This window comes from Pristiophorus japonicus, chromosome 6, assembly GCF_044704955.1.
Source record: "Pristiophorus japonicus isolate sPriJap1 chromosome 6, sPriJap1.hap1, whole genome shotgun sequence".
Classification (NCBI taxonomy): domain Eukaryota; kingdom Metazoa; phylum Chordata; class Chondrichthyes; family Pristiophoridae; genus Pristiophorus; species Pristiophorus japonicus.
In genome coordinates this window covers 258733843-258805931 of record NC_091982.1, presented here as the reverse complement: position 1 = coordinate 258805931, position 72089 = coordinate 258733843, and the positions used below count along the sequence as shown (strand labels likewise).

Genomic DNA, 72089 nt, shown 5'->3' with positions numbered 1-72089 from the left:
GCTCCTGGTAGTAAAACAGGGTAAAAAATCATGGTTGCACCAGCTTTTTGAATTTTGGCCCCTTAGATATTCAAGAATTTCATTGCCACTTGTCCTGAAGTACAAGACTGCTGCTGAGCTCTGGAGTTCAGCTAAAGGAGAATATAGAAAAACATCTAGAAACCAAAAATATGACGATGAATAGTCAGCATAGATTTCATAAGGGAAAGTCTTGCTTGACCAACCTTATTGAATTCTTTGACGAGGTAGCAGAGAATAGAAAAGGAAAATGCAGTAGATGTAATATATCTAGATTTCCAAAAGGCCTTCGATAAGGTACCACATTATAGACTAATAAATAAGGTCAGAGCATGCGGAGTCAGGGGACAAGTAGCAGAATGGATAGCTAACTGGCTGCAAGACAGAAAGCAGAGAACATAAGAACATAAGAATTAGGAGCAGAGTAGGCCATCTAGCCCCTCGAGCCTGCTCTGCCATTCAACAAGATCATGGCTGATCTGGCCGTGGACTCAGCTCCATTTACCCGCCCGCTCCCCGTAACCCTTAATTCCCTTATTGGTTAAAAATCTATCTATCTGTGATTTGAATACATTCAATGAGCTAGCCTCAACTGCTTCCTTGGGCAGAGAATTCCACAGATTCACAACCCTCTGGGAGAAGAAATTCCTTCTCAACTCGGTTTTAAATTGGCTCCCCCATATTTTGAGGCTGTGCCCCCTAGTTCTAGTCTCCCCGGCCAGTGGAAACAACCTCTCTGCCTCTATCTTGTCTATCCCTTTCATTATTTTAAATGTTTCTATAAGATCACCCCTCATCCTTCTGAACTCCAACGAGTAAAGACCAGTCTGCTCAATCCACACACTCAGTCCACACAGAGGGCCCAAGTTTTGGCCTCAGTTGCTCCTGATTTTTAGGAGCAACTGGTGTAGAACGGAGCATCTTAGAAATTCAAATTCTCGCCATTTAGTTTGCTCCAGTTCTAGTCAGTTAGAACAGTTTCACTTTGGAACAGAATTTTTTTTCAAAAGGGGGCGGGTCCAGCCACTTACGCCTGTTTTCAAAGTTTTGGCAGTGAAAACTTACTCCAAACTAACTTAGAATGGAGTAAGTGAAGATTTTTGTACGTTCGAAAAAACCTTGTCTACACTTTAGAAAATCAGGCGTAGGTTACAAATTAGGCGTAGGGAATGGCAGGGGGGGGAGGGTTTAAAAGAAAGTTTACAAACATTAAACACTTCAGTTTTACAAATAAAGAGCCATTATCTATAATAAATGATAAAAACATCAATAAATCAACCAATAAATCAATCAAAAAAAATTAATAAAAAATTAAAAAAATTAAAAAAATCAATAAATAAAACATTTTCTACTTACCGACTGTTGGGAGTCCTCCAACAGCGTGCTGGGACGGTCCCGCCAGTGTGTCTCTGTCAGTGTCTCTATCTCTCTGTCTGTGTGTGTGTCTCTCACTCTCTGTCTGTCAGTGTCTGTGTTTCTGACAGCGAGGGGAGGGGGAGAAGGGGGGGGAGGGGGAGAAGGGGGGGGAGGGGGAGAAGGGGGAGAGGGGGAGAAAGGGGGAGGGGGGGAGAGGGGGGAAGGGAGGGGAGAAGGGAGAAGGGGAGGAAGGGGAGGAAGGGGGAAGGGGGGGAGAAGGAGAGAGGATGTAGGGAGGGAGGGAAGGAGAGAGGATGTAGGGAGGGAGGGAAGGAGAGAGGAGAGAGGAGGGAGGGAGAGAGGGAAGGAGAGAGGAGGGAGGGAGAGAGGGAAGGAGAGAGGAGGGAGGGAGGGAAGGAGAGAGGGGGAGGGAGGGAGGGAAGGAGAGAGGGAGGGAGGGAAGGAGAGAGGGGGAGAGGGAAGGAGAGGGGGGGAGGGAGAGAAGGCGGCTGAACGGCCGGGCCCAAGACCTCGGGCTAGATTTACAGGTAGGTGGCGTCGGGTCTCGCGGGGGGTCGCGGAGGTCCGGGGGGTGTGGGGGTGGGGAGAGAGAGTCGCGGAAGTCCGGGGGGGGGCGGAAGAGAGAGTCGCGGAGGTCGGGTCGCTGGGTGGGGGGGGGAAATCGTGAAACGGGAGTCGAGTCGGGTCGGGAGGAAGCAGGAGCTAGCCGTGGGAGGAGCCTTATTCACGCAGCCCCAGTGAGGCCATTCGGCCAGGGCTAGGGGCTGCGTGCTTCGGGCCCCTCCCACACAGTTTTCGGCGCCTGGAGCTACTGCACATGCGCGCCCACTGTAGCGCGCATGTGCAGAGGTCCCGGCACTGTTTTCAGCGCAGGGACCTGGCTCCGCCCCCAACAGCTCGTGCTGCGCTGCGCCCGGCAGCAGAAGACCTGCAGGGAGCCGGAGAATCTGGAAGTTTTTTTTTAGGCGCACTTTCTGGCACGAGAAACGGGCGTCCAGGTCCGGGCTGCGCCGTTTTAGGCGCGTCCCGAAACTTGGGCCCTCCCAGAGAGTGGGGTAAAGGTTAGCTATTTAGAGTGGCAGAAGGTGAGAAGTGGGCTCCCACAAGGATCAATGTTGAGACGACTGTTGTTCACAATTTATATTAACAATTTAGACTTCGGAATCAAAAACACAATTTTGAAATTTGCAGATGACACCAAATGTCTTTTGGGGGGTGGGGCGCGTGTATAGTCAATACTGAGGAGGACTGCAACAAATTACAAGAAGACATGAATAAACTTGCTGAATGGGTATATAATTGGCAAATGAATTTCAACAGAGATAAGTGTGAGCTATTACATTTTGATCAGAAAAATAAGGACGCCACATATTACTTGGAAAATTTAGAATCTAAATGAGGTGGAGGAGCAAATGCATCTGTGAGTACAAATATACAATTCACTAAACGCAGTGACGAGGGTTAATAAGGCCAGGACAAAGCAAACCAAGCACTAGGGTTTATTTCTAGAGGGTTAGAATTGAAAAATAGAGAAGATATGCTAAACTTGTATCAAACCTTGGTTAGACCACACTCGGAGTACTGTGTACAATTCTGGTCACCATATTATAAAAATGATATACAGACACTGGAGAGGGTGCAAAAAATATTTACAAGAATGATACCAGAACTGCAAGGTTATACTCATCAGGAAAGAATGAACAAGCTGGATCTTTTTTTTTTAAAGTGAAGGTTATGGGGTGACCTAACAGAGGTCTTTAAAACTATGAAAGGTTTGGATAGAGGAGATACAGAGAAAATATTTCCTCTTTTGGTGAAGAGCATAACTAGAGGACATCAATATAAGACAGTCACCAAGAAATCAAATAGTGAATTCTGGAGAAACTTCTTTACCCAGAAAGTGGTGAGAATGTGGACTCACTACCACAGGGAGTATTTGAGGTGAATAGTATAAATGCATTTAAGGAGGAGCTAGATAAGCATATGAGGAAGAAGGGAATAGAAAGTTATGTTGCTAGAGTTGGATGAGGAAGGATGAGCGGAGGCTCAAGTGGAGCATAAATGCCGGCATGAACTGGTTGGACCAAATGGCCTGTTTTTGTGCTGTATATTCTATGTAATTCTATGATTTCTAGGTCCCCTCTGCTTTTAGACTGCCTATCCGATATCAAGACATGATAAGAGAAAACTTCCTCCAAGTGAACATCAGATGGTCTGAAGCCATTGATTTTGGCCGTCAATATCAATTCCACTGTTTAGCCAATCCTTCATTCCTCTCCCCAGCCACTTGTTCAAACTAAACCACACCATATGAAAGCATGGTGTTCTGTTTGATCCAGAGCTGAGCTTCTCAACCCCACATTCTATCTATCACCAAGACAGTTCATTTCCATTTAAAACATCATTACCCACCTATGACCTTAGCTCAGACTATCCCTTAGCCAAGCTTTTGTGTTCCTTACTGGCATCCCGTTATGCACACTCTGTAAACCCAACTTGTCCAAAACTGAGCTGCCTGTATCTTGTCTCACACTAAGTTCTGATCTCCCTTCACCCTGTACTCACTGACCACCCTATCCCCCAACGCATTAAATTTAAAGTCCAAATCCTCATCTGCAAATCCTTTGCCTCGCCTAAGCTATCTCTGCAATCTCCCCTGCACCCTTCGCTTCTCCAAGTCTGAAATTTTGTGCATTCCTTCCCCTTTGTCCCACCATTAGTGTTAGAGCCTTCAGCTGCTCTTACTCTCTGCAACTCCGTCCCTCCAAACCATTCTGCTTCCATTTTTATCTCCACCTTTAAATAACTTGTGAAAATGTCTCTCTCTTACCAAACCTCAAACAATCCCTGTTAATCTCTCCCCTCCTCCCCCTCCCCCCACCCACCCCCCCATGCCATGACTCAGCATCCATTCCTTCATTTATCTATTTCTATATAGTGCGGTGCGGCGAGAACAGGTTGGTGGAGGACCTTTGTCTTACTGATGTTTAGCGTAAGGCCCATGCTTTCGTACGCCTCAGTAAATACGTCAACTATGTCCTGGAGTTCAACCTCTGTGTGTGCACAGACGCAGGCATCGTCAGTGTACTGTAGCTTGGCGACAGAGGTTGGGGTGGTCTTGGACCTGGCCTGGAGATGGCGAAGGTTGAACAGCTTCCCACTGGTTCTATAGTTCAGTTCCACTCCAGCAGGGAGCTTGTCAACTGTGAGGTGGAGCATGACAGCGAGGAAGATTGAGAAGAGGGTTGGGGCGATGACGCAGCCCTGTTTGACCCCGGTCCGGACATGGATTGGGTCTGTGATGGATCCATTGGTAAGCATCACGGCCTGCATGTCGTCATGGAACAGGCGGAGGATGGTGACGTACTTTTGGGGGCATCCGAAACGGAGGAGGACGCTCCATAGACCCTCGCGGTTGACAATGTCAAAGGCCTTTGTAAGGTTGAAGAAGGCCATGTATAAGGGCTGGCGCTGTTCCCTGCATTTTTCCTGCAGCTGTCGCGTGGCAAAAATCATGTCCGTTATGCTCTGTAGGGGACGAAATCCGCACTGTGACTCCGGGAGGAGCTCCTCGGCCACAGGGAGAAGACGGTTGAGGAGGACTCTAGCAACAACTTTCCCAGTGGCTGATAGCAGGAAGATTCCTCTGTAGTTGCCGCAGTTGGACTTGTCCCCTTTTTTAAAGATGGTCACGATCACATCAAGATCCACGGCACGGCCCTGGAAATGTGTAAAACTTCGTTTATCTCGGGAGCCTCCTATCAACAAGAGCAGGCATTGACGATGGGATCTAACACTGCCTCCAGTGCGCCAGTGCAGCCTTCGGCCGCCTGAGGTAAAAGAGTGTTCGAAGACCAGGCCCTCAAAACTGTCACCAAGCTCATGGTCTACAGGGCTGTAGTAATACCCGACCTCCTGTGTGGCTCAGAGACATGGACCATGTACAGTAGACACCTCAAGTCGCTGGAGAAATACCACCAACGATGTCTCCGCAAGATCCTACAAATCTCCTGCGAGGACAGACACACCAACATTAGCGTCCTCGACCAGGCCAACATCCCCAGCATCGAAGCACTGACCACACTTGATCAGCTCCGCTGGGCAGGCCACATAGTTCATATGTCAGACACGAGACTCCCAAAGCAAGCGCTCTACTCGGAACTCGTCCACGGCAAACGAGCCAAAGGTGGGCAGAGGAAGCATTACAAGGACAACCTCAATGCCTCCCTGATAAAGTGCAACATCCCCACCGACACCTGGGAGACCCTGGCCAAAGATCGCCCTAAGTGGAGGAAGTGCATCCGGGAGGGCGCTGAGCTCCTCGAGTCTTGTCGCCGAGAGCATGCAGAAATCAAGCGCAGGCAGCGGAAAGAGAGTGCGGCAAACCAGACTCCCCATCCACCCTTTCCCTCAACCACTCTCTGTCCCACCTGTGACAGAGACTGTGGTTCTCGTATTGGACTGTTCAGTCACCTAAAAACTCATGCTAAGAGTGGAAGCAAGTCATCCTCAATTCCAAGGGACTGCGTATGATGCTGACGATTTTGATATAGCATTTGTAAAGTGCCATGGGACATTTTCTACATTAAAGATGATATATAAATGCAAATTGCTATTGCTGTAAAATAGTATTAGATCGACGAGCAGCGGGAAGTTCCCCAATGCTCTGTAATGGTAAGCAAAAGCAGAAAATGCTGGAAACACTCTGCAAGTCATGCAGCATCTGTAAAGAAAAGAAAAATGTTGATGTTTCAGGCATCAGAGCTGGCAGAAAATAAAGATGAACAGCCAATGTTCCGTTAAGCGGTGTGGCCATGCAGCACTCTGGAGCTCCCGCTTTTTTAAATGGAAAAAAATGCACATGTGCAGAATTTTAAATAGGCCACGCAGCCCCTTAAAGGAGCCACATGACCCCCCCAAATATTAGAGGGAACATTGTGAACAGAGGGAACAGCTTATAATAAGGAACAGAGTGAGGGAAAGGGTTGGGGGAAGAAAGACCACATTTACAAGAAAAGAAAAAGAATTAACTGTAAAATGATTAGGTGGGGAACAGGAGTTGGATAACTGACAGTGATGAAATAGTGTTAAGAGAAAAGGAGGTATGTTAAGAGAAATCGGAGAAATAAAGGCATATAGGAGCCCCAGAAAAGGTGTGAATAGTTAAAGTAGGTTAGCCAAGTTGGAGAGGAAAAGAAGGAAAACCTGGCAAAGCGGAGCTCTAGTGGCCCAGGAGTCTGGTAAAGGAAAAATGCACTTCCAACACTTGGGGTGCAAACCAGCCAGTGTACCAATGGGGAATTCCCATCCCAAGCTCCCTTCCCCAGCCTCCTGGGTCACTGGAGCTCCGCTTTGCCAGGTTTTCATTCTCTGCCTCTTCAACTTAGCTTTAACTATTCACACCTTCTCCGGGTCTCGTATAGGCCGTCAATTAAAAAAAAAAAATGTCCTCTGATTTATTACCCTCCTCTAATCGCCGTAAGAAGGTGGTGATGGGCCACTGGCGTTTCTGGATTGACAAGCTAAAAAAGCTGAGTGGCTTTCTCCATTTGTAGCCATCATGTGATTGTGCTAATTGTTGTTACTTTTCTCTACACCCCCTCCCGCTGCCTGCATGTCCCTTTCAAAGAATCTTTACTAAAATTGTACAACTCCAAGTTTAGTCTAACGAGTGCATTGTAAAGACTCAACATAACTACTGAATACTCTGCTCTCCTGGCTGTGTAGTCCAATATTCAATTTGTTATATTGTCTCAACATTGAAAATGATGGGTCAAATGTGACTCCCACGTTCCTTTCTAAGTTTCCCCCATTCTATTTCTTTTATTATATGGTTATGCCATTCACCTTTTCACACAAAATACAACATTTTACAGTTGCTATTTTTAGATTTAATTTGCCATGTGTCTGCACAATTGCGTAACTGATCTAAATGCTTCTCAAAATCATACATCCACTTGTTTATGTGCTAAAAGACTTGGAACATTCAAATGATTTTAAATAATCAATGTAAAAAAACTCAGCACGTGGGAAGTTAGTGCTAAAATATTGAATTCGATGATAACTTAAATGAAGAGCTTTTCAATTATGAGGTGTAAACTAAGTATGGGGATAATTTTAACATCCATGCAGGGGTGGATTTGGGCCAAGAGGGAAGTAAAAATTGTAAAAGTTGCAAATCCGCCCCCAATCTACCTTGAATCTGCCCACATGTGGTTTTAATGGAGATAAGTCGGGGGGCAGACGATTATTCTGCTATCAGGTCACGGGTTGGTCATTGAATTATTTTAAGGCGGCAGCATGCCTCCATTTTTACGTGATTTTTATTTTTAACTATTGTCGGCCAGGTTTCCGCGGGTGAAAGAAGGCAAGAAGGGCGGGGTCTACAAGGTAAGTGTGTTTGCAGTACTGGTTGTGGGCCAGGAGGAGCAAACCTCTTCGCAGACCCTGTGATCAGGCGACCCTCCGCCTTGCGATTGGCCGATCCCCCCACCATCTCCCGCACAATCTCCCCTCCCCCCGTGACCTCCACGAGCTACCCGTGACCTCCAAGATCTGCACCTAACCTCCACGATTGCCCAATTGTCACCCCCCCGACCCCCGCGATACCACCACCCCCATGACCTCCCTCCTCTTCCCCATGATCTCTCTTCACCGCCCATCTCTCCCTTCCTCCTTCCTTCCTCGCTGCTCCCTGGCTGTGGGGCAGGAAACCTGCAGAACAAATTAAAAGCATCCGTTGTTAATTTCAGCAAGTTGTCCGGCACACCCTCACTTCTGGGTTTCCCGTCCGGAAATCCTGCCAGAACCCTGGTATTTCCATGGCCCCAAGTAAATATCAGGGCCCCCATCTCTGTCCCTAATGCTTTTCCGACTTTAGTGACGTCTACCAATTTAATAAGCTCAGAATTAATTTCTGCATGCAGGTCAATAATGTGATGAGAAAGAAGGGTCAAAACATAGCCCACATGATAGCCCTCATACCCCACTCCCCAATTGAAAACCAAGCTAATACTCTCAGTTTCCTGTTTTGGCGCCGACAATTCACTTTCCATTACCAGCTCCCTCTGCTCCAGCCACAGTCCTGCTCCCTCGATGCACTAGGCTAAGGAATTGGTCCTTTTGTCTCCCACACTATATAAATGAGGATACCCCTGACTGTGTTCAGGGTATCATCGGTTCTGTCGAAAAGGATGGCGCTAATCCACTCAGAACATTATATTTCCCTCTAGTAACATTAGAAGTGATTAGCGTATGTCAATTCTGACAAAGTTATTATGACTTACGAGGATGTAAAGGGCCTGGAAGGCATATGATATGACGAAGCAAAGCTTCACTAAGGAATGCCCAGTGTTTATATCTGTGACTGACAAATAAATCTGTCCGTGTAATGCCAAGGACACACTTTGTGCATTTGCCACAAGAGATAATTTTCGTTTTGGTCAGTACTGAAATGAAACAGTGGTACTGTGAAATGTTGTGGTTTTAATTAAAAAATGGCCCACATTTTGTTTTGAGCCGTCCTCTTCCTGTGATTAATGCTAAACACTTATTGGATAATGCAGTATTGTGCATTAAGATGCCTAAATAATGTTATCTGTGTTTACAGCATTCAGTGTTCCATATGAAATGTTGAGAATTTCCTGCAGGCTAGTGTCAAACCTTATCTTTGGTTGGCAGTATCTCCACTTGGCATTTGCCCAGCCTTATCCTGAAAACAGTCTAAAACCTCACCCACCTAATATAAGCATTTCTGCTTGTAATTATTTAGTTTGATTACCAACAATGAATCAGATTGAAATCTACAGCAGTACAGTGAAGCTGTGTACTGTGATTGATGCAGAGGAAGGATCGACATCTGGGGCTTATAAAGTATGATCGAGTCAGTGAAGCAAGGACATGAAGGGATTTGAAGATGAGGATAAGATAATTTGGAGCCAATGTATTGGCGGCGGGGTGGGAAAGTTAGCGGCCGGGAATAGTTTGCGCCTCTGTAGGTAAGTTTGGCCATCTGGGCTCTGCGTCCGGGGGGGGGGGGAAGCACTAAGAGAGGCATTGTACACCTCTCTTGATGCTAGGATGGGTAACTCTCGAGCTAAAGAGCTGGCCCAGGAGCACTCGGAGAGACGTTTGGGGGGGGGCGGGGCAGTTAGACCGCTCTGATTTCCCAGGCGGTCATTGCGGAGCGCACTTCCAGGCGGACGGGTCGGGCAGGAGCTCAAACTTGCGCAGCTCTTCCAGGCGGTGCCTGCTCCGTGCTGCCTCTAAACCGGACCTGAGGATTGCTGCAGGGGCGCTGGAAGCTGACCGCCCATCCAGAAGACCTCACTGCCACCATTGCCGTCGCTCCAGGGTGAAAAACGGACCGCAGAAAACCGGAAAGTCCAGCCTCATGAATTCTAGATGAGGAGTTTGTTTCGGATCATGTTGGAGAAGGTTGTGAGGTTGGAGAAGTCAACGTTCAAGGTGACAAAGGTTTTTCAGAGTCGGTGAGGTCATAAGTGGGCAGTGTTCTGGAAGTGTGAGTCTTGGAAGTGGTCTTGGCGATTGACTGGAAATGAAGCGTGAAGTTCAATTCAGGTCGAACAGGATATTGCTGAGTATTCCACAACAAGGGGTAATTTTTTGCCTGGAAAGTATTACAAGCCAATTGAGGGGTTCACTTTGTCTTCAGGTTTTAAACAAATATTCAGATTTGAATGAGTCAAAACTATTTCACTGTTTATCCACTGCTCTGAAAGTTTAAAGTTCACTCCTATCTTCTGAATCGTAAGTAAATGTCAATCAACCTGTCCCTATAACCCTGCCATATTTATTGTTGGTATCTCATTTTGTTGCAGGAAAACAAAATACAATTGAAATGCACTTTAAAAAAACCCAATCAGAAACATAAATGATTGGAGCTGAGCTCATCAAGAAACTTGTGTTCTGTTACAATTTTATGGCCAGCTGATATGATAAGATTATTCATGTTCTACTGCTGTTCAGTTCGAGTGTTTATTATATCATGTTGCCATTAATGAGTTATTGTTGACCAGTGGTATAAGTCAGACCAGGAGCAAAAGTTTAAGATTTTGGTTTCAGAATGCTATTAAGAGCCAAATGTAGTACATAAACTGACAAACCTTTTGGAAAAGATTTAATAAGGGCTAAAAATTGGATGGAACACGAAAATGAGCACAGGGATCACGATGTGTGAATGGCCCGCGCCCATTGAAAGGAATGCAGGTAGCATGTGACATTCGTGCTGCCTGCTAATTGCAATGATTGCAGCGTTCAGCCCATCGCTGCTGAGTGCTCAGCAGGGGGCTACATTTAGTGCGAGGCTAGCTCCAATTAAAACTCACTTCCACTTCTTAAAGGCACTTGGCACCTCTTAAAGGGGATGTGTATTCTGCTTGCAGCAGCTGCTGGAACTGGTTGTGGAGGCAAATGTGACTGAATAATTGCTCAATAGCCCAGAGAATGGGCTCCAAGGTTCTCGGACACAGCAACTAGAGGCCTTAGTGCAGGGGGTGGAATGGAGGAGACAGATCCTCTATCCGCAGGGAGCTATCCAGACAGAGTGTAAGAAGGCAGTGGGAGCAGATAGCCGAAGCGGTTACTGCCAGCAGTCTTGCCACGAGGCCCTGGATCCAGTGCCAAAAGAAGTTCAATGACCTCACATGAGTGTTCAAGGTCAGTAAATTAGTCTTCAAAAGCCGACTCCCACCAACTGTAGCACTAGCCTCACACACTGCTCAATACACCGCAACCACATCACTCACCTACCAACAATCTCTATCCATCATGACTCAATAGCTCACATTTATAGCTTCACATCACCCTCACACACTTACCACTGCTGAAAGCCTCACACCCACATCTCACACCTTGCATACACTGCCTGCTGTTTAACCATGACAGGCCCGTCACCCAAACATATTGCACCACACTCACTTCCCTCTCTCTCTCAGGGCAAAGTGGCTCATAACCGCAGGCAGCAGCCGCTAACCGGCGGGGGATGGGCAAGCCTGCACGTCCTGACCCAGCTGCAAGAGATCGTGCTCAACATTACGGAGGGGCCGTCACTGAGGCTGTGGCGAGTGGAGAGGCTGAAACCATTGAAGATGACGGTATGCTCAGACCTACTCCTCCTTCTCGTGTCCCACTTCCCCCTCATCCCACAATCTCTTCTCACAAGCTGCTGATGGTGTAAGCATGCGCATCTTGCTTTTCCCCTCCTCCTCCTCTCAACAACCTGCCCCATGTGCCTTTCTCCTTTCAGATACCCAAGAACTCGAGTCTGGCCAGCCAGTGCAGGAAGAACAGGAGGAGAGTGACCACCACTCGATCTCACACTCGCAGGCACCAGCTCAGATACTGGCACTGTGCGTACTTTAAAGGGTAGCATAGAGGCAGGATCTGCACATGGTAAGTCTGTATCGGTCATGAGTATAGGATATATATGTATATATATATAGGTCTCCCTGCTCATCTACACTTTACAAAATTGTGTCATTTATAGTATACTGTCTTTCCATATTAGTCCTCCCAAAGTCATCATTTCACACTTCTCTGCATTAAACTCCATTTGCCATGCTTCTGCCCATTTCACCATCCTGAAGTCTATAACAATCCTCATCAATGTCTACTGCTTTGCTAAGTTTCATATCATCTGCAAACTTTATAATGCTGCTCCTTACACATGAGTCTAGGTCCTTTATAAAGGAGTAATCCACCCAAAACGGACCTTTGGGGAACACCACTGCAAACTACCTACCAGTCTGAAAAACATCACTCTTTGCTTCCTGTCACTGAGACAATTTCGTAGCCATACTGTCACTTTCCCCTTCATTCCGTTTGCTTCCATCTTCTTAACAAGCCTCCAGTGTGGCACTTCATCAGATACTTTCCAAAAGTCCATTGATACATCTACTGCATTATCTTGATCAACCTTTTCTGTAACCTCATCAAAGAATTCAATCACGTTAGTCAGACACAATTTGCCTTTAACAAATCCATGCTGGCTCTCATTGATTAACCTACGCCTTTCCAATTAAAAGTTTATTAATTCCCTGAAAATGGTTTCCAATAACTTCCCACCACTGATGTTAGGTTGACTGACCTGTAGTTTCCAAGTTGATTCCTTTCCCCTTTTTTTGAATAGTGGTATAACATTAGCAGCCCTCCAGTACTATACCTGTAACTAATTAGGATTGAAAGATTGTGACCAATGTCCATGTTATTCCTACCTTTGCTTCTTTCAGCATTCCATCTGTACCAGGTGACTTATCAACTTTCAGTAATGCTAATCTTTTTAATATGCTTTCTCTATCTATTAACCTGTCCATAATTTCCCTCTCCTCTTTTAGTGTAACCTTTACATCATCTGCTTCTTTTGTGAAGACAGATGCAAAGTACTTATTTAATACTTTCGCCATGTCTTCTACCTCTACATGAAGATTTCCCTTTCGTCCTTAAAAGACTCAACGTTTTCCCTGGTTAACCACTTACACTTTATGGGAGTAAAATTTGTCCCCTTAGCACCGCCCATTAGCGCTAGTAGGTCACACTAATGCGGCGTTGAAAACTGTAACGACAGCTCCTCTTGAATCCAGCGCTGCACGCCAAATCCGGACCACGGTAGCGTTGTTGGCAACAGCAATCATCGGGGACTTCAACGCCATGGAGATCGTGATGTCAGTGAGTGTGTTATGCTCACTCAATGCCTGATCTGCCAAATTGCTTCTTGCCACTTATCTTATCGCCTGGAGTTAACAACGACCTGGAGAGCTGTCGTGCAGCATCAGGAAGCCGGCTCCAGGGACCTTATTTAAAGGGATCAGCCCCAATCACTCGCAACTGGCAAGTTAGTGAAGTTTTAGTGCCTGTGTGTTAGTTCCTGCTACTGCAACGGTTTTATTTAGTGATTTGCAGGTTTTTTGATATCAGGAGTATTGTGGCAAGGAGAAAAATGCAAAATGTATTCTTGATTCAACCTAAAACACTTGCTAAAAGCCTTGGGGGCTGTACTGGCAGTCCACCTCACCCTCCAGGATCTACGGCCGAGGGAGCAGAGGCAACATGGGGGCTGTACTGGCCGTACACCTTGCCCTCCAGGATTTACAGCTGAGGGAGAAGGGGCAATGAGGAAGACTGGGACATGTGCGCAGAGGGAGGAGAAAGAAGATGAGGAACAGGAGGGTGGGAAGAGGTAGTCGGACAATTGGGCTTCCGGACAAACGGTCCATGACCAGCTCATCAGACTCCGATTTGAATGAATGAAATTCCAGATCCCCGTTGCTCACTACATCCCCATCATACCATCCCTGTGTCGTGCCATATCACAGCGTCCTCCTGGGCGCAAAGGTGAAATGGGAGAGACTACAAAATATTCCAAACTCTTGATAAATTTATGCATAAACATATCACACATATCACATGGATTCTAATAACTACTGACCCTTGTGCCTGCCACAGTTGAATAGCTGTCATTGTATGCAAGGTGTGAGATGTGGGTGTGAGTCTTGGTAGGTAGAAATTGTTGGTGGGTGAGTGCTGGGGGTGTGGTGCATTGAGCAGTGTGAGAAGCGTGTGGTACAGATGGTGGTATGTAACATTTGTTGAAGCCTTCATTCACCCTGCCCACCCATGTGTGCTTGTTAAAGTTATTCCTGCACTGTGTGTAGGTCCTGGGGACCACAATGCTGTCCATGATGTGGTGTGCCATCATCCTCAAAATAGTGCAGCAGAATTGTGGCGAGGGCCTCCTGCCAGGTGGGGGATACACGACCACCTGCCTTCTCTCCACCACTGAAACCAATGCCTCCAAAGCTTCATGGGAAAATCTGCAGGCTCTCTCCTTGGGGCGGCAATCTGCCATCAGAATTGCAAATAAGTGCTCCTTCTCCTAGTCCATCTTCTTATGGTTGTTGAGGCAGCTGTACACTCACTAATGCTGAGAATGAGGTGCTGCAAACATCAATGTACCTTCCCTTTAAGTACTGAAAAAAGCTTGTGGTAATCATTACTTGCGTTTAGACTACACTCGATATTGGTCCATCTTTTCAGTGTAACGCCAATGAGCTTGAATTTTTAGACTAGATTTATGGCTCCAATCATTTTAATGAGGAATGAGGACGAATTTTGCATGCAGTCTAGACGATTTTCACCTGGCGCAAATTCACCATTTTTAATCGAAACACCCCATTTCTTGGCTATAATGAATTTCTAGCCTGTATATGTTTATAGAATGGTTTGGGGCTCAATTTATTGTTGCCTGCTAATCTTTTCTTGTAACCTCTCACTTTTTCAATTCCTTCCTGTACTTTCCATAATCTTCTCGGTTATTAACTGAATCTTGCTGCTGACATTTGTCTTAAGCTTCCCTTTTCTGTTTTATTTAAACTTTGATTTCCTTGATCATCCAGGAAGCATTAGCTTTGAATGCTCTACCTTTTCCCTTCAATGGAATATGCCTAGGTTGTACCTGAACTAACTGTTGCCTGAAAGCCTTCCATTGCTCCATTACTGCTTTACCCTGCAATTGCCTTTTCCAATTTACCTGTGTTAGGTCCCTTCTTAAATTACTGAAATTAGCTAATCTGAGATCACTTCACTCACTCTCCCCACTGCCAAGATGAACAGGGGAATAATGGTAAAAAGGTGTGTTTGACAAAAATGCCTTATTTTATAATCAGCAAATGTATCTGACTTTGCAAGTCAGCAATTAGACGCAGATAACAGAGGCTTATGACAACTTTCCCTCTGGTCTTTTCCCTATGTGAAGAGGTGTCTAGCTTGGCACTTCCTACTACAAATGAGAATGAAAGTAGTAGCCATTCACTCTGGGGAATCAAACTTGCACGTGTTGGAAATCCTAAAATTAATTCATTGAAGGATGGGGAGCCAGTGAAAATTGTCAAGGATGGAAATGGTGGAGGTGCAGGCCTTTGTGCAGATGAAGACACAGGCTGTGGAGTGTTATAGATGAGTTGTATGTAGAAGTGAGGAGAACAGCTAAGAGAGCGTTGGAAAATTTGAGGCTTGAGATGACGACATCCGTCAATCAGGGTTCGGCAGCTATGGGCAGATAATTACCAGTGGAGGGAAGTGAATATTGGAGATTAAATAAAATGGCCCACCAAACCAAACTCCAGTCTTTCCTTTCCTCAGTACTTCATAACATAATTCTTAATGGCCCTGAGATTCCACAGGGGTTCTTTCAGTCTTTCTTCATAAGTCTGTCAGAAGAGCAGCAGATCCCCCCCCCCGCCCAAATATAGCAGCAAACTGGCATAATCTGTGATACATCAGGTTTCCATCATTTTTGCGAGGTTCTGCCAGATCCCTGCTGGAGTTACAAAGGGAGACCAGGAGAATCCCCATGGAATTTCAAAGCCAATTTCTCGTACTTTTCAACCTTAAGTTTGTGCTGCGCTGTGTCCCTTCAACTGGCCTCCTGCTTGCCATTGAGGTGAGGTGTTGACTTGAGGCAGGCGGGATAACTCAGATAAAGAAGTCCCCCAGGTCATTCCCATACACCTAGTGGATGATTTCAGAGTGATGTTTCAGGGGCGAGGGAGCAGGACTGTCCAATTCTTTTGTATGCGAACATCCAACACTATTAGTTCCCTACTAGGGCAATGTTTCAATTATTCTAATGCACTCCTGGCCGGTCACCCATGGTCTACCCTTCGTAAACTTGAGCTCATATAAAACATTACTGCCCGCGCTGTAACTCGCACCAAGTCCCGTTCACTTGTCACATCTGTGCTGGCTGACCTACATTGGCTCCTGGTTAAGCAACGCCTCGATTTTAAAATTTTCATCCTTATTTTCAAATCCCTCCATGGCCTCACCCCTCCCTATCTCTGTAATCTCCTCCAGCCCCACAACTCCCTGAGATGTCTGTGCTTCTCTAATTCTGGCCTCTTGAACATCCCCGACTTTCATCGCGCCACCATTTGTGCCCATGCATTCAGCTGCCCATGTCCTAAGCTCTTGAATTCCCTTCCTAAACCGTTCCGCCTCTCCACCTCTTTCCTCCTTTAAGATGCTCTTTAAAACTTACCTCGTTGACCAAGCTTTGGTCAACTGTGGCTTGGTGACAAATTTTGTTTTATAATGCTCCTGTGAAGCGCCATGGGATATTTTACGACATTAAAAGCGCTATATAATTCTTTGAAGAGATAACAGAGAGAGTAGACAAGTGTAATGCAGTAGATGTAATTTATCTAGATTTCCAAAAGGCCTTCGATAAGTTACCATGTAATAGACTAATGAATGTCAGAGAATGTGGAGTCAGGGCACAAGTAGCAGAATGTATAGCTAACTGACTTCTGTTATGTATCTGTAAAGCATGCACTCCCATGTTCCGCCACCAGGGAGCGCATCCGCTGAAGTCCCAAGGGATCCCAGCATCCCTTCGGAGTACTGTATATAAGCCGGCCCCTAAGGCTTGTTCCACACTCTGGAGTGTCTTATTAAAGACTGAGGTCACTGTTACTTTAACCTCCCTGTGTGCAGCCTCATCTGTGTTAGGAACACAATAATTGGCGACGAGAATACGAATCCAACGCAAAGATGCAGCAAACTGTGGGCATCTGGAGAAGTTCTCGGAGGGTGAGGACTGGGAAGCCTATGTTGAACGGCTAGATGAGTACTTTGTAGCCAATGAGTTGGATGGAGAAGGAAGCACTGCAAAAAGGAGAGCGGTCCTCACTGTCTGCAGGGCACCGACCTACAGCCTCATGAAGAATCTTCTGGCTCCGGTGAAACCCACAGATAAGTCGTATGAGGAGCTGTGTACACTGGTTCGAGAGCATCTTAACGCGAGGGAGAGTGTGCTGATGGCGAGGTATCGGTTCTACACGTGCCAGCGATCTGAAGGTCAGGAAGTGGCGAGCTACATCGCCAAGCTAAGGCGACTTGCAGGACAATGTGAGTTTGATGGCTACCTGGAGCAGATGCTCAGAGATTTTTTGTACTGGGCATTCGCCACGAGACCATCCTATGAAAACTTTTGACTGTAGAGACACCGACCCACAGTAAGGGCATTGCGATAGCACAGGCGTTTATGTCCACTAGTGATAACACCAAACATAAATATAGTGATAGTATCCTATCCCAGACGTCTGCAGCATATTTTGAAATCAGGATACACAGTAATGGTTACTAAAAGATGTTGGTAATGCCGACTGGTAAAGCTTTAAGAAGAAAGGGGAAAGAAAGAACTTGTATCTATATAGTATTTTAAACACACCCTCAGGATAATCCATGAAACACAGTCACTGTTGTTATGAAGCCAAATGTCAGGCAGTCAATTTGCACAACAGAAAAGTCCCACAAACAGCAAATGAATATTTGACCAGATAATTTGTTTATACAGGTGTTGGTTGAAGGAAGAATGTTGACCTGGGCACTAGGAGAATTCCTGGCTGTTCTTTGAATAGTGTCATATTAATATTGCACCAAACCTTTCTTTTATTCTATATTAGTGGACTTTCAGGTCTCGATTTTAACTGTGGGTCAGTTTTCGGTTAGTCAGCAGCAATGCGAGTTGTTAAATCACCTACTGCTCCAGATGCAAAGTCAGTGGCAAGTATTGGAAAATCATGCAGTCTGGAGGTCATCCACCAACAACAGGCAAATGATGGAATAGGCTGCCTGGCCGGTCCATGGGGTTCCCGGGATTGGTGGGGAGAGTTTGTGGCAGGGGAGGCCTAAGCTTTCCTTGTGGAGCCCAGAGGAGCATTCCTGTTCTTCCTGGGCCAAGAAGAAAGTAAAAAAAGTTTTAAACTTATCTTTTTATGCCACTTCTGGCCCCAATCCTCTTCATCACTGGATTTTCCTGACAAGAAACTCACTGCCCCTTCCCGCTCAGGCTACCTAATAAGAATTGCAGCCAGGCCCCAAAGATGCAAGTGGTCAAAGATGGGTGGTCAATTTTAATTGGCCACCCATCTGGTTTCCACTGAGCTGCTAGAGTTAAAATCGGTGTCTAATTGCACTGTCAATGTTTCATTAGATTTGTTGTGCATCTATAAAGCATGCACTCCCATGTTCCGCCACCAGGGAGCTCATCCCCTGAAGTCCCAAGGGATCCCAGCATCCCTTGGGAGCACTGTATATAAGCCGGCCCCTAAGGCCTGTTCCTCATTATGCAGTGTCTTATTAAAGACTGAGGTCACTGTTACTTTAACCTCCCTGTGTGCAGCCTCAACTTTGTTAGAAACACAATAACGGGCGACGAGAATATGAATCCAACGCAAAGATGTAACAAACTGTGGGCATCCTGGAGAAGCTCTCGGAGGGTGAGGACTGGGAAGCCTATGTCGAACGGCTAGACCAGTACTTTGTAGCCAAAAAGCTGGACGGAGAATGAAGCGCTCCAAAAAGGAGAGCATTCCTCCTCATTTTCTGCAGGGCACCGACCTACAGCCTCATGAAGAATCTTCTGGCTCCAGTGAAACCCACAGATAAGTCATATGAGGAGCTGTGTACACTGGTTCGAGAGCATCTTAACCTGAGGGAGAGCGTGCTGATGGCGAGGTATCGGTTCTACACGTGCCAGCGATCTGAATGTCAGGAAGTGGCGAGCTATGTCGCCGAGCTAAGGCGACTTGCAGGACAATGTGAGTTTGATGGCTACCTGGAGCAAATGCTCAGAGACTTTTTTGTACTGGGCATTGGCCACGAGACCATCCTACGAAAACTTTTGACTGTAGAGACACCGACCCTCAGTAAGGCCATTGCGATAGCACAGGCGTTTATGTCCACCAGTGATAACACCAAACAAATCTCTCAGCACACAAGTGCTAGCAATGTTCATAAATTAACTGAAACTGTGTTTGCGAGCAGAAATGTACAGGGCAGAACCCACGAGTCTGCAACTGCCAGCAGGCCTCAGGTGACCCAGATAACTCAGAGTCCCCAACAAAGAATGAATGCAAGGCAATTCACACCTTGTTGGTGTTGTGGAGGCTTCCATTGAGCATATTCATGCCGCTTCAAAGAGTATGTTTGCAAGAGCTGTGGAACAATGGGACACCTCCAACGAGCTTGCAGACGAGCTGCAAGCTCTGCAAAACCTGCTAATCACCACGCGGCAGAGGAAGATCGGTCCAAAGTGGATAACCTCACATTTATCCACATTATACTGCATCTGCCATGCATTTGCCCACTCATCTAACCTGTCCAAGTCACCCTGCAGCCTTATAGTGTTCCCCTCACAGCTCACACCGCCACCCAGTTTAGTATCATCTGCAAACTTGGCGATATTACACTCAATTCCTTCATCCAAATCGTTAATATATTTTGTAAAGAGCTGGGGTCCCAGCACTGAGCCCTGCGGCACTCCACTCATCACTGCCTGCCATTCTGAAAAGGACCCGTTTATCCCAACTCTCTGCTTCCTGTCTGCCAACCAGTTTTCTATCCACGTCAGTACATTACCCCCAATATCATGCGCTTTGAATTTGCACACCAATCTCTTGTATGGGACCTTGTCAAAAGCCTTTTGAAATACACCACATCCACTGGTTCTCCCTTGTCCACTCTGCTAGTTACATCCTCAAAAAATTCCAGAAGATTCGTCAAGCATGATTTCCCATTCATAAATCCATGCTGACTTGGACCGATCCTGTCACTGCTTTCCAAATGCGCTGCTATTTCATCCTTAATGATTGATTCCAACATTTTCCCCTCTACTGATGTCAGTCTAACTGGTCTATAATTACCCGTTTTCTCTCTCCCTACTTTAAAAAAAAGTGGAGTTACATTAACTACATAGGAACTGATCCAGATTCAATAGACTGCTGGAAAATGATCACCAATGCAACCACTATTTCTAGGGCCACTTCCTTAAGTACTCTGGGATGCAGACTATCAGGCCCCGGGGATTTATCAGGCTTCAATCCCATCAAGTTCTCTAACACAATTTCCCGCCTAATAAGGATATCCTTCAGTTCCTCCTTCTCACTAGACCCACTGTCCCCTATTATTTCGAGAAGGTTATTTGTGCCTTCCTTCGTGAAGACAGAACCAAAGTATTTGTTCAATTGGTCTGCCATTTCTTTATTCCCCATTATAAATTCACCTGACTCCGACTGCAAGGGACCTACATTTTTCTTCACTAATCTTTTTCTCTTCACATATTTATAGAAACTTTTGCAATCAGTTTTTATGTTCCCTGAAAGCTTCCTCTCGTACACTATTTTCCCTCTCTTAATTAAACCTTTAGTCCTCCTCTGTTGAATTCTAAATTTCTCCCAGTCCTCAGGTTTGTTACTTTTTCAAGCCAATTTATATGCCTCTTCCTTGGTTTTAACACTATCCTTAATTTCCCTTGTTAGCCACAGTTGAGCCACCTTCCCCATTTTATTTTTACTCCAGACAGGGATGTACAAGTTCATCCATGTGATATTTAAATGTTTGCCATTGCTTATCCACCGTCAATCCTTTAAGTATCCTTTGCCAGTCTATTCTAGCCAATTCACGCCTCACACGTCGAAGTTTCCTTTTCTTAAGTTCAGGACCCTAGTTTCTGAATTAACTGTGTCACTCTCCATCTTAATAAAATATTCTACCATATTATGGTCACTCTTCCCCAAGGGGCCTCGTACAACAAGATTGCTAATTAGTCCCTTCTCATTACACATCACCCAGTCTAGGATGGCCAGCTCTCTAGTTGGTTCATCGACATATTGGTCTGGAAAACCGTCCCTCTTACACTCCAGGAAATCCTCCTCCATCGCATTGCTACCAGTTAGGTTAGCCCAATTAATGTGTAGATTAAAGTCGCCCATGATAACTGCTGTACCTTTATTGCACACATCCCTTATTTCTTGTTTGATGCTGTCCCCAACCTCACTACTACTGTTTGGTGGTCTGTACACAACTCCCATTAGTGTTTTCTGCCCTTTGGTATTCCGCAGCTCCACCCATACTGATTCTACATCATCCAGGCTAATATCCCTCCTTACTATTGCATTAATTTAACTCTTTAACCAGCAACGCCACCCCACCTCATTTTCCTCTCTGCCTATCCTTCCTAAATGTTGAATATCCCTGGATGTTGAGGTCACAGCCTTGGTCACCCTGGAGCCATGTCTCTGTGATGCCAATTACATCATATCTGTTAACTGCTGTCTGCGCAGTTAATTCGTCCACCTTATTCCGAATACTCATCGCATTGAGGCACAGAGCCTTCAGGCTTGTCTTTTTAACACACTTTGCCCCTTTAGAATTTTGCTGTAATGTGGCCCTTTTTGTTTTTTGCCTTGGGTTTCTCTGCCCTCCACTTTTACTATTCTCATTTCTATCTTTTGCTTCTGCCTCCATTTTATTTCCCTGCATAGGTTCCCATTCCCCTGCCATGTTAGTTTAACTCCTCCCCAACAGCACTAGCAAACACTCCCCCGAGGACATTGGTTCCAGTCCTGCCTAGGTGCAGACTGTCCGGTTTGTACTGGTCTCACTTCCCCCAGAACCGGTTCCAATGTCCCAGGAATTTGAATCCTTCCCTTTTGCACGACTCCTCAAGCCACGTTTTCATCTGGGCTCTCCTGCGATTCCTACTCTGACTAGCACGTGGCACTGGTAGCAATCCTGAGATTACTACTTTTGAGGTCCTACTTTTTAATTAGCTCCTAGCTCCCTAAATTTGTTTCGTAGGACCTCATCCCATTTTTTACCAATATCTTTGGTACCTATGTGCACCACGACAACTGGCTGTTCACCCTCCCTTTTCAGAATGTCCTGCACCCGCTCCGAGACATCCTTGACCCTTGCACCAGGGAGGCAACATACCATCCTGAAGTCTCGGTTGCGGCTGCAGAAACGCTTATCTATTCCCCTTACAATCAAATCCTCTATCACTATCGCTCTTCCACTCTTTTTCCTGCCCTCCTGTGCAGCAGAGCCACCCACGGTGCCATGAACTTGGCTGCTGCTGCCCCCCCCTGATGAGTCATTCCCCCTCAACAGTACCCAAAGCGGTGTATCTGTTTTGCAGGGAGATGACCGCAGGGGACCCCTGCACTACCTTCCTTGCACTGCTCTTCCTGTTGGTCATCCATTTAATATCTGGCTGTGTACCCTTTACCTGCAGTGAGACCAACTCGCTAAACATGCTATTCACATCATTCTCAGCATCGTGCATGCTCCAGAGTGAATCCACCCGCAGCTCCAATTCCGCAATGCGGTCCGTCAGGAGCTGGAGGCGGATGGACTTCCCGCACACGTAGTTGTCAGGGAGACTGGATGTGTCCCAGACTTCCCACATAGTACAGGAGGAGCATAACATGTGTCCGAGCTCTCCTGCCATGACTTAATCTTTTAGATTAACTTAATTTGGCAACAACAATGCTAAAGGTTACTTACTGATAAAGAAAAGAAAATGAAAAACTACTTACCAATCACCAGCCAATCACTTACCCCCTTGGCTGTGACGTCACCTATCGATTTCTTTCTACTTTTTTGCCTTCTCCCTGCAGCTGCACAAGCCACGCCTCCTCAACCACAAACTCCCGACTGCTGAACTCGTGGCCTTTTTATAGGCCTCCGACCCCGGACTCCCACCTCCTCGACCACGAACGTCGTGTATTTGGACTTTCAAAAGGTTTTTGACAAGGTCCCACATAAGAGATTGGTGTGCAAAATTAAAGCACACGGTATTGGGGGTAATGTACTGACATTGCTAGAGAATTGGTTGGCAGACAGGAAGCAGAGAGTTAGGATAAATGGGTCCTTTTCAGAATGGCAGGCAGTGATTAGTGGGGTGCTGCAGGGCTCAGCGCAGAGACCCCAGCTCTTTACAAAATACATCAATGATTTCGATGAAGGAATTAGGTGTAATATCTCCAAGTTTGCAGTTGACACTAAGCTGGGTGGTGGTGTGAGCTAAGAGGCTGCAGGGTGACTTGGACATGTTTGGTGAGTGGGCAAATGCATGGCAGATGCAGAAACATGTGGATAAATGTGAGGTTATCCACTTTGGTGGCAAAAACACGAAGGCAGAATATTATCTGAATGGCGGCAGATTAGGAAAAGGGAAGGTGCAACGAGACCTGGGTTTCATGGTACATCAGCCATTGAAAGTTGGCATGCAGGTACAACAGGCGGTGAAGAAGGCCAATAGTATGTTGACCTTCATAGCTAGGGGATTTGAGTATAGGAGCAGGGAGGTCTTACTGCAGTTGTATAGGGCCTTGGTGAGGCCTCACCTGGAACATTGTGTTCAGTTTTGGTCTCCTAATCTGAGGAAGGATGTTCTTGCTATTGAGGGAGTGCAGCGAAGGTTCACCAGTCTGATTCCCGGGATGGCAGGACTGACATGCTAGGAGAGACTGGATCGACTAGGCCTATATTCACTGGAGTTTAGAAGGATGAGAGGGGATCTCATAGAAACATATAAAATTCTGACAGGACTGGACAGGGTAGATGCAGGAAGAATGTTCCCGATCTTGGGGAAGTCCAGAACCAGGGGACACAGTCTAAGGATAAGGGGTAAGCCATTTAGGACTGAGATGAGGAGAAACTTCTTCACTCAGAGAGTTGTTAACCTGTGGAATTCCCTGCCACAGAGAGTTGTTGATGCCAGTTCGTTGGATATATTCAAGAGGGAGTTAGATATGGCCCTTATGGCTAAAGGGATCAAGAGGTATGGAGAGAAAGCAGGAAAGGGGTACTGAGGTGAATGATCAGCCATGATCTTATTGAATAGTGGTGCAGGCTCGAAGGGCCGAATGGCCTACTCCTGCACCCATTTTTTATGTTTCTATGTTTAGAAAGCAAGAATTTGAGAAAGTACATTGAAATATGTAGAAATGCATTCTAAATGTGGAGTATAGTGATACGTACCCCTTTGCAATGGAGAACTTCTGTAAATGAAAGTGTCTCTTTAATGTGTTGGAGCAACAACACATTTACAGTCTGTCCATTTACATTTTAGGGCTGATTCTATTGCATTTGTGGAAACTGACACACAATTGTGGGGGAAACTCTGCAACTTGCTCACAGCCAGGCTTTCTGCCAGTGTTGCTGCTGGCTCCGGACGAGTAGGAAATGTAATCGGACCAACTAACAAGTCCCGATACTCCAGATTCCAACACTAACCAACGATTTAATTAGTTACAAAGAATTACCAAAAGGGTGGGGTGCAGAGGACAGAGCCACCTAAGGCCTATTTATTCCATTTATTTTTCCTCTGTGGGCAATGGACCAATTAAGGTTGCTACTCTCAACCTGCTAATACTGTCGGAGATATGAGACAGATTCTTAATAACAACTAATTCAACCAATTCTTCCTGCTTGCAGGGAGGGGCTGAACCCATGTCTCACCTCCCACCTCTCTGTGACACGTGTTGGCTCTGCAGTGCTTCACTCCAGCTTCATAATTAATTCTAACATGGACTTATTTTTCAGGGTCTTGCTCTTTGTCAGTAGTTTGAAAAAAAGAGGAGAATCTTTACTGACATGAAGTTGATTGAACTGGGTGCAGGCACTGGAACAGTGGCAATCTTAGCAATCTGTTGCAGATGCGACAAAACAAAGAGAATTAATTTTATCGAAAGTTTTTCCTAACTTTTATCGCAGAGCGGCAGCGTACCTGAGCAGGAACAGACCGAGGCCCGAGAGTGGGGATAAAAACCACAGCAGACCACAGCATATGGCCAGTGTTATCTCCTGGACTAGTTTCGATCGCCTGGTTGGGTCGGAGAGGAATTTTTCCAGATTTTTTCCCGAATTGGCCTGGGTTTTTATCTTTTTTTGCCTCTCCCTGGAAATCGCATGGCTCCGGGTGAGGAGAACTCTGCTGTTTGACATCACAGGTAAGGCAGTTAAGTGATTGGTAGTGATTGTGGGCTAAGTTTTTCTTTTAAAATAACATATAGCATATATAATTAAATTCTAAAAACTAACCTTTATTTGTTTAACTAATATAGGGTAAATACTTGATTAACGCGAAACTAATTAATTAAATTAAATAATGGGAAAACAGGAGATGTGTTGCTGCTGCAATATGTGGGAGCTTCTGGACGCTTTGGTCCAGGACAACTACATCTGAGGTAAGTGTCTGCGACTCAACGAACTTCGGTTCCGAGTTGAGGAGCTGGAGTCCGAGCTGCAGACATTGCGAGACATCAGGGAGGGAGAAAGTTACCTGGACCTTTTGCTCCAGGAGGCAGCCACACCATCTAGATTAAATACTTTAGAATTGACACGTGGTCAGGGACAGGAGGGTGTGACTGTGAGTGAAGCAGGTACGGGGATCCAGGAGGTAGTATTGCAGGAGCCCCAGTCCCTGCACTTGTCCAATAGATTTGAGGTTCTTGCAACCCTTGTGGACAAGTGTGCAGACTGCGGAGTGGACGAGCAGACTGACCAAGGCACCGTGGTGCAGAAAGCCATTCAAGTGGGGGGAGTAATGAGGCAGGTGGTTGTAGTTGGGGACAGCATAGTTAGGGGGATAGATGGGTTCTCTGCAGCCGAGTGCGTGCATCCCGAAGGCTGTGTTGCCTACTTGGTGCCAGGGTAAACGGCATCGCCTACGGGCTGGAGAAGAACTTGGAGTGGGAGGGGGAGGATCCAGTTGTCATGGTACACGTAGTTACCAATTACATAGGTAGGACTAAGAAAGAGGTTCTGCTGAGAGAGTTTGAACAACTAGGGACTAAATTGAAAAGTGGAACCACAAAAGCAATAATCTCTGCATTATTACCTGAGCCACGAGCAAATTGACATCGGGTCAATAGAATCAGGGAGATGACTGCATGGCTCAGAGGTTGGTGTGGGAGAAGTGGGTTTCAATTTGTGGGGCACTGGCATCAATACTCGGGAAAGAGAGAACTGTTCCGTGGGGACGGACTACACCTGAACTATGCTGGGACCAGAGTTCTAGCGAACCGAATAACTAGGGAGATGGACAGGGCTTTAAACTAAATAAGGGGCTGGGGTGGAGGACAGTCGCAGTGGAGAGAAATCTAGAATGCTCAAGAGAAAAGAAAGGGAAGCAATGCAGGAAAATGATTGTGGTAAGGATAACCAGATTATGTCAGGAAGGGACAGAGCATACAAACAAAAGAGTGCACTAACAAATAGGGTCCAGGTTAAAAAAAAATAGTGGTAAGACAAATAGGGCTATAGTACAAAATAATGTGAAGATGTCTAGTAATGTTAAAAAGACAAATCTAAAAGCATTATATCTGAATGCACGAAGCATCTGTAATAAGGTAGACAAATTAACAGCACAAATAGATGTAAACGGATACATATAGTTGCTGTTACGGAGACATGGTTGCAGGGTGACCAGGGTTGGGAACTGAATATCCAAGGATATTCGATATTTAGGAAGGACAGGCAAAAAGGAAGAGGGGGTGGGGTGGCATTGTTAGTAAAGGATGAAATCCGAACAATAGTGAGAAAGGATATTGGCTCAGAAAATCAAGATGTAGAATCAGTCTGGGTAGAGCTAAGGAGCACCAAGGGGCAGAAAACATTGGTGGGAGTTGTCCATAGGCCTCCAAACAGTAATGGTAATGTAGGTGACGGCATCAACCAGGAAATTAGAGATGCATGTAACAAGAGTACTACAGTAATCGTAGGTGACTTTAATCTACATATAGACTGGTCAAACCAAATTAGTAATAATACTGTGAAAGATGAATTCCTGGAGTGTGTACAAGATGGTTTTTTAGACCAGTATGTTGAGGAGCCTACCAAGGAACAGGTTTTCCTCGATTGGGTATTGTGTAATGAGAAGGGGTTAATTAACATTCTTGTTATGCGGGGTCCTTTGGGGAAAAGTGACCATAACATGACTGAATTCTTTATTAAGATGGAAAGTGAAGTAGTCCAATCCAAAACTAGGGTCCTAAATCAAAACAAAGGAAACTATGAAGGTATGAGGAATGAATTGGCTATGATAGATTGGGAAGATTCATTAAAAGGCATGATGGTGGATAGGCAATGGATAACATTTAAGGAACGAATGCATGAATTGCAACAGTTATACATTCCTTTCTGGTGTAAAAACACAAAAAGAAGAGTTGTCCAAGCATGACTAACAAAAAAAATTAAGGATAGTATTAGATCCAAAGAGGAGTTATACAAAGTTGTCAGAAAAAGTAGCAAGCCTGAGGATTGGGAGCAGTTTAGAATCCAGCAAAAAAGGACGAAGAGATTGATTAAGAGGGGAAAAATAGAGTATGATAGTAAACTTGCAAGGAACATAAAAACTGACTGCAAAAGTTTCTACAAGTACGTAAAAAGAAACAGATTAGTGAAGACAAATGTAGGTCCGTTACAGACAGAAACAGGAGAATTTATAATGGGGAACAAGGAAATGGCAGAACAATTAAATAAATACTTCAGTTCTGTCCTCATGGAAGAGGACACAAATAACGTCCCAGAAATGCTAGGGAACCAAGGGCCTAGTGAGCAAGAAAAATTAAAGGAGATGATTATTAATAAGAAAATAGTGCTGGAGAAACTAATGGGACTGAAGGCTGATAAATTCCCACGGCCTGATGGTCTGCATCCCAGAATACTAAAAGAGGTAGCCATGGAAATAGTGGATGCATTGGTTGTCATCTTCCAAAATTCTATAGATTATGGAACAGTTCCTCCAGATTAGAGGGTGGAAAATGTAATCCCACTATTTAAAAAAGGAGGGAGAGAGAAAACCGGGAACTACAAACTGATTAGCCTAACCTCAGTAGTAGGGAAAATGCTAGAGTATTATAAAGGATGTGATAACAGGATACTTAGATAATATCAATGGGATTAGACAAAGTCAACATGGATTTATGAAAGGAAAATCATGTTTGACACACCTACTGGAGTTTTTTGAGGTTATAACTGATAGAATAGATAAGGGAGAACCAGTGGATATAGTGTATTTGGATTTTCAGAAGGCCTTTGATAAAGTCCCACAAGAGGTTAGTGTGCAAAATTGGAGCACATAGGATCGGGGGTAATGTACTAGCATGAATTGAAAATTGGTTAACTGACAGGAAACGGAGAGTAGGAATAAACGGGTCTTTTTCGGGGTGGCGGGCAGTGACTAGTGGGGTATCACAGGGATCAGTGCTTGGGCCCCAGCTATTCACAATATATATAAATGATTTGGATGAGGGAACCAAATGTAATATTTCCAAGTTTGCTGATGACACAAAACTAGGTGGGATTGTGAGTTGTGAAGAGGATGCAAAGACGCTGCAAGGCAATTTAGATAGGTTGAATGAGTGGGCAAACACATGGCAGATGCAGCATAACGTGGATAAATGTGAAGTTATCCACTTTGGTAGGAAAAACATAAAGACAAAGTATTATTTAAATGGTGATAGCTTGGGAAATGTTGATGTCCAAAGGGGCCTGGGTGTCCTTGTACACCAGTCATTGAACACAAACACGCAGGTGCATCAAGCAGTTAGGAAGGCAAATGGTATGTTGGCCTTCATTGCAAGAGGATTTGAGTACAGGAGCAAGGATGTCGTACTACAGTGATACAGGACCTTGGTGAGACCGCACCTGGAGTATTGTGTGCAGTTTTGGTCTCCTTACCTAAGAAAGGATATACTTGCCATAGAGGGAGTGCAGCGAAGGTTCATCAGACTGATTCCTGGGATGGCAGGACTGTCGTATGAGGAGAGATTGGGTCGACTAGGCCTGTATTCACTAGAATTTAGACGAATGAGGGGGGATCTCATTGAAACGTATAAAATTCTGACTGGGTTGGATAGACTGGATGCGGGGAGGATGTTCCCCCTGGCTGGAAAGTCTAGATCAAGGGGTCACAGTTTCAGGATATGGGGTAGGAAATTTAGGACCGAGATGAGGAGAAATTTTTTCACTCAGAAGGTGGTGAACCTGTGGAATTCTCTACCACAGAAGGCTGTAGAGGCCAAGTCACTGAATATATTTAAGAAGGAGATAGATAGATTTCTAGACACAAAGGGCATCAAGGGGTATGGGGGAAAAGCGAGAATATGGTGTTAAGATAGAAGATCAGCCATGATCATATCGAATGGTGGTGCAGGCTCAAAGGGCTGATTGGCCTACTACTGCTCCTATTTTCTATGTTTCTACTAGGTAAGTTTAAAAAGTTCGCACAAAGCCAAGAGGTGTCGGAAGCAGAACTTTGCAAATGTGAATGATAAAATGGGCAATGATGAACATTGAGTAGGGACTATGAGTATTTTGAAGTTTTTTATGGTTAAAAAATACACTCAAACCTTCAGCATCATTCAATCATTTGGCCCATTGTACATTTTAGTTCTGTTAAAGATCTTATAGTTTATATTACTTAGCTGTACTGTATCCTTAATATTATCATTCACTTGTCATACAGTCAATTACAAAAAAGACTTGCATTTATATAGTGCCCACACAACCTCAGGACATCCCAAAGCGCTTTACAGCCAATGAAGTGCTTTTGAAGTGTAGTCACCGTTGTAATGTAGGAAACGCGGCAGCCAATTTGCACACTGCAAGCTCCAACAAACAGCGATGCTATAATGAGCAGATAATCTGTTTTCAGTGATGTTGATTGAGGGATAAGTATTGGCCAGGACACCAGGGATAACACCCTTGCTGTTCTTTGAAATAGTGCCATGGGATCTTTTATGTCCACCTGAGAGAGCAGACCGGGCTTCGGTTTGATATCTCATCCAAAAGACAGCACCTCCGACAGTATAGCACTCCCTCAGTACTGCCCTGGAATGTCAGCTTAAAATTCTGTGCTCAAGTCTCTGGAGTGGGATTTGAATTCACAAGCCTTCTGACTCAGAGGCGAGAGTGCTACCCACTGAGCCACAGCTAAAGGAAAAGATAAGAGTAAAGGTGAATGCTTTCAATGTAGGATAGCTTTTCCTCCCCTTCTTTGACTGCAGTACATTTTTTTAAATAAAAGAAACAAATGTATATTTTCCCCTTTGTTTTAATAGCTGGGAATTGTCTTCTTTGAAAAAAGGAGGTAATTAAAATTTTTAGCGCCAGGCATGAAATGGCTGCCATTTTACACCTCGCGTATTTTTCATTCCCATTAAAGCACTATCTTAACTAACATCATCATCATAGACAGTCCCTCAAAGCGAGGATGACTTGTTTCCATGCCAAAAAAGGATGAGTTTACAGGTGTTTCAATGAAGGACCTAATATTCCAGATCCCGAACTACATCCTGAAGGGTGGAAGATGCCTGTGCGTGGATTTTTTTAACGTGGGGTGGCCGTTGCACACCAGCCACCACACGGGCTTGACAGAGCTGGGTCTTGGTCCAGTGGCAAGGGTTATCCAAAATGACGGGAGACCTGCTCTGCTGCACAGACCTAGTGCGCACACATCTACAACATATTGCAGGAAGTTTTCTATGACTTGCTGAACACCCTGGATAGCTCGGAAGATTTCTGAAAAGTCAAGATGTAAGGAACAGTTTCAAAGGACATGGGTGGCTTTTGGAGTGGCAATTACTGCTACTTCAATATAGATGCCCCGAGATTCAACCTGAACGCCACACTTACATTGGACTTCCAAGAGCTGGTTGAGACTATTTGGTCTGTTGTGACACTTACCAGTAGCACCTTTGAGCCTGTGCCCAGCACCCGTTAGTTGTAAGATGATGTTGTCTCTCTGGAGAGTGGCATTGAGTAAGCTTCCTTTATGCCCCTCCAATGCCTGCATGAGGGGGCTTCAGACATGGGCCCAGCACTCCTTACTACTGTAACAGAAAGGCTGCTGAAAGCTCGTCACTCTGGGAGAGCAACTTTCCTGACAAAAGAATCACTTCAGGCCTCCAAGGATCTAGGGAAACCATCCTAGCCACTCAACCTCATATCACTCAGGAAACACCTCATCAGAGTCGTAGATTAGAAGATCACTCAATAAGTAAGCTGATGCAAAAGGTAGACTTGTGTTTAGAAGTAGTTGTAGGTAGGATGAGTTGCATTTTTGACGCTTTTTTGGTGAATGTTGCTTTGTACAGTAAATATGGCATATGCACATAGAGTTCTGAGTACATTCATGCATATGTTTTCAACTTTTGGGGGTTTGGATGATGACGGGAAATGTAGCGTTCTGTCTTATTAAGAAACCTGGCATAAGTATTTGGCTGTGAGAGTGTGGGAGGAGACTAGGCAAGTGTGAGGTGACTATATTTGATGAATCAACTTTTCTTGAAAGTACTGGACTATCAGTTGTGCCCTCCTTTCTCTGGCTATGGCTGTTGGTTGTCTTGTTCCATGTCCTCTCCTCATGTGAACCCTCCTCATGTAGCGAGGTACAACAAATCCCTCTTCATCATCATCACCTTTAGCATCCAGAAGCAGGAGGTCTTTCTTTATTCTTCATGCAACATGTTATAATGATTGCTGAGACTCTTACAAGGCAGTATTACAGGGCTCCAACAGCTTATGCAGGTGCCTGAAATGAGACTTGAGAATTACTATGGTTTGCTCTTCGGCACTTGACATGGACCTCATGGAGCTCATATCTATTATATGCCTCTGCCTGCAAATATTTACTGGAAACTTGAAAGTAGGGAATGGCCATGATCACCAATCAATCATTCCGATACATTGCTCTTTTCCTGTTCATAAAACAGTTGCGATACAGGCGTTCATACATTCTGTTAATTTCTCCTTGCAACACTGAGAACCCTGGCAGTCTCTAGAATTGGATAGCTCACTTTCTTTGTTAGTCTAGTTCTATTGGGAAAGATATGACTTGTGTAGTTCTGCTGAATATAACACCAGTGACCTTCTGGATGCAGTAGTGAGCAGCTGCCTGATTAATGTGACCAAGATCATCTGTTGCTGCCTGCAAGGATCCAGTTGCAAAGAAATTCAAAACAGTGGTGACCTTGACTGGTATAAATACTGTTGTTCTCCTGGTGGAAGTGAGCAAGTCTTCAGCCAGCGGCTGGCATATCTCCCCAACTTTTTCCAGTGGAAGCACAGCCTTCTGAGACCGTGATTGTCATAAAATATTAAATAAGACCTTGTTGACCAGTAGACCCTGGTGAATGTGTCTGTTTGTGCAGGGAAGAGATGCCTTCTGCGATGCCTCAGTCCAATTGCCTCCAGTCTAGCCTCTTTCATGTCCTCAGCCTCTTGCTCTCCATAGCAAAAGATAGAGAGACTCGCTTTTAGCAATCCAGGTCCCTAATGCAAAGCAGTACTTTGAGCAGAACTGATTAAAAGTAAGAGCAAAAGTCCAGACTGAAGCTCGAGTACTTAACAGATTGGCATCAACCTTCAGAAGCCGTGCACAAAATGGCCTCCTCAATGTAGTATCCACATCTTAGATAGTGGCAGTAATTATTTGGGGTGGATGTTGGGAGAAATCTGTTGATGGGGTTAGCCAAGCTTCCGTGTTTACATATGGCAGATCAGGCTCTTGATGGGCCTTAAAGGGAACTGGCGATTTTTTGGGAGGAAAATCTTGCTGCAGTTTTTTAACAGCAGCATTGAGGCAATAGCATTACAACATCCATTTTAATCTACATCCCTACATCCAGCTCAAAATAGAGGGCATTTCAGAGGGGAATACATGTTAAATGATGCCATTCACATTTCAATCTTATTGTGTTCCTAACACAGATGAGGCTGCACACAAGGAGATTAAAGTAACAGTGACCTCAGTCTTTAATAAGGTACTCCAGAGTGAGGAACAGGCCTTAGGGGCCGGCCTATATACAGTGCTCCCAAGGGATGCTGGGATCCCTTGGGACTTCAGGCGATGAGCTCCTTGGTGGCGGAACATGGGAGTGCATGCTTTACAGATATATAACATCACTACCCCCCCCCCAAAGTCAAAGTGAAAACTATTTACAAGGTGAGGTGGTCGGGAGCCTTTCTTTCCCTGGTGGACCGCCTCGGTACAAATGTCTGTTCTGGTGTGTTGGCTGTGCCCTCGCTGGGCTGGCGTGTTGTTGGCCCTGCAGGGCTGCTGGGTGAGCCTGGCCTTGCTGGGCTGTTGGGCATGATGGGTTCGATTTCCTGGTCCGGGGTGGTGTCGTTGATCCTTTGAGTGTGTGTTGTGGGCTCGAAAAAGGTGGTGTCTGCTGTGGGTTGTTCAGGGCAGTCTGTGAACCGCAGCCTCGTTTGGTCCAGGTGCTTTCTGTAAATTTGTCCATTGTCTAGTTTGACTACAAACACCCTACTCCCTTCTTTAGCTATCACCGTGCCCGCGATCCACTTGGGACCATGTCCATAGGTTAGCACATACACAGGGTCATTCAGATCAATTTCCCGTGACACAGTGGCGCGACCATCGTTTACATTTTGTTGCTGCCGCCTGCTCTCTACCTGATCTTGCAGGTTGGGGTGAACCAACGAGAGTCTGGTTTTAACTGTCCTCTTTATGAGTAGCTCAGCCGGGGGCACCCCTGTGAGCGAGTGGGGTCTCGTGCGGTAGCTGAGCAGTACTCAGGACAGGCGGGTTTGGAGTGAGCCTTCTGTGACTCATTTAAGACTCTGTTTGATGGTTTGTACTGCCCGCTCTGCCTGCCCATTGGAGGCTGGTTTAAATGGGGCCGAGGTGACATGTTTGATCCCATTGCGGGTCATGAATTAATTAAATTCAGCACTGGTGAAACATGGCCCGTTGTCACTGACCAGTATGTCAGGCAGGCCGTGGGTGGCAAACATGGCCCTCAGGCTTTCAATGGTGGCGGTGGTGGTGCTTCCCGACATTATTTCACATTCAATCCATTTTGAAAAAGCATCCACCACCACCAGGAACATTTTACCGAGAAACGGGCCCACATAGTCGATATGGATCCTCGACCATGGTCTGGAGGGCCAGGACCACAAACTTAGTGGTGCCTCTCTGGGTGCGTTGCTCAACTGAGCACACACGCTGCATTGCCATACACAGGACTCGAAGTCAGAGTCAATACCAGGCGACCACACGTGGGATCTGGCTATCGCTTTCATCATTACTATACCTGGGTGTGTGCTGTGGAGATCCGAGATGAATGTCTCCCTGCTCTTTTTTGGTAGCACTACGCGGTTACCCCACAACAGGCAGTCTGCCTGAATGGACAGCTCGTCCTTTCGCCGCTGGAATGGATTGATTGGCTCTTGCATTTCAACAGGGATGCTGGCCCAGCTCCCATGCAGTACACAGTTTTTTTTTTACTAGGGACAGCAGAGGATCTTGGCTGGTCCAAGTCCTAATCTGGCGGGCCGTGACAGGTGATTTATCATTTTCAAATGCTTCCATGACCATCAACAAGTCTGCGGGCTGCGCCACCATCAACAAGTTTGCAGGCTGCGCCATTTCCACCCCCGTGGTAGGCAATGGTAGCCAACTGAGAGCATCCGCACAGTTCTTGGTGCCTGGCCTGTGGTGGATGGTATAATTATACGCTGATAGCGTGAGTGCCCACCTTTGTATGCGGGCTGAGGCATTCGTATTTATCCCCTTGTTTTCAGCGAACAGGGATACGAGGGGCTTGTGATCGGTTTCCAGCTCAAATTTGAGGCCAAACAGGTACTGATGCAATTTCTTTACCCTGAACACACACGCTAATGCTTCTTTCTCAATCATGCTGTAGGCCCTCTCGGCCTTAGACAAGTTCCTGGAAGCATAGGCGACAGATTGCAACTTCCCCGCAATGTTAGCTTGTTGTAATATACACCCGACTCCGTATGGTGACGCGTCACATGCTAGCACAAGTCTTTTACACGGGTTATACAATACAAGCAGCTTGTTGGAGCATAAAATGTTTCTGACTTTCTCAAAAGCAATTACTTGGATTTTTCCCCATACCCAGTTCTCACCTTTGCGCAATAACACATGTAGGGGCTCTAAAAGGATGCTTAACCCCGGTAGGAAGTTTCCAAAATAGTTGGGGAGTCCCAGGAACGACCGCAGCTCTGTGACGTTCTGTGGCCTGGGTGCGTTCCTGATAGTCTATGTCTGTGGGCCGAATGCCGTCCACCGCGATCTTTCTCCCCAAAAACTCCACTTCTGTTGCCATGGAGACGCTGTTCGACCTCTTCAGCCGCAGCCCTACGCGATCCAGTCACTGTGGACCTCCTCCAGGTTTTGTAGGTGCTTGGCGGTGTCTCGACCAGTGAGCAATATGTCGTCCTGAAAAACCATCGTGTGTGGTACCGACTTGAGTAGGCTCTCCATGTTTCTCTTGAAGATCGCTGCAGCCGACCGAAATCCAAACGGGCATCTGTTGTAGATGAACAGTCCCTTGTGCGTGTTGATGCAGGTGAGGCCCTTTGAAGACTCCTCCAGCTCCTGCGTCATGTAGGCCGAAGTCAGGTCGAGTTTAGTGAATGTCTTGCCTCCTGCCAGCGTCGCAAATAGGTCGTCTGTCTTCGGTAGCGGTATTGGTCCTGCAGCGAAAAACGATTAATCATTACTTTATAGTCGCCACAAATCCTGGCCGTGCCATCACTTTTGAGTACTGGAACAATCGGGCTGGCCCACTCACTGAATTCCACTGGAAAGATGATGCTCTCGCGTTGCAGCCTGTCCAGCTCGATTTCCACTCTCTCCCTCATCATGTGAGGTACCGCTCGCGCCTTGTGGTGAATGGGTCATGCCTCTGGAACCAAGCGGATCCGCACCTTCACCCCGGAAAAGTTTCCAATGCCTGGCTCAAAAAGGGAAGGAAATTTGTTTAGAACCTGGGTACATGAGGCCTCATCGACATGTGATAGCACTCGGATGTCATCCCAGTTTCAGCGGATTTTGCCCAGCCAGCTCCTTCCAAGCAGTGTGGGGCCATCGCCCAGGACAATCCAGAGTAGCAGTTTGTGCACCGTGCCCTCATAGGTGACCTTGACCATGGCACTGCCCAGACATGATAAGCTCTTTGGTGTACGTTCTCAGTTTCGTGTGGATGGGGCTCAGGGCTGGTCTGAATGCCTTGTTGCACCAGTTTCTTAAACATCTTTTTACTCATGATGGATTGGCTAGTGCCAGTGTCCAATTCCATGGCTACGGGTAAGCCATTCAATTTTACATTTAGCATTATAGGTGGACATTTCGTCGAAAATGTGTGCACCCCGTGTACTTCAGCATTTGCCTCCTCTCTCTGAGGCTCAAAATTGCTTTGATCCATCATGGACTGATCTTCCTCTGCCACGTGGTGGTTAGCAGGTTTTGTAGAGCTTGCAGCTCATTTGCAAGCTCGTTAGAGGTGCCCCATTGTTCCACAGCTCTTGCAAACATACCCTTTGAAGCAGCATGAATAGGCTGAATGGAAGCCTCCACAACGCCAACAATGTGTGAATTGCCTTGCATTCATCCTTTGTTGGGGACTCTGAGTCATCTTAGTCACCTGAGGCCTGTTGGCAGTTGCAGACTCGTGGGTTCTGCCCTGTACATTTCTGCTCGCAAACACAATTCCAGTTAATTTATGAACATTGCTAGCACTTGTATGCTGAGAGATTTGTTTGGTGTTATCACTGGTGGACATAAACGCCAGTGCTATCGCAATGGCCTTGCTGAGGGTTGGTGTCCCTACAGTCAAAAGTTTTCGTAGGATGGTCTCGTGGCCAATGCCCAGTACAAAAAAGTCTCTCAGCATTTGCTCCAGGTAGCTATCAAACTCACATTGTCCTGCAAGTCGCCTTAGCTCGGCGACTTAGCTCGCCACTTCTTGACCTTCATGTCGCTGGCACGTGTAGAACCGATACCTCGCCATCAGCACGCTCTCCCTTGGGTTAAGATGCTCCCAAACCAGTGTACACAGCTCCTCATATGACTTATCTGTGGGTTTCACTGGAGCCAGAAGATTCTTCATGAGGCTGTAGGTCGGTGCCCTGCAGACTGTGAGGAGGACCGCTCTCCTTTTTGCAGCGCTTCCTTCTCCGTCCAGCTCGTTGGCTACAAAGTACTGGTCTAGCCATTCAACATAGGCTTCCCAGTCCTCACCCTCCGAGAACTTCTCCAGGATTCCCACAGTTTGCTGCATCTTTGCGTTGGATTCGTATTCTCGTCGCCAGTTATTGTGTTCCTAACACAGATGAGGCTGCACACAGGGAGGTTAAAGTAACAGTGGCCTCAGTCTTTAATAAGACACTCCAGAGTGAGGAACAGGCCTTAGGGGCTGGCTTATATACTGTGCTCCCAAGGGATGCTGGGATCCCTCGGGACTTCAGGGGATGAGCTCCTTAGTGGCGGAACATGGGAGTGCATGCTTTAGAGATACACAACAAATCCAATAAAACGTTGACAGTGCAATTAGACACTGATTTTAACTCTAGCAGCTCAGTGGAAACCAGATGGGTGGGCCAGTTAAAATTGACCAAATTACTTGCATCTTTGGGGCCTGACTGCAATTCTTAATGGGTAGCCTGAGCGGGAAGGGGCAGTGAGTTTCTTATCAGGCAAATCCAGTGATGAAGAGGATTGGGGCCAGAAGTGGCATAAAAAGGTAAGTTTAAAACTTTTTTTTACTTTCTTGTTGGCCCAGGAAGAACAGGAATGCTCCTCTGGGCTCCACAAGGAAATCTTAGGCCTCCACTGCCACAAACTCTCCCCACCAATCCCGAGAACCCCATGGACCGACAAGGCAGCCTATTCCATCATTTGCTTGTTGTTGGTGGATGACCTCCAGACTGCATGATTTTCCAATACTTGCCACTGACTTTGCATCTGGAGCAGTAGGTGATTTAACAACTCGCATTGCTGACCAACCGAAAACTGACCCACAGTTAAAATCGAGACCTGAAAGTCCACCAATATAGAATAAAAGAAAGGTTTGGTGCAATATTAATATGACACTATTCAAAGAACAGCCAGGAATTCTCCTAGTGCCCAGGTCAACATTCTTCCTTCAACCAACACCTGTATAAACAAATTATCTGGTCAAATATTCATTTGCTGTTTGTGGGACTTTTCTGTTGTGCAAATTAACTGCCTGACATTTGGCTTCATAACAACAGTGACTGTGTTTCATGGATTGTCCTGAGGGTGTGTTTAAAATACTATATAGATACAAGTTCTTTCTTTCCCCTTTCTTTTTAAGGCTTTACCAGTCGGCATTACCAACATCTTTTAGTAACAATTATTGTGTATCCTGATTTCAAAATATGCTGCAGACGTCTAGGATAGGATACTATCACTATATTTATTTCCAGATTCTTTGCATCAACTATTGGGCCCGAAAATCGGACACAAAGTTCTTCAATTGTCCATTAAGTGTCCTCGAATTAAAAGTGTTGGGAATATTTGATCAATTGTTTACACATCACTATAATGTTTGTCATAATCTTACATGTACTATACATTTATGACCATCTATTACGCACAGTGGATTGCTGATTATTCTCTTTGCTTGATAAGAATGATTGGATAAAATAATGCTCAAGCATCCCACACGTCCAATATCCTAACATCTGCTCTAATGCCAGTTAGGACCAAAAGGAGAAACCTTCAGAAAAATCTGTGCGATTTGTGGAGTAAAATAAAATGGCTCTTCCCTGCCAATGGTAGCAATTTCTATTTGTATAGTTCTTTGCAGGCCTTGTGAGGCAGAGATCAGTACTATAGAATCATTACACTATACCTTGTGAAGTGCCCACAGACCAGAACTTTTTCAAATAGTTAGATTCTGGACTTGTGTGCTGACCCATTTTATCCTCAAATAAAAGGAATTTGTGCTTGGTGCTCGAGTATTCTCTTTAGATGAGATGGGAAATGTTCAAATAAGCACTATTACAGACTGAGTCTTGACCTTAGGGTTTCTCCCAGATTAGTTTTTTTCAAATTAAATTTACGGTTTGGAAACTAAACCTCTCTGTAAAAGCCCACGTATGCCAGCCTGTATACAGTGGACATACTCGTGTGATGTCAAGGCATTCTTCTTCAATGCATCTGTGAAAAGATTTGTGGGTGGATATCAGCCAGCAACAGAATCTGTAGGTCAGTACCTGGCTGTGACAAGATCTGTGGGCCAATAACTAGCTGCAAAAGGCTAAAATGATTTAGTTACGAGCTGCATTGGCCAGCATATACCTGAGATGGTATTCACCTATACATTCAATATTTCCTTTAAATGATTGGGTTTTTTTTTTGCTTTGTGTGACCATGATTTAGAATTGGATAATTGTGTGGAACAAACCCAAATGGGATACGTCATTATTTTTTTCAGGAGGAGATGTAACAATTACAGACCAACCAAATTTTTTAAGCAAATAGAACATAATGTTACTGCCAGCATCCCCACATCTTGTAGAAATTGCGTAAACATCCGTGCCCTATCCTGGGGTCTTGATCATGTTCAGTTTCCTAGCGACTATGACTTCATCCTGGGTGGAGAAATTGTCTATTTTTCAAAGATCTATCCCTTACTATTAAAGACTCTGCAACATCTCAACAGTGAAAGAACTATCACTTACCTCTCCCAAAATGTGGCAGAACTTTCCTATCAACAATTTCTACGGGGGCATTCTACCTAAGCATTTTAATTGTCAACGAGTTAACAGTAATGAAGAGAATGATGTCAATGTGTATAAAGTGACCAAAAAAAGTGCAAGTTCTGGGGATCAGCTGATAACATAGAGAGAAAAGTATTTCTCACATAATGCAACGCTTGGGATTCCTGAGGATGTTTTTCCATCATTATCTGCTTATAAGGTCAGTTTGAAGAAGTATTTTTTTGATTTATTTTTTAACTCATCTGCTATTTTTTGTTTGGAATTTGAATGTTTCCCCCTCCTCTCCTGAGGAGTGCATCAAACTGAAAACAAAGGCATACAATGTGGCCAAGATTAGTGGGAGGCCAGAGGATTGGGAAATTTTTAAAAGCCAGCAGGGAACAACTAAAACAATGATTGAGAGGGAAGATAGATTATAAAAGTAAACTAGCACGAAATATAAAAACAGATAATAAGAGTTTTTACAAGTACATAAAAAGGAAAAGAGTGGCTAAAGTAAATGTTGGTCCCCTGGAGGATGAGACTGGGGAATTAATAATGAAGAACAAGGAAATGGCAGAGACATTGAACAAATATTTTGTATCGGTCTTCAATGTAGAAGACACTAAGAACATCCCAATAGTGGATAATCAAGGGGCTATAGGTAGGGAGGAACTTAATACAATCACTATCACTAATGAAGTAGTACTAGGCAAAATAATGGGACTAAAGGGGGACAAGTCCCCTGGACCTGATGGCTTACATCCTAGGGTCTTAAGAGAAATGGCTGCAGAGATAGTGTATTGGTTGTAATTTACCAAAATTTCCTGGATTCTGGGGTGGTCCCAGCAGACTGGAAAACCACAAATGTAATGCCCCTATTTAAAAAAGGAGGATATTTAAAAAGCAGGATATTATAGACCAGGTAGCCTAATATCTGTCATTGGGAAAATGCTGGAGCCCATTATTAAGGAAGCAGTAGCGAGATATTTGGAAAAGCATGATTCAATCAAGCAGAGTCAGCATGGTTTTATGAAAGGGAAATCATGTTTGACAATTCGCTGGAGTTCTTTGAGGATGTAATTGTTGTGTATCTGTAAAGCATGCACTCCCATGTTCCGCCACCAGGGAGTGCATCCCCTGAAGTCCCAAGGGAGCCCAGCATCCCTTGGGAGCACTCTATATAAGCCGACCTCTAAGGCCTGTTCCTCATTCTGGAGTGTCTTAATAAAGACTGAGGTCACTGTGACAACACCAAACAAATCTCTCAGTGCACAAGTGCTAGCAATGTTCATAACGTAACTGGAACTGTGTTTGCGAGCAGAAATGTACAGGGCAGAAAGCACGAGTCTGCAACTGCCAGCAGGCCTCAGGTGACCCAGATGACTCAGAGTCCCCAACAAAGAATGAATGCAAGGTAATTCACACCTTGTTAGCGTTGTGGAGGCTTCCATTCAGCCTATTCATGCTGCTTCAAAGGGTATGTTTGCAAGAGATGTGGAACAATGGGGCACCTCCAACGAGCTTGCAGATGAGCTGCAAGCTCTGAAAAACCTGCTAACCACCACATGGCAGAGGAAGATCGGTCCATGGTGGATCAAAGCAATTTCGAGCCTCAGAGAGGAGGCAGATGCTGGAGTACATGGGGTGCACACATTTTCAACGAAATGTCCACCTACAATGCTAAATCTAAAATTGAATGGCATTCCCGTAGCCATGGAACTGGACAATGACCCTAGCCAATCCATCATGAGTAAAAAGATGTTTGGGAGACTGTGGTGCAACAAGGCACTCAGACCAGCCCTGAGCCCCATCCACACGAAACTGAGAACGTACACCAAAGAGCTTATCACTGTCCTGGGCAGCACCATGGTCAAGGTCACCTATGAGGGCACGGTGCATGAACTGCCACTCTGGATTGTCCCGGGCGGTGGCCCCACACTTGGCTTGGAAGGAGCTTGCTGGCAAAATCCGCTGGAACTGGGATGACATCCGAGCGCTATCACATGTCGATGAAGCCTCATGTACCCAGATTCTGAACAAATTTCCTTCCCTTTTTGAGCCAGGCATTGGAAACTTTTCCGGGGCGAAGGTGGCAGATGCACGACCCATTCACCTTAAGGTGCGAGCGGTACCTCACATGATGAGGGAGAGAGTGGAAATCGAGCTGGACAGGCTGCAACACGGGGGCATCATCTCCCCAGTGGAATTCAGCGAGTGGGCCAGCCCGATTGTTCCAGTACTCAAAAGTGATGGCACGGTCAGGATTTGCAGCGATTATAAAGTAACTATTAATCGTTTCTCGCTACAGGACCAATACCCGCTACCTAAGGCAGATGACCTATTTGCGACGCTGGCAGGAGGCAAGACATTCACCAAGCTCGACCTGACTTCGGCCTACATGACGCAGGAGCTGGAGGAGTCTTCGAAGGGCCTCACCTGCATCAACATGCAAAAGGGACTGTTCATCTACAACAGATGCCCTTTTGGAATTCGGTCGGCTGCAGCGATCTTCCAGAGAAACATGGAGAGCCTACACAAGTCGCTACCTCGCATGGTGGTTTTTCAGGACAACATATTGGTCACGGGTCGGGACACCTTTGAGCACCTACAAAACCTGGAGTAGGTCCTCCAGCGATTGGATCGCGTAGGGCTGCGGCAGAAGAGGGCGAAATACGTCTTCATGGCAACAGAAGTGGAGTTTTTGGGGAGAAAGATCGCAGCAGACGGCATTCGGCCCACAGACGCCAAGACAGAGGCTATCAGGAACGCACCCAGGCCACAGAACGTCATGGAGCTGTGGTCGTTCCTGGGACTCGTCAACTATTTTGGTAACTTCCTACGGGGGTTAAGCACCCTCTTAGAGCCCCTACATGTGTTATTGTGTAAAGGTGAGAACTGGGTATGGGAAAAAAAACAAGTAATTGCTTTTGAGAAAGCCAGAAACATTTTATGCTCCAACAAGCTGCTTGTATTGTATAACCCGTGTAAAAGACTTGTGCTAACATGTCATGCGTCGTCGTACGGAGTCGGGTGTGTTTTACAACAAGCTAACGTTGCGGGGAAGTTGCAACCTGTCGCCTATGCCTCCAGGAGCTTGTCTAAGGTCGAGAGGGCCTACAGCATGATTGAGAAAGAAGCATTAGCGTGTGTGTTCGGGGTAAAGAAAATGCATCAGTACCTGTTTGGCCTCAAATTTGAGCTGGAAACCGATCACAAGCCCCTCATATCCCTGTTCGCTGAAAACAAGGGAATAAATACTAATGCCTCAGCCCGCATACAAAGGTGGGCACTCGCGCTATCAGTGTATAACTATACCATCCGCCACAGGCCGGGTACCGAGAACTGTGTGGATGCTCTCAGTCGGCTACCATTGCCCACCACAGGGGTGGAAATGGCACAGCCTGCAAACTTGTTGATGGTGGCGCAGCCCGCAGACTTGTTGATGGTCATGGAAGCGTTTGAAAATGATAAATCACCTGTCACGGCCCGCCAGATTAGGATTTGGACCAGCCAAGATCCTCTGCTGTCACTAGTAAAAAACTGTGTACTGCATGGGAGCTGGGCCAGCATCCCCGTTGAAATGCAAGAGCTAATCCAGCCGTTCCAACGGCGAAAGGACGAGCTGTCCATTCAGGCAGACTGCCTGTTGTGGGGTAACCGCGTAGTGCTACCCAAAAAGGGCAGGGAGACGTTCATCTCGGATCTCCACAGCACACACCCGGATACAGTGATGATGAAAGAAATAGCCAGATCCCACGTGCGGTGGCCCGGTATCGACTCTGACTTAGAGTCCTGTGTACGGCAATGCAGCGTGTGTGCTCAGTTGAGCAACGCGGCCAGAGAGACACCACTAAGTTTGTGGTCCTGGCCCTCCAGACCATGGTCGAGGATCCATGTCGACTATGCGGGCCCGTTTCTCCGTAAAATGTTCCTGGTGGTGGTGGATGCTTTTTCAAAATGGATTGAATGTGAAATAATGTCGGGAAGCACCGCCACCGCCACCATTGAAAGCCTGAGGGCCATGTTTGCCACCCACAGCCTGCCTGACATACTGGTCAGTGACAACGGGCCATGTTTCACCAGTGCCGAATTTAAAGAATTCATGACCCGCAATGGGATCAAACATGTCACCTCGGCCCCGTTTAAACCAGCCTCCAATGGGCAGGCAGAGCGGGCAGTACAAACAATCAAACAGAGCCTTAAACGAGTCACAGAAGGCTCACTCCAAACCCGCCTGTCCCAAGTACTGCTGAGCTACCGCACGAGACCCCACTCGCTCACAGGGGTGCCCCCGGCTGAACTACTCATGAAAAGGACACTTAAAATAAGATTCTCGCTGGTTCAGCCCAACCTGCATGATCAGATAGAGAGCAGGCGGCAGCAACAAAATGTAAACGATGGTCGCGCCACTGTGTCACGGGAAATTAATCTGAATGACCCTGTGTATGTGCTAAACTATGGAAGTCCCAAGTGAATTGCGGGCACAGTGATAGCTACAGAAGGGAGTAGGGTGTTTGTAGTCAAACTAGACAATAGACAAATTTGCAGAAAGCACCTGGACCAAACGAGGCTGCGGTTCACAGACTGCCCTGAACAACCCACAGCAGACACCACCTTTTTCGAGCCCACAACACACACCCAAAGGATCAACGACACCACCCCGGACCAGGAAATCGAACCCATCACGCCCAACAGTCCAGCAAGGCCAGGCTCACCCAGCAGCCCTGCAGGGCCAACAACACGCCAGCCCAGCAAGGGCACAGCCAACACACCAGAACGGACATTTGTACCGAGGCGGTCCACCAGGGAAAGAAAGGCTCCCGACCGCCTCATCTTGTAAATAGTTTTCACTTTGACTTTGGGGGGGGGGGAGTAATGTGTATTTGTAAAGCATGCACTCCCATGTTCCGCCACCAGGGAGTGTATCCCCTGAAGTCACAAGGTATCCCAGCATCCCTTGGGAGCACTGTATATAGGCCGGCCCCTAAGGCCTGTTCCTCACTCTGGAGTGTCTTAATAAAGACTGAGGTCACTGTTACTTTAACCTCCCTGTGTGCAATCTCATCTGTGTTCGGAACACAATAGTAATGAGCAGGGTGGATAAGGGGGAACCAGTAGATGTGGTGTATTTAGATTTCCAGAAGACATTCAATAAGATGCCACATAAAATGTTTCAGCACAAGATAAAAATTCATGGGGTTGTGGATAATATATTAGCATGGATAGAGGATTGGCTAACTTACAGAACACATAGAGTTGGGATAAATGGGTCATTTTCCGGTTGGCAAACAGTGATTAGTGGGGTGCAAAGTAGCCTAGTTTGTTGATGATACAAAATTGAGTGGGAAAGCAAATTGTGAGGAGGATATTAAAAATCTGCAAAGTGATATAGACAGGCTAAGTGAGTGGGCAAAAATTTGGCAGATGGAGTATAATGTGGGAAAATGTGAGGTTATCCACTTTGGCAGAAACAATTGAAAAGCAAATTATAATTTATGTGGAGAAAAATTGCAAAGTGCTGCAGTACAGAGAGACCTGGGGTTCCTTGTGCATGAAACACAAAAAGTTAGTATGCAGGTACAGCAAGTAATCAGGAAGGCAAGTGGAATGTTGGCCTTTATTGCAAAGGGGATAGAGTATAAAAGCAGAGAAGTCCTGTTACAACTGTACCAGGTATTGGTGAAGCCACACCTCGAGTACTGCATACAGTTTTTGGCCTCCGTATTTAAGGAAGGATATACTTGCATTGGAGGCTGTTCAGAGAAGGTTAACTAGTTGATTCTGGAGATGAGGGTGTTGACTTATGAGGTTAGGTTGAGTAGGTTAGGCCTATACTCATTGGAGTTCAGAAGAATGAGAGGTGATCTTATTGAAACTTGTAAGATAATGAGGGGGCTAGGCAAGGTGGATGCAGAGAGGATATTTCCACTCATAGCGGAAACTAAAACTAGGGGACATAGTCTTAGAATAAGGGACTGCCCATTTAAAACTGAGATGAGGAGAAATTTCTTCTCTCAGAGGGTTGTAAATCTATGGAATTCTCTGCCCTAGAGAACTGTGGAGGCTGGGTCATTGAATATATTTAAGGTGGAGATAGACAGATTTTTGAGCAATAAGGGAATAAGGGGTTATGGGGAGTGGGCAGAGAAGTAGAGCGGAGTCCATGATCAGATCAGCCATGATCTTATTGAATGGCGGAGCAGGCTCGAGGGGCCAAATGGCCTACTCCTGCTCCTATTTCTTATGTTCTTATGTTCTTAGTACAGTTCACAGGCAACTGTAAGCCTTCTGGTACCTCACCCAAGGCGCTTTCTTCATGTGTGAGACAAGGCTGTGAGAATCAGCGGGCTATTTGACCATTAACCAAACTTAGTCCTACCCTCATTTAATCTCGTCATTCCACATCACGCGATAGTAATTGGCATTGGGAATACTTTCTGATTTTAATATTTCCTCCAGGAGCATTGAAGCTCAATGTTATAGTCTAATTATTGCCCTGGCTGAGATTAACTAGTTCATTGCAGACCATGGATTGAAATTGGGATTTTATTGACTTATATGCATCAGACAACGTCTGTTAATACGGTGCAGTAATTAATAAAGCTAATAGAATGAAGAAGTCTACATAAGTTCTGATCGTCATATTATAAGAAGGACATAGAGGCACTGGAGAAGGTATAAAAAAGATTTACTAGGATGATACCAGAACTGAGAGGTTACACCTATCAGAAAAGATTGAACAGACTGGGGCTCTTTTCTCTCGAAAAGAGAGGACTGAGGGGGTGACCTGATAGAGGTCTTTAAGATTATGAAAGGATATTGTTAGGGTAGACATAGAGAAGATGTTTCCACTTGCTGGGAAGACCAGAACTAAGGGCCTTAAATATAAGATAATCATTAATAAATCCAATAGGGAATTCAGGAGAAACTTATTTAACCAGAGGGTGGTGAGAATGTTGAACTTGCTACCACAAGGAGTAGTTGAGGTTACATACATAGATGCATTTGAGGGGAAGCTAGATAAACATATGAGGGAGAAAGGAATAGAAGGATATATTGATAGGGTTAGATGAAGAAGAGTGGGAGGAGGCTCGTGTGGAGCATAAACACCGGCACGGACCTGTTGGGCCAAATGGCCTGTTTCTGTGCTGTAAATACTATGAGTACCTTGAATCATCATCATCATAGGCGGTCCCTCGAAACAAGGATGACTTGCTTCCATGCCAAAAAAGGATGAGTTCACAGGTGTTTCAATGAAGGACCTAATATTCCAGAACTACATCCTGAAGGATGGAAATGCCTGTGCGTGGATTTTTTTAACGTGTGGTGGCCGTTGCACATCAGCCACCACATGGGCTTGACAGAGCTAGGCCTTGGTCCAGTGGCAAGGGTTAACCAGGATGAATGGAGACCAGCTCTGGTATGAGATACCACTGTTGGAATTATGTGTTCAGTTTTTGTCATCATGCTACAAAAAATATATATTTGCATTAGGAAGATAATGTAAGTGGACAGCAAGACTGATTGCAAGTGTATGGGTAATTAGTTACGAGGAGCTTTATAGTCTAGAAAGAAGGTGCTTAATGAGGGACCTAAACAAAGTGTATGATGTATTAAATTATTCGATATGATATGCCTAGATTATTTTTTGCAAAGTATGCCATCTCAGACCAAAGGATAAAACTGAAATTGAATGAAAATAGGTGTAGAATAGTTATCAGGAAAGTTACTTTCTCAAAGTCATAAATGTTTGGAATAATCCACCATCATAATAATAAAGTCAAAAACATTAGAATGATTGAAAATAAATTAGAAGCTGCGATGGGTGAATTCATGGGAGCCGCAATTGGTCGAAATATCGTCCCCTACAGCCTGCTTACTGCCCCAAAATGCAATTTTGGTAAAAAAAAGCACCTACATACCATAGATGTAACTAGCAGAATGGACAAGGGAGAACCAGTGGATGTGATGTATTTGGACTTTCAAAAGGCTTTTGACAAGGTCCCACACAAAAGATTGGTGTGCAAAATTAAAGCACATGGTATTGGGGGTAATGTACTGACGTGGATAGAGAACTGGTTGGCAGACAGGAAGCAGAGAGTCGGGATACACGGAATGGCAGGCAGTGACTAGTGGGGTGCTGCAGGGCTCAGTGCTGGGACTCCAGCTATTTACAATATACATTAATGATTTGGATGAGGGAATTGAGTGTAATATCTCCAAGTTTGCAGATGACACTAAGCTGGATGGCAGTGTGAGCTGTGAGGAGGACGCTAAGAGACTGCAGGGTGACTTGGACAGGTTAGGTGAGTGGGCAAACGCGTGGCAGATGCAGTATAATGTAGATAAATGTGAGGTTATCCATTTGGTGGCAAAAACACAAAGGCAGAATATTATCTGAATGGTGACAGATTAGGAAAAGGGGAGGTGCAACAAGACCTGGGTGTCATAGTACATCAGCCATTGAAAGTTGGCATGCAGGTACAGCAGACGGTGAAGAAGGCAAATGGTATGTCGGCCTTCATAGCTTGAGGATTTAAGTATAGGAGCAGGGAGGTCTTACTGCAGTTGTACAGGTTACTGCTAATCTGAGGAAGGACGTTCTTGCTATTGAGGGAGTGCAGCGAAGGTTCCCCAGACTGATTCCCAAGATGGCAGGACTAACATATGAGGAGAGACTGGATTGACTGGGCCTGTATTCACTGGAGTATAAGAGGGGATCTCATAGAAATATATAAAATTCTGATGGGACTGGACAGGTTAGATGCAGGAAGAATGTTCCCGATGTTGGGGAAGTTCAGAACAAGGAGACATAGTCTAAGGATAAGGGGTGAGGAGAAACTTCTTCACTCAGAGAGTTGTTAACCTGTGGAATTCCCTGCCGCAGAGAGTTGTTGATGCCAGTTCATTGGATATATTCAAGAGGGAGTTAGATATGGCCCTTACGGCTAAAGGGATCAAGGGGTATGGAGAGAAAGCAGGAAAGGGGTACTGAGGTGAATGATCAGCCATGATCTTATTGAATGGTGGTGCAGGCTCGAAGGGCCGAATGGCCTACTCCTGCACCTATTTTCTATGTTTCTATGACATACCGTTTGGCGGAATATTCATCATTGACATACTGCCGAGCGGTAAGCACACACCGTCGGCCGTTCAGGACCGTCCGCATACCGCCCAAAAAGTACAATTTTCATCGCATACTGCCAACGTACCACCGGAGCTGCATACCGTCCTGGAAAAGGTGGTTTTACTCGATGGTAAGTGGGCGGGAATGGGCAGAGTGCACGGGTCCGCCATTTTGGAAATTAGGAACTGTCAGCTAAAGCAGCAGTTCTGTATTTCTGAAGTGAACAGTGATTTTACAGTGTGATTTTGATTGGAAAAGGTATATTTACTATTACTGAGTAACTTATTAAGATAGGAAGGCATTTCAGTTATATTTTTTTCAAGAATGGGGCCGTTATTATCTCAGCCTGTAATGCTGACAACCTGTCTAATGGAGGAACCAGATGTGAAGAAGTTTATTCAGCATAGTTGTAAAGGTAATGGAAGAGGTTGCAGAATGATGATGATCATGATGAGGAGGACTTACCCGCAAAGGATCTTCAGGGAGAAGTGTTCATACTTGGACCTGACCGATCGACAGTGTGTCCAAAGGCTGCGTTTCTAAAAAGAGATGATCACTGAGATTTGCCAGCTCATTAACGCAGACCTGCAGCCCAGTACCAGCAACATTACTGCACTCTCTGTCGAGATGAAGGTGACTGCGGCACTTTCCTTTTATGCATGTGGCTCTTTTCAGGCATCAGCTGGGAACATATGCTCTATTTCTCAGCACGCTACTCATCGCTGCATTCGACAGGTAACCGAAGCACTCTATGCACGCCGGATGGAATTTATAAACTTCCCAATGACCGGGGAGGCAAGGAGTGACAGGGCTTTGGGATTTGCACGCAGTGCCGGCTTCCCCAAGGTGCAGGGTGCTGTTGACTGTACCCATATTGTCCTGCAAGCACCATTACATGAAGTGGAGGTGTACCGAAACTGTAAGGGATTTCACTCCTTCAACATGCAGCTTGTATGCGACCGTACACACCGCATAATGGCAGTGAATGCCAACTTTTCAGGGAGTATCCATGATGTGCACATCTTGCGTGAGAGCACTGTGTCTGTCCTGTTAAAGTCTGAGCCACAAGGTAAATGCTGGATGCTGGGGACAAAGGGTACGGCCTCGCTACCTGGCTCTTGACCCCCCTGCGGAACCCTCACACAGAACCCGAGCAACGATACAATAAAAGCCATATAGCCACACGTAACATAATTGTAAAGACAATTGGAGTACTGAAGCAGCGCTTTCGATGCTTGGACCACTCGGGGGGCAGGCTGCAATATCACCCTCAGCAGGTTGCTCAGTCCACAGCGGTGTGCTGCATGTTGCATAATTTCGCAATCATGCGGGGACAGGAATTGCCGCAGGGGCCTGCGGGACCACCTGAGGAGAGAGTGCAGGAGACGGAGGAGGGAGAAGAGGACAATGAGGGGCAGGAGGATGACGAGGAGCTTGCAGATGAACCCATGGCACCACCCGCCCCCCCCCACACCATAGTGGAGGACACGCGGAACGTATGCAAAATTGTTATGTCAGCAGCTCATAAATGAACACTTTGCTTGAATGTGGAGAGCTGCGTTTTGAGACCCTGATGAATGTTACCCCAAAAGTTTGACACTATACACGAGTGCTTAAATTCAATTCAAACGTTAATATAAAAATGTAAAAAATATACAACAATTTCAAAACTTTGTAAAACTTATAACTATAAAACAACTGTAACAACTTTAATAACAACTTTAACAGAAATGTTACAACTTTAATAAACTTTTACAAATCAAACTTCAATTACAACAAAAAGACCCTTTACTTTCCCTGCCCACACCCTCTGCCCTATTCATGCCCGTGTGCTACACCACCCTTGGGACTATTCCCCGCTTTCTTACTCCCGCCCTTCCCTCTCCCAGTGCCCCTGAGCCTGGACTTTCCCATGTTGATACCAAGCCAGCGTGCAGCACCGCACCCAGAGTGATGTTACTGTCATTGGGGGTCAGACATTGCAGGTGCAATAAATGGGGCCTCGGGAGAAGCTTGCGATGTGGAAGACGAGGCTCCAGGGCTGGAAGATGATGTCAGCTCCCCACCCTCAGGTGCTGTCGACCTGACTACTATGGCACGGGGGGGGGGGGGGTTCCATGCCATGTCCCCATCCCGTCCATTGTCGCATGGCTTCGATGGCATTGGCGGTTCGCTCCATCGCGGCGATCATACGCAACCTTTCCTCCGACTGCCGCGCTGATAGAGCCGCGATGTCTGTGGCTATTGTAGTCATGGCCTTGAGCGGTTCTCGACCTATGTCGACGCTGGTCTGTGACAGATGCACCATGTCCTGGTACACGCCTACAGCAACCGACCTTTCCTGCACCAACCGCAGTCGCTGCGGCAAAGGCGCTGCAATGCTGGGGGGTGCCTTGCTGCGCACCGCTTGGTCCCACAGAATCAGAGGAGCCATGGGGGGAATCCCCTGAATACAGACTCGGTGGTGGAGGATGTTCCAGCTGTCCCACATGGAGCTCTTGTATCCTCCTCCGTCTCCAGCCCAGCTCCACCTCCACTGGCTGCAGGATCAGCGGCTCTTCCTCTTCCTCTTCCTCGCCTCTGCCAGGGGTGAAGTCGGGAGAGGGCTGGGTGACGCCAGAGGTGGAGGCAGTGGGTCTGTGTCGCTGTGGTCTGAATCGTCTGAGTCTGGAAGTGCAAAACAACATTTAAAAAAGCTTGGCACCAGGGGAGGGGTCAGGGTTACATGTATATAGTACAGTGACTTATTGTAGTCTGTCTTAAATGTCCACCACTGCTGCAGTACTGCATTACATATCGCAGACAGACAATACATATATGTATTGCGTTACATGACCCCAACATTGCAGTGCAATAAACTTACATTACATCAGGCCAACATTACAGTTACAGTTACATTACATAACATTACATAACCGGCAAGCGACAGATGCTAGCAGAGCAATGCACACATATAGAGGTCCTGCGTGGCCTCACCCAAGATGTGTAGCAAATAGCTGGGTTAGTGGTGGAGTCCATTGCCCAGTGGTGTATTAATTTCCATCATGGGCCGCCCTGTACCTGTGTGTGAACACCACCGCAGGTCGGGGCTATAAATAGGGCTGGAGCGCCGGGCCCTGGAACATCGTGGGCGAAAGTGCAGGGGCCCAGAAGAGCCGAGGGCCCAGGGGCAGCACGGACCAGCCCACACTGCGATATGTGTGTGCACTAGGTCCCTGCAGCAGAGCAGGTCTCCAGTCATCCTGGTTCAACTCTTGCCACTGGATAAAGGCCTAGCTCTGTCGAGCCCGTGTGGTGGCTGATGTGGAACGGTCACCACATGTTAAAAAAATCAACGCACCGGCATCTTCCACTCCCCTCAATTGGAGTTCAGGACTGGAACATCGGGTCTTCATTGAAACATCTGTGAACTCTTGTGGACGCAAGTTATCCTCATTCGAGGGACCGCCTATGATGATGATGGTGACATAACATGAGAGGACCGCAACACAGACTGCATTTTATTCAACTTACCATCCTGTGTGAGTGGGTCAACTCCAATGCCAGTGGTGGCACGGTTGCTATCCCCAACCAGGGACCGGGCACGGATCTCGATGTCAGTCAGAGGCTCCTGGGCTGTGGGTCCTCCCCCCGTGCGACGCTGATCGACTGTTTTTGTCGATGTCTTCTTCTGCAGAAAGTAAAGTAAATCAAAGTAAAATTCTTCAATCCATTTAACATCGCACACACATATGAACATTAAAAAAAGCACAGCGTTGATTCTCTTGTCATTGCCTGAAAAGCACGAATACATCGTGAAAACCCCAAGATAAATAACATCATCCGTGTGACACTGAACCTACATTTACATGGTACATAGTACATTGGGGGTGGGGGGAGGTGTGGGGGGGGGGGTGCATAAATAAAATCATGATTTACTCTTGCTATCCTCACCAGGTCATTCTGCCGCTTACGGCAACTTTCCCCGGAGCGTACCATTGTAGTATTAGAGGACACAGCCTCCCCGAACTCGGCCCATATTCCGTTGTACTCCATTGGGGGTGGGGGGCTTTCCACGACCATCCTTCGTTAGCTCAGAGTATCTCTCTGTTATGTGCTCCAGAAGGGCATGTAACTCCGTCTCATCGAAGGCAAGCGCCTCAACCTCCCTTCTCGATGTTCCTGCGCTTTGATTTATTTTTTAACTTTGCCATAATCTTTGTATTTGTATGATTTTTGCTTTGTTAAATATGTCTTCTTAGTCTTCAAACGGATGAATTATTAGTTGGTAGGAATATATTTGGTATTTTTCAAGTAACTACCCGTCGACTAGCTTGCTGCTCCTTCTCACTCTTTCTCCCTCCTCTTCAACTCACTGTGCAGGTGCGGGTGACCCTTGACCCCTGAAATCACGGGTAAAATGCTTCAGTAAAAAAAGGGGGGAAAAAAATTCCCGCGTGCGCAGTTCCGTGCCGCACCGCCCATCGAGGAGATACTAGGATACATGCCGCCCGATGCAGACCGCTGACATTCTGGGGGAAATTTTTTGACCAATTTTGTCTTCTTTGGTCTCAACGGTATGCCGGCGGTGTGAAACGACATACCGCCAGCATACTGCCAAGAAATGGGCGAACCTTACGCATCGACCAATTTCGGGCCCTAGTACTATAGGGATGAGATATGAATAACAAATATATCTTTTCTTACGTACCACTCCAGAATGTCTATTCACTTGCTGAATTATCAGGGGATATTTGATACAAAGGGCCCAATCCTGGCCATGACTTGCATCAATTATTTTGGAGTAAGTTTTTTCTGGTGTAAGTTTAAAAAATGCCATTTTCACCAGAAAATTTGCTCCAGAGTAAGTCAGTTAGGTATGATTTTTTTTTTTTAGGTCAGTTTTGTTTTCAAAAGGGGGCTTTCCCAGACACTTAGGCCAGTTTTGGCCATTTATGCCACTTTGGCCTGCAAGAACTTACTCCAAATCCACTTAGGTCAGCGCATGTGGCCAGCTCTGAAAAAACCTTGCGGGCAGTGAAGAAAAAGCAGCGCACATTCGGCAGACATTAGGGCAGGGATAGGGGAGGGAAGGGAACTGGTGAGGACCTCAACAACCAAGCACCAAGCAAGGAAAAGCTTAAACAATTATAATACTAATAAAAATGAAGTAAATCCTACTGGAAGAATGCGAACTGCTGGCTGTGATGTTACGGGGGTGGGGGGAGCGGGGGGGGGGGGCGGGCGGGTGGGGTGGTAACCAGAGAGACACTCTTTCTCCCCCTCCCCCAAAACACTCTTTCTCCCCCCCCCAAAAAAACCCTCTCCTCCTCTCCCCCCAATACACTCATTCTCTCCCCCCCAATACACTCTTTCTTTCCCCCAAAAAAACTCTCCTCCTCCCCCCTCAAAAACTCTCCTCCTCCCCCCCCCCCCCCGCCACCCCCCATCAAAAGTCTCAAGCACAGCCACACAAGCACAGCCACTAAATAAAAAATAAAAGCAAAGTCCTACCTGCCCGGGAACTCAGCGGGCTGGCCGACCAGTGTGGGTGTCCACTCGGCTGGGGATAGGGTGTGGCGAGATCGGGGTGTCCCTTTCACCTGGGATAGGGGCTGCGAGCATCGGGTCCTGCTCACAGCCCACAGGACATGCTGGGAGGGCAGGAGCATGCGCGCAGCCCTCACTGCACATGCGCGCAGGTACCGGCAGTGCTCTCTGCGCTGGCCTGTTCCTCGCTCCCCCCCCCTTCAGTCTCCATGCCACGCCACGACTCCGGGGACTCCGAAGAGCGGCAGGATGGTGCCCCTTTTTTCTGGCACCCTTTCCAGCGCGCTTCAGGTTCGTACGCCGAGAAAACTGCTTGGGCAATGTTGGGCCCAATGTTGGTTAATCAGGTTTGTGAATTGAGTTTCTTTGAACTTTACAACTTTTCTACATTTTTTGCGACAAATGGTGTCTTGAAATAAAGCAGTTCACTAGGGGGAAAGTGCCTACAATCTAACCACGTCCATGTGGCCTTTTCTTGCTCTGTAGTGTACATCAGAAAGTAGGTGAATTTGTCGTTACCGCATTGGTGTAGAAAATATCTGATTCTTCATGTCCTTGACCAAGATCCCGACAAGTATGATTTTTAACAGGAATCACTGGACAGAAATTACGCCTGAGGCTCATTTTGTTTCAGTCCCAAGTTCAAGGAGCAATAAAGGCATATGTATCACCCATATTGCTAAGATCTGCTAATGTAGCACAAAGCAAACATCAAAGCCAGGATTTTCCTGGTCTGTAGCATGCCAGGCAGTGAGTGCACTTACCCACTTCAGATGCTTTTCGTAAAGTTTTATAATGCTTGTGAAAAGTCTTTTTTAAGTTGATTTTTTTCTGAATTTGAGTGTCTCAAATATCAGCAGCATATCAGTGAAAAATTGCCTGTAATATAATCTTAACTCTGTGCTTTTTTAATTATTTTTCCTCTGTAATTTTAATTGTAACTTTTTTGGATGAATAGTAGTGGGTTATAATCCCCCTGAAATTCCGATGTCCCAGGTCCGTACAAAGTTTCTACGGACCCGGGAAGGCATTGGAAAAGCCAGTTTTCAGCGCGCAATGTGCATGCACTGAAAACCAGCTTTTCTGATCTGTCAAGTTTCTGACTTGACAGATCTCGCGCATATCAGGAGCGAGGACACTTGCAGGGCAAGATTTGCGATACTTACACATATCTTGCCCAGCAAATGTCCTCAAAAATCTTGCGCCTGAAAAAGCAGGCATATAGCCTACTTTTACAGGCAAAATCGCTTAAAAATACACAAAAACATTTTAAAATAAAGTTATAAAAACACATTTTATTGTTTAAAAACCTCCTCACTCTGGTATGTTTATTTTAAGGCATAATTAAAAAAACGTTTAAAAAAAGTCAGGAAAATATTTTTTTTTATAAGAACTTTAATTTAAATGAATCTTAAATATGTAGTGTATTTTTCTATTTTTTATTAGTGTTTTGTGTGTTGGGGGATTTCTCATTCAAAATAACAGAGTTCCCATTATTATGAATGAGAAAATACTGCACCTTGATTGACTGCCCAGAGCCATAAGAACATAAGAACATAAGAATTAAGAATAGGAGTAGGCCATCTAGCCCCTCGAGCCTGCTCCGCCATTCAACAAGATCATGGCTGATCTGGCCGTGGACTCAGCTCCACTTACCCGCCCGCTCCCCGTAACCCTTAATTCCCTTATTGGTTAAAAATCTATCTATCCGTGACTTGAATACATTCAATGAGCTAGCCTCAACTGCTTCCTTGGGCAGAGAATTCCACAGATTCACAACCCTCTGGGAGAAGAAATTCCTTCTCAACTCGGTTTTAAATTGGCTCCCCCGTATTTTGAGGCTGTGCCCCCTAGTTCTAGTCTCCCCGACCAGTGTAAACAACCTCTCTGCCTCTATCTTGTCTATCCCTTTCATTATTTTAAATGTTTCTATAAGATCACCCCTCATCCTTCTAAACTCCAACGAGTAAGACCCAGTCTACTCAATCTATCATCATAAGGTAACCCCCTCATCTTCAGAATCAGCCTAGTGAATCGTCTCTGTACTCCCTCCAAAGCTAGTATATCCTTCCTTAAGTAAGGTGACCAAAACTGCATGCAGTACTCCAGGTGTGGCCTCACCAATACCCTATACAGAGCCATGTGACTCCAGCTCCAGCATACGGACGTCCCAACGTGCACATGCTCCAATGCATAGTGAGTGAAGGCCTCAGGATCGGAAGTTCGAGCGAGCGCAGCACCTTCAGGTAAGTGAGCAATTTTTCCTTTTTTCAGAAGTTTGCCCACGGAAAGACCTCCATCGGAATTTCTGGGCCAATTTTTTGTACATAAAGATCAGTACGTGTAGTATTCATGATAAAAAAAACACGTTCTGACTTTTTGAAAATATACTATGCTGTCTAAGGACTAACAATTTTATCAATGTTTTGAAGATCACTCAATCCATTAAAACATGTATGAGTGATCTCAAAGCCCATTCTCATTAAAAAGTTAAATTTTTATTTTGTACATAGGTGTTCATTAAAGTTAGTAATAATCAAGTAATTTTCTGACTTCACACCAATCATGGGTTCATTCTTTTCCCAGTCAGTTGCTATATGCAGCACGTGCTTGTGTGGTAAGTATTTGAGCAACATGCGTACTTGCAATATCCTATCGTGACATGTACAATTAAATATGCTTGAGAGTGACCAGTACATGTATTACGTGTAAGGATGTTTTTGGAGCTAAGATCAAATGACAGATATATCACTCTTTGTTTAAGAGCTTACAGCACAAAAGAAGGCCATTTGACCCATTCAATCGTTGCTGGTTGTATGCTAGAGCCAGACAAAACTAACCCTACTGTCATGCTTTCTCTCCCCATACTCCTGTATCTTCGCCTAAATTATTTTTCTAATTTCCTATAAAAGATTCATGGTCCCTGCTTCAGTCACTTCCTCTCTCCTCACTCTTTTAGGGACAATTTTAAATTGTTGACTCCTCATTACTATTTCCCCAACCAAATAAAATAATATTTCTCTATCAAAACCTTTGGCGATTTTAAAAACTGCTATCAAATCACCTCCTAGTCTTCTCTGACCTAAGGAAATTAGTCTCAGTATCTCAAGTCTCTCCTTATAACCCCAGGAAATTTGCCACGGGTCAGTGGTGGCCAAGTCAGTGTAAGTATCGAATCCCCAAGGATTTGTAGGACATTATCTGGACATTGCGTTTTAATCCCCAAGGATTTGTAGGACATTATCTGGACATTGCGTTTTAATCCCCAAGGATTTGTTGGACATATTTTTCGTACTGCAGAAAAAGCTGGAAGCTGTTTGTGGGAGGGACCCAGGTATTTCTCCATGTTGGACTTAGAATGATGGGCAGGGGGTCTGGAAAGACAATGGCCAAGATAAGGCAATTCATCGCAGGTAATGGACAAATGGGGAGTCCATTGTTAAGCAATGTGAACTCGTCAAAGGTAGATCAGGTGAACTGATCAGCGATTGAGCCATTAACTGGATAAGATACCAGAACAATAGAAGGCCATTATGCCCAGACCGGTCGGAAGCGAAAACCCATCACTGGACTCAAAACAGGAAGCCTTGAAAACAAGGAAAAAACTTTATGGGGCCAAAAGAAGACACACCCATGGGAAGCCTCGAAACGACAACAAACTTTATTCAGCCTGATAGGATGGACAGTATGGGGCTATAAAAGAGGCCGTATGGCCACAGCTCGCTCTCTTGCTCTCGCTGCTTCGCCTCTACAGGAACCAAACCCTCTGTGTGGGACGCAGAGAAGAAACCAGAAGAGACACGTTTTCATCAGGGGAAGGAGCAAGTAAGCCAACGAATCGGTGAGCATCGTCTCTGCGCACACGCACCTTTTAAAATCACAGCCACGGTGTGAGGGGGTATCGTGCGTTCTCCCAACCAAATCTTAGGGGTTTTCAGGAGAGGTTATAAAAGGGTTTAAAAGTAAACACAATCTGCTGATATACAGGGGCCGAAATTGCCTCTCTCCTTAAGGCCTGTTACTACTGCAAATCGGCGGCCATGCTATGGAGTGGAGTGGAGTGGAGTGGAGTGGAGTGGAGTGGCCGCTGATAGTCCAATTGCCCGTCTGAGGTCTCCTGGCAGTGCCCCTCCCCCCCACCACCACCACTCTGCTGCTGCCGATCCGTGTTAAGTGCGTCATCACCGTGCGGACCGCCAATCTAGCCCCCCCCAACGGTGAAATTCCACTCTGAAAATCTTCAGCCCTCTCAGCGTTGCCAAAACCTGTTTTTTCCCTGTGGTCCAGTGAGGCTGTGGCCTTCTGCAATGGCGGTGCGGGCTTCCCTTAAATCGTGGACCTACTGCTGCTGCTGCTGAGGATAAGATATTGAACTGAAACACATCTCCCTGTTCAGGTGGACCAATGGCACTATTTGAACAGCAGTAGGGAGTTCAACCGAACATTTCTCAAGCAACACCAGCAAATGAGTTTAGCTGCCTATTGGCTGTTTGGGTGACCTTGATGAAGGGAAATTGGCTGGAATGTATGTCTACATAATAACAGTGAATACTTTTCATAAAATAGTTAATTGGATGTGAAATGCTTTGGGACCTCCTGATGAGATCCAATTTTAATTTTTTTGTCATGTGATAGGATTTTCTTGACCATTTTCCACCAGAGGGATTTGGGAAAAAGTTACTTTTCATATTGGGTTTTTAAAAGCATGGTATGTTTAGTAAAGTTTAAAAAAAGGCTGGAATGATAGTAGTTAAGATGCTAATCAGCTAGCTTCGTTGATAAATTTTCTTGTTGTGTGAACAAATATATAACATAGAGACTCGGACACATGTCAGCAGAGAACCCTTTTAAAACAGGGGGGAGGACGAGCTTTCAGGTTTTTAAAAGAGTAAGCTGCGAGGGCTTTAGCCGAAACTAACAGATGAAAGGTGCCTGATAAGCAATTAGAAGTCATCTTGTTTAAGTCAAGTGAAGAATTGGCTATCATGTCCTTTGCACACGTCATCTGTGCTTCTCCAAACTTGCCATTAGTGAACTGATTAACACTTTAGTGAGACCAGGTATGAATCATAGGCTACTTTATTTTACAGATGGTAAATGTACACGGTTGCAATAAATCTCATTGACCCCAACTCAACTTCAATTTCCTACTCGTAAGCAAGAAAAATAATAAACTGCACCACCTTGCATCAGTTAGCAGGGTAAATATACTTCCATTTAGTAGGCCAACATTGAATCAGACTAAAGTGTATGCTGAAGGAAATTCTGCAAATGCTGGAAATCTGAAGTGCTTCTCTATCCTGCTGATTATTTCCAACATTTTCTGTTTTTATTTCAAAGTATATGCTGGTCTGGTCAGCTCTGTACAGATCTGGTCTGCACAGAGTGGACTTAATGAATGGATTATTTGGGAATTTCTGGTAAGTATTTGGTAAGTAGAAGCTGTAAAAAATGAAATTAGTTTAACATTATGATTTAAATCTAGAACTTTAAAACTGTAGTTTAGTTAACTATCAGTCAGCTGCAAATGTTAGTCTTGAATAGGTGTTAATCACAGAGGATAGGGGAGCGAAGTCAACACTTGTAAATTGAGTGTAGCTCTTAAGAGTATACAAGTCAACGGTTTTTCAGAGCACAGTGTGGTCTGCGCAGAGTGGATTATTTGGGAATTTGGGGAAGGAGTTGTAGATTTTTAGCCACACTATTTGTAGTGCTCTGTTACAAGTAGAGATTTAATTTCATTACTTATTACGTAATCCAGATCAATTAAGAAGTGAAGGAACTAAACTGTCAACGAAGTTACTTAAATACAAATTTAATTACATTTAATTAAATAGAACAAGGTCATCTAGGGATGGCAGTGCAGGTGGTGTGCCACAACTGCAGCAGTGTTCGAGGGGGTCGTTCAGCCCGACTGCCTGCCTCTCTTCCGCGCCTACATCCGGGCCAGGGTGTCCTTGGAGATGGAGCACGCGGTGTCCACCGGTACGCTCTCGGCCTTCCGCGAGAGGTGGGCGTCGGAGGGACTGGAGTGCATCATCACCCCCGGCAACCAAATTTTAATTTGATTTTATATGTTTTAAAGTTTCATTTGTTTTAATTGCCGGGTTCTTAGTGCCCCCCTCCCCTTTTATAGGGGGCACTTGTAAAATATATGGTTTTAATGCCTCCCCAAAAAAACCCAAAAAAACCCACAAAAAAAAAACATTGATTAGAAAAAGGGGCAGTTAAGTGTCTGGAGTGTCCCCCAGATCGGGGGGCACTTGATCTAATGTTTATTTTGTCCCCCCCCCCCCCCCCAAAAGAGTTGTGGGAGTTTGTGGCGAGTATTACAATGTTGGACAACCATGTTTGCAGAAAGTGCCTGCATCATGAGGTGCAGACATTGCGAGGCATCAGGGAGAGGAAGCGTTACCTGGACACTTTAATCCAGGAGGCAGTCACAACCCTTGGGTTAAGTAGGGTGCAGGTCTGGTTGGTGGTCAGTGACAGGAGGGTGTGACTGCAACTCAGGCAGGCAAGGGAACCCCAAGTGCAGTGCTGGAGGAGCCTCAGCATTTGCCCTTATCCAACAGGCATGAGGTCTTTGCTGCCTGTGTGGATGAGGGAAAAGCCGCAGGATGGGTGAGCAGGCTGACCATAGCACCATGGTGCAGGATGCCATCAAGTGAGGGGAGTGAAAGGGAATGTAGTTTTGGTAAGGGATAGTATAGTCAGAGGGATAGATACTGTTCTCTGTCGCTGCGACCAGGAGTTTTGAAGGTTGTGTTGCCTGCTCAGTTGCTAGGGTTAAAGACGGCTGGAGAAGAAATTGGAGTGGGAAAGGGAGGATCCATTTGCTATGGTCCACGTAGGAACCAACGATACAGATAGAACTATTAATGAGATTCTTCTGAAAAAGGAGCTGGGGTCCAAATTAAAAACCAGAACCTCAAACGTAATAATTTCTGGATTGTTACCTGAGCCATGTGCCAATTGATATAGGGATAAGCAGATTAGAACATTTAAATGAGTGGCTCAAAGAGTGGTGTGGGAGGTAGGGGTTTTGCTTCATGGGGCACTAGCACCAGTACTGGGGAAAGAGGGAGCTGTTCCATTGGGACAGGCTCCACTTGACCCGGTCTAGAATCAGTGACCTGGTGAATTGAATAACTAGGACAGTAGGCAGGGCTTTAAACTAATGAAGGGAGAGGATTCAGGAAAGAGTAAATTTAAAAGCAACAAGGGAAATGCCAAGGCTCTAGAGCAGAGAAGAGTTTGGGGTAAAAATCAGCAGAGTGGGCCAGGAACGGACAGAGAGAATAACAAAGGTAATAGGGCATTACTGACTAAGAAGATATCAGGGAAAAATAGAAAAAAGTCAAAGCTAAAGGCACTATATCGATGAATTAGTTGCGCAGAGAGAAATGAATAGGTTTGATGGAGATGTGGTTGAAAAGTGACCAAGGTTGGGCACTAAATGTTCCAAACTTAACTTTTAGAAGAGATAGGCAAAATGGAAAAGGAGGAGGGGTAGCCTTGAAAATAAAGGATGGGACAAAGACAGTAGAGAGAAAGGATCTTAGCTCAGAAAATCAAGAAGTAGAATCAGTTTGGGTGGAACTAGGAAACAGCAAGGGGTAGAAAACATTGGTGGGAGTTGTTTATAGGCCCTCAAAGAGTAGGGCACAGAATAAACCAGGAAATTAGAGGTGCTTGTAACAAAGGCAATACAAAAATCATGGGGGAGTTTAATCTACATATAGACTGGGCAAACCAAATTTGCAGTAATAGTGTGGAGGATGAATTCATGGAATGTATACAAGATGGCTTTCTAGATCAGTATTTTAAGGAACCAACAAAGAAAAAGCTATTTTAGATCCAGTATTGTGCAATGAGAAAGGGTTAATTAATAACCTTGTAGTAAAGGGGCCCTGTGGGAAGAGTGACCAAATATGTTAGAGATTTATATTAAGTTTGAAAGTGATTTAGTTAAATCCAAAACTAGGATCTTAAATCTAAACAAAGCAAACTACGTATATACGAGGGACGAGTTGGCTAAATTGGATTGGGAAATTACATTAAAAGGTATGATGGTAGACAAGCAATGGCTAGCATTTAAAGAATTAATATATAATTTACAACAATCAGACATTCCTTTAAGGCCCAAAAACCCCACAGGAAAAGTTGTTCAACCTTGCCTTACAAGAGAAGTTAAAGATAGTATTAGATCAAAGGAAGAGGCTTATGATGTTGCCAAAAAGAGCAATAAGCCTGTGGATTGGGAGGATTTTAGAATTTAGCAAAGGAGGACCAAGAAATTAATAAAGAGAGAATAGAATATGGGAGTAAACTAGTGAGAGACATAAAAACAGATTGTAAAAGCTTCTATAGGTAAGTAAAAAGGAAAACATTAGGAGGAGTAAATTTGGGTTCCCTAAGGCTGAGCCATTATAATGGGGAATAAGGAGATGGCAGAGAAATGAAACAAGTCTGTCTTTGTGTCTGTCTTTGTGGAAGAAGACACAAAAAGACTCCTGGAGATAATAGAGTATCAAGGGTCTAGCGAGAATGAGGAACTAAAAGAAATTAGTATTAGTAAAAAAATAGTACTGGAGAAATTAATGGGACTGAAAGCCGTAAATTCCACTGGGCCTGATGGCCTACATCATAGGGTTTTAAAAGAGGTGGCTATAGAGATAATGGATTCGCTGGTTGTCATCTTCCAAAATTCCATAGATTCTACAGATTCCACAGATTGGAAGGTAACGAATGTAACCCCGCTATTTAAGAAAGGAGGTAGAGAGAAAATGGGGAATTACAGACCAGTTAGCCTGACATCAGTAGCAGGGAAAATGCTTCAATCTATTATTAAGAATGTTGTGAAGGGGCACTTGGAAAATAATAATAGGATTGGGCAGAGTCAACATGGATTTATGAAAGGGAAATCATGTTTGACAATCTGTTAGTTTTTTGAGGTTGTAACTAGCAGAATAGATATGTGAGAAACCAGTGAATGTGATATATTTAGATTTTCAGAAGGCATTCAATAAGGTGCCACGCAAGAACATAAGAAATAGGAGCAGGAGTAGGTCATTTGGACTCTCTCGCCTGCTCCACCATTCAATAAGATTATAGCTGATCTGATCTTGGCCTCAACTCCTCTGCCTATTACCCTTGACTCCCTTATCTTTCAAAAATCTGTCTATCTACACCTTAAATATATTCAATGACCCAGCCTCCACTGCTCTGAGGTAGAGAATTCCAAAGATTCACAACCCTCTGAGAGAATAAATTTCTCCTCATGTCCGTTTTAAATGGGCAACCCCTTATTCTGAAACTATGCCCCCTCGTTCTAGATTTCCCCCATGAGGGGAAACATCCTCTCTGCATCCACCTTGTCAAGCCCCCTCATAATCTTATATGTTTCGATAAGATCACCTCTCATTCTGAATTCCAATGAGTAGAGGCCCAACCTACTCAACCTTTCCTCATAAGTCAACCCCCTCATCTCCAGAATCAAGCTAGTGAACCTTCTCTGAACTGCCTCCAAAGCAAGTATATCCTTTTGTAAATATGGAAACCAAAATTACACGCAGTATTCCAGGTGTGGCCTCACCAATACCCTGTATAGCTGTAGCAAGACTTCCCTGCTTTTATACTCCATCCCCTTTGCAATAAATGTCAAGATTCCATTGGCCTTCCTGATCACTTGCTGTACCTGCATACTATCCTTTTGTGTTTCATGCACAAGTACCCCCAGGTCCCGCTGTACTGCAGCACTTTGCAATCTTTCTCCATTTAAGTAATAACTTGCTCTTTGATTTTTTTTTCTGCCAAAGTGCAAGACCTCACACTTTCCAACATTATACTCCAAACATTATCTGCCAAATTTTTGACAATAGTTTCCTGCTTTCTGTCTCCCTCCTTTCTTAAATAGGGGCATTATATTTTTGATTTTCCAATCTGCTGGTACCTCTCCAGAATGCAGGGAATTGTGGTAGATTAAAACGAATGCCTCCATTATCTCTGCAGCCACTTCTTTTAAGACCCCAGGATGCAGGCCATCAGGTCCAGGGGACTTGTCCACCTTTAGTTCCATTAGTTTGCCTAGCACATTTTCTCTAGTGATAGTGATTGTTTTAAGTTCTCCCCCCTCTCAATAGCCCCTTAATGATCAATTATTGGGACGCTTTTGGTGTCTTCTATCATGAAGACCGATACAACATATTTGTTGAAAGTCTCTGCCATTTCCCTGTTTCCTATTATTAATTCCCCAGTCTTATCCACTAAGGGACCAACGTTTATTTAACTACTCTCTTCCTTTTTATATATCTGCAGAAGCTCTTACTGTCTTTTTTTAATATTTCTTGCTGGTTTACTCTCATAATCTATCTTTTATCTATTTTTTTAGTCGTCCTTTGCTGGCTTCTAAACATTTCCCAATCTTCTGGCCTTCCACTAATCTTCACTACATTGTATGCCTTTGTTTTCAATTTCATACCAAGAGATTATTAAACAAAATCAGGACAAGGGATTGGGGATAATATACTAGCATGGAGTGAGAATTGGTTAACAGACAGAAAGCAGAGAGTAGGAATAAATGGGTCATTTTTGGGTTGGCAGACGATAACTAGTGTAGTCTGCTAACCCAAGGATCAGTTCTTGGACCTCAGCTATTCACAATCTATATCAATGATTTGGATGAGCAGACCAAATGTCATATCTAAGTTTGCTGATGATGCTAAGCTAGGTGGGCGTGTAAGTGGTGCTGAGGATGCAAAGAAATTGCTCGGGGACATACAGGCTAAGTGAGTGTGCAAGGACATGCCAAATGGAATATAATGTGGAGAAATGTGAAGTTATCCACAGTGGTAGGAAAAATAGAAAAACATTTTTTTAAACTGTGAGAGATTGGGAAATGTTGGGAGTCAGAGGGATCTGGGTGCCCTTGTACAAGAATCACTGAAAGTTAACATGCAGGTACAACAAGCAATTAAGGAAGCAAATGGTATGTTGGCCTTTATTAAAAGAGGATTTGAGTATAAGAGTAAATATGTCTCACTACAATTATATAGGGCCCTGGTGAGGCCACACCTGGAGTATTGTGTATGTTGTGGAAAAATATTTCCGAGACTGTATTTAAAGAGAGGTTTATTAAATCGGAGACAAAGCTTTGGGAGAAGTGTTAGAGACCCGCGTCTGCTGAACCACCTTCTCAATTTGAAATCGCCTGTGAGGTTCATTTATCTTACAAATTACGTCACTTTACATCACGTGCCTTAGCAACAGTCCTTATATCCAATCATCGCATTACTAGGTTTACAAAGCTTTTCATACAATTACCGTTCAAGGCTGGGCTCTTGATATAAGTCAGCCTCGCACTGTGACAGGCATTTTACACCTACAAGAGGACTAATTCCCCTGTTATCACAGAAAAAACAAGTGGCAGGCTTCCTATAACCAGTAAAGGCAAGCATACAACAATGCATCAGTATTGTCTCTTACAAAATTCATTCGAGGGGAACAAATGTTTGGTATACTAGTCAAGTGTCCCACTAGGCTTTATTGTGTCCAAAACTCCGCTCCAACAGTGTACAGTTTTGGTCTCCTTACCTAAGGAATGATATACTTGCCATAGAAGGACTACAATGAACGTTCACCAAACTGATTCCTGTGATGGTGGAGTTATCCTATGAGGAGAGAATGAGTAGACTAGGCCGATATTCTCTAGAGTTTAGAAGAATGAGAGGTGATCTCATTTGAAACATACAAAATTCTTAGAGCTTGACAGGGTAGATGCAGCGAGGATGTTTCTTCTGGCTGGGGAGTGTAGAACCAAGGGTCACAGTCTCAGAATAAGGGGATGGCTATTTAGGACTGAGATGAGGAGAAACTTCTTCACTCAGAGGTTGGTGAATCTATAGAATTCTCTACCCCAGAGGGCTGTGTGGCTCATTCTTTGGATATATTCAAGACAGAGATCGATAGATTTTTCAATATTAAGGGAATCAAGGGATAAGACGATGCAGACTTTGCAATTAGGAAGGGGGAATGTGAAATATTAGATGAGATAAACATAATAAGAGTAAGTATTAAGGGGCTTAGCAGCTTAGAAAGTGGATAAATCCTCAGGGCAGGATGAAATGTATCCCAGGCTGTTGAGAAGCAAAAGAGGAAATAGCAGAGGCTCTGACCATCATTTTCCAATCCTCTCTGGCTACAGGTGTGGTGCCAGATTACTGGAGGACTGCTAATATTGTACCTTTGTTTAAAAAGGGAGAAAGGGATAGACCAAGTAATTACAGGCCAGTCAGCCTAACCTCGATGGTGGGAAAATTATTTGAAAAAATCCTGAGGGACAGGATAAATCTTTATTTGGAAAGATATGGATTAATCAAGGACAGTCAGCATGGATTTGTTAAGGGAAGGTCGTGTCTGACTAACTTGATTGAATTTTACAAGGAGGTAACAAGGAGGGTTGATGAGGGTAGTAGTATGATGTAGTGTATATGGATTTTAGCAAAACTTTGGATAAGTTCCCACATGGCAGACTAGTCCAAAAGTAATAGCCCATGGGATCCAGGACAAAGTGGCAAGTTGGACTTAACATTGGCTCAGAGGCAGGAACCAAAGGATTATGTTTGAGTGTTTTTGTGACTGAAAGGCTGTATACAGTGGGGTTCCACAGGGCTCAGTGCTGGGTCCCTTGCTTTTTGTGGCATATATTAATGACTTCGACTTGAATGTTGGGGGTATGATTAAGAAGTTTGTAGCTTACACTAAAATAGGCTGTGTGGTTGATAATGCAGAAGAAAGCTGCGGACTGCAGGAAGATATCAATGTACTGGTCAGGTGGGCAGAACAGTGGCAAATGGAATTCAATCCGGATAAGTGTGAGGTAATGCATTTGGGGGGCTCGAAGAAGGCAAGGGAATACCCATTAGATAGTATGGCACTCAAAAGAGTAGAGGAACAAAGGGACTTTGCAGTACAGGTCCTCAGATCCTTGAAGGTAACAGGCCAAGTAGGTAAGGTGGTTAAGAAGGCATATGAAATACTTGCCTTTATTAGTCGAGGCATGGAATACAAGAGCAAGGAGGTTATGCTTCTCGGCCTTTTGGCTAAGATCATGCGTAACTGACCTGACAGGGGAGTAGCCACCATGACCTCCGGGTGGTTCTCCCTGGAACAGGAAGGTATATGCTTGCTTTTTTGGAAACAGGAGGTGGGTGGGGTGGCTTGACCCATCCACCTCCACGGAGGTGTGTGGGGGACCTGACCCATTCACCTCCATGGCATGAACCTGGTATTGCAGTACTTCCAGGAACGGTGCAGTGGCTCTAGGCCTTTTGGCTAAGAGCATTGGCGCAGAGTGATCCTTGGCGTGTGCAAGGTGACCTCTGGCGTTTGTGATTTGACAAAGAATTGGAACGATTGGCTACGAATTTCAAAAAAAAAAAAAGGAGGTTATGCTTGAACTGTATAAAACACTAGTTTGGCCGCATCTGGAGTACTGCATGCAGTTCTGGTCATCACATTACAAGAATGATGTAATTGCAGTGGAAAGGGTGCAGAGGAGATTTACAGGAATGTTGCCTGGACTTGAGAATTTTGGCTATGAAGAAAGATTGGAGATGCTGGGTCTGTTTTCTTTGGGACAAAGGAGGCTGACGGGAGACCTGATTGAGGTGTATAAAATTAAGACGTGCTTATTTGTACTGGCAAAATGGCCACCATGCTCCACCCTTTGTCTATGATTGGTCCTGATGGAGGATAAGCCACACCCTGAAGTTTCACTGGAATGTGTAACTGGAACTGGCCATTCCAAGGTCTCATTGACTTTGCAAATTGTAACTCGATCCACTTTGACTTCCTGAAGTGACAGAGGACAGAGCTCCCCAGAAGACAGCAAGGGCCAGCCAAAGTGCCTTACCCCAGACCAAGTGCATCCCTCCCCCAGCCAAAGTGCCTTACCGCCGTGCAAGTGCATACCCTCTGCAGCATTCCCCCCCCGCCCCCCCCACCCGCCATAGATGGGGCAGGCATTGTGTACGGATTGTTAACGGGTTTATTGGGTATGAAGTGAATAGTGACAGTGTCGTGACTTCTGGATATCATCCATTCCAATGATGTCCTTTGTAGGGGGTTGGAAGAACGTGATCCTTCTTCCTCCCCCCCCCCCCAACCCCCGTGTCTCTCTCCCCCCCGGCCTCCCTCTTCCCTCCCCCCACCCGCCCCCCCCAACCCGGCCTCCCTCTTTCCCCCCCCCCCCCCGGCCTCCCTCTTCCATCACCCCCCCCCCCGCCCCCGGCCTCGCTTTTCCCTACCACCCCCTCCGCCCCCAGCCTCCCTCTTCCCTTCTCCCCACCCCCCCCGGCCACCCTCTTCCCTCCCCCCCACCCCCCGGCCTCCCTCTTCCCTCCCCCCCCACCCCCCCGACCTCCCTCCTCTCTCCTTCCCCACCGGCCCCTCCCTCTTCTCTCCCTCCCCCCTGAACCCTCCCTCTTCTCTCTCTCCCCCCAGCCCCTCCATCTTCTCTCTCTCTCGCTCTCCTTCCCCCCGGCCCCTCCCTCTTCTCTCTCTCTCTCTCTCTCGCTCCCCCCCCGGCCCCTCACTCCTCTCTCTCTTGCTCTCCCTCCTCCCCGGCTCCTCCCTCTTCTCTCACTCTCTCTCTCTCTCTCTCTCGCTCTCTCTCGCTCTCCCTCCTCCCCAGCCCCTCCCTCTTCTCTCTCTCTCTCTCTCTTGCTCTCCCTCCCCCTGGCCCCTCCCTCTTCTCTCTCTCTCTCTCTTGCTCTCCCTCCCCCTCACCCCTCCCTCTTCTCTCTCTCTCTCGCTCTCCGTCCCCCCGGCCTCTCTCTCTCTCTCTCTCTCTCTCTCGCTCTCCCTCCCCCTGGCCCCTCTCTTGCTCTCGGCCCCAAATCGGCTGGGGGGGGGGGGCAGGGGGGTAGAGAGTCTATGGGGGAAAGGGCTGGGGCTAGAGTGGATGAAGAGAGTCGGAGCCTCAGGTCCTGCTTCTTGGCTCTACGTGCATGGAATGATTCACACCTGTCTGTCAAAAAACATGCAGTACAAATAGTTACATTGATAAAATTATGTGGGGCCTGGATAGTGGCAAGGAAGAACCTGTTTCCCTTGCCAGAGGGACCAACAACCAGGGGGCATAGGTTTAAAGTAATTGGGGGAACGTTTAGAGGAGATATGAGGGGAAATTCACCCAGAGGGTGGTGGAGGTCTGGAACTCATCACCTGAAAGAGTGGTTGTGGCAGAAACCCTCACCACATTTAAAAGCTACTTGGATGTGCACTTAAAGTGACGTAACCTATAGGGCTATGGATCAAACGCTGGAAAGTGGAATTAGGTTGGATAACTCTTGGTTGACTGGGGCAGACACAATGGGCCGAAATGGCCTCCTTCTGTGCTGTAAATTTCTATGATTCTATGAGGATAGTGCAAGAAAGTGGGGTTGAGGTAGAAAATCAGCCCTGATCCCATTGAATGGCGGAGCAGGCTCGAGGGGCCGAATGACCTACTCATGCTCCTAATTCTTATGTTCTTAAGGTTACCTGCCTAGACTTTATTTGTTTTGTTTCAGCAGTAACCTTACCAACTGACCTCCAATATGTGGGTCTTTCTTCCCTGTCCCATAGAAGGTTAGTGACTTCATTCCTGTTTCATCATCCTGTCTGAGGATTGGCGAGAACAGCTGCCAACAAGCCTATAACTGCACGTTCCCTCTTTGAAACTATCTTTTTGCAAGGAATATTTCAACACTGAAACTCATCATCATGCAAGGGACATTCCAACAATCTAATGTGTGAATATTTGTTGGGAGCATCTGAGATAATGATTCCTCTATTGTCTCCAATCATTATAATTGTAAGCCATAACACACTGGGTAGCACTCCCTCTTCTGTGAAATGGTCCTGGGTTCAAATTCCACTCCAGAGACTTGAGCGCAAAATCTCAGCTGACACCACAGTGCAGTACTGATTGAGTGCTGCACCGTTAGGAGGTGCCATCTTTTAGATGAGACGTTAAACCAAGGTCCTATCTACCGTTTCAGGTGGACAAAAGAGATCCCATGGCACTATTTTGAATGAGAGAGTTCTTCCTGGCCAATATATATCCCTCAACAGATTAGCGGGTCATTATCACATTGTTGTACCTTGTGTGCACATTTCCTACGTTATACTAGGAAGTACAATTCAAAAGTTCTTCATCGGTTGGAAAGTGCTTTGTGAATCCTGAGGTTGTGAAAAGTGCTATCTAAAGATAAAATCTTTCTAGCAGTTTCAATAGCTGCTCAATAGCATATAAATCCACCCTTTGCACCAGCAGCTTCTGTATGTGGCTGTAAGATATGTTTTAACCAAATGCCCCAAATCCTTTCTCCAAATAAATGGTTGAAATTCCCAAAATGCACCAACTCTTCTTCGCAAAATTTTCAAGACACAACGTTTAACTGGTCTTTTCACAGCCACAATAGTAACAGCCCAGCAAACTCCATAAAGCACAGCTAGACTGTCCCGTGACTGTAACAGACCGATCTTGTTGTTTTTAACCATGTCTATGCTTTTGCAATAAGTCAACCTTTGGGTATGTGGCTGTCACCATTTTCAGGTTTTCAGATATTCTCCTGGGCTGGCAACTCCTTACTGAGCTATTCTCCTCTGCAACTGAATTGTTGGTCATCCTTTGCTCTTTCTTCCCACAATTTCCTTTCTTCCGTTGCTTAATGTAATGTCTGTAAGCTTGTAATGTTTGTAGCTCCACACTGTGGATGTGGACATATTGTGTACTGCAACTGCATAGTTAATAATAAACAGAACCAGGTAGATTCCGGAGGCTTCCGAGAGAGCTGCCTGCCATGTTAGGAGCTGTGTGTGCTGTGCTCTGTGAATATATCACATTTGGCGGCGAGATGGGATTTTTTGGATGATTTAAACCTTAAAATATGTTGGTGAAGGATTCAGCCAGCTGAAAGAGAGACTTTGGAAGTTTCTGTCTTTGGAAAAAAGCTACAAAATCCGAGGTAAAATACAGCACACGGTATGAACAGCTAGAGATTAAAATGGCAGGTGTAATCGGACATTTGGGGGAATATAGACACAACCGGGAATGTTTTAAAGCATATGTGGATTGGCTAGAAATGTATTTCACTGCAAATAACATAATCGAAGTTCCAGACAATGCAGTCCAGAACTGGGCTGTTTTGGAAAGTAAGAAAGCGATCTTCTTATCGGAGGCAGGTCCGGCATTATACGAAACCCTTGTAAATCTGCTTGTGCCTGACGAGCCAAAGGACACAATGCTTAAAGAGATTTTAACAAAGCTGGAACTGCACTATAACCCCAAACTGTTAGAAATTGCTGAAAGCTATCGTTTTGGGATTCAGAATCAAAAGGCTGATTAAGGTATCAGTGATTACATCGTAGCATTAAAAAAGCTATCGATGCACTGTAATTTTGAAAACTTTCAAAACCAAGCATTACGGGATCATTTTGTTTGTGGGGTGAAAAATGATGCGATTAGAAGGAAGTTATTGACGACGGATGACTTGACTTTTGAGATTGCTTGTCAGACAGCGAGGTCGATGGGCATAGCCGAACAATATTCCCGAGAATTAAATAATAATTACGGTCGTCAGTCAACCGAGGTAAATCACCTACAGGTTCAAAGTAA

The 72089-nt window shown here is 45.4% G+C and overlaps 2 pseudogenes; both read left to right on the top strand.

Annotated features, from left to right (window-relative positions):
• The first annotated feature begins 13062 nt into the window (after window positions 1-13062).
• On the top strand, window positions 13063-39910 carry LOC139266307 (EEF1A lysine methyltransferase 3-like; annotated as a pseudogene).
• Window positions 39911-67507: 27597 nt separating this feature from the next.
• On the top strand, window positions 67508-67746 carry LOC139266430 (U2 spliceosomal RNA; annotated as a pseudogene).
• Window positions 67747-72089: the final 4343 nt, after the last annotated feature.